This window comes from Amblyomma maculatum, chromosome 2 (assembly GCF_055883805.1).
Source record: "Amblyomma maculatum isolate TAMU_Amacu chromosome 2, ASM5588380v1, whole genome shotgun sequence".
In the NCBI taxonomy this organism is placed as follows: Eukaryota; Metazoa; Arthropoda; class Arachnida; order Ixodida; family Ixodidae; genus Amblyomma; species Amblyomma maculatum.
Genome location: NC_139345.1, coordinates 47,933,110 through 48,005,198, shown reverse-complemented (window position 1 = coordinate 48,005,198; position 72,089 = coordinate 47,933,110). Strand labels below are relative to the sequence as shown.

The 72,089-nt window shown below is 43.8% G+C and overlaps 1 protein-coding gene across 1 annotated transcript; it reads right to left on the bottom strand.

Moving 5' to 3' along the window:
- Window positions 1–15,947: 15,947 nt before the first annotated feature.
- LOC146198568 (solute carrier family 28 member 3-like) lies at window positions 15,948–54,777 on the bottom strand. The gene is made up of 9 exons (XM_084591933.1): window positions 54,643–54,777; window positions 48,168–48,422; window positions 43,287–43,448; window positions 27,869–27,994; window positions 26,132–26,250; window positions 24,556–24,724; window positions 18,574–18,726; window positions 17,362–17,542; window positions 15,948–15,964 (listed from the first exon to the last, which is right to left on the bottom strand). Exons 1-9 carry the CDS (start codon window positions 54,775–54,777, stop codon window positions 15,948–15,950), a joined length of 1,317 nt encoding a protein of 438 aa, XP_084448059.1.
- Between the last annotated feature and the right edge of the window lie 17,312 nt (window positions 54,778–72,089).

Sequence of the window (72,089 nt, the reverse complement as noted above, 5' to 3'; positions counted from 1 at the left end):
AATTACGCTCAAAACCTTTTGCAGAATCTATCCAGTATTTCTATATATGGGTACAAGATTTCCTCTCAGTTACTTTTGCGTATGAAGTCGTTATACCGCAAAGGAACTAACAAACATTTGTGAACATAACACTAGCATTACAAAGAAGATTATATAAGCCACGGTTTGATCTGCCGCGAGGAGAAAGAAGCATATTTCTGAAAGTTAATATATTCGTCTTTAGTTCTATTTTTGCTGAAAATCAGGAAAGTGGTTTTTTTGTGTGACCTAAAATAGCATTCTTTGGGACAAAGTACAGGGTCTTGTAAGAAAAATGGACACGGAATTTGGCTAAGACGCAACCTAGCAAGATAATATATGGTCTCTCTTCCTATTTGTCTGTCTTTTAAGAGCGTTAGCTGATATTAGCTTATTTCAGCATTGCAGCGTCGTCGAAAGCATCCGCAATGTCAGCTTCGTCAGATGGCGAGTGCCAAAGTAAAGTAAACGAAATATCACTTCTTCATATAGGCAGGAGGAGAAGAAGACACGTGGTGGGCAGCGACGGGCAGCCTGGTGTTTTGGGCGTTTGCGTACGCTGCTGGAAGCAGTTTGTTCTTACCCTACTCCAGGCCAAATATGGGAAGAACTGTCCCTTGGCACGGCGCTTGGCTAGGATGTGTGCTTATGACAGGCACCTGAGGCCCAGTTGTGCCCTTTAGATGGGAAATCCTATATCGTGAATCGTACTCTGGCTATGCGGTCGTTGGTTTGTTTGATTCCCCATTATTTAAAACAGCGCTGGGACACACACACACACACACACACACACACACACACACACACACACACACACACACACACACACACACACACACACACACACACACACACACACACACACACACACACACACACACACACACACACACACACACACACACACACACACACACACACACACACACACACACACACACACACACACACACACACACACACACACACACACACACACACACACACACACACACACACACACACACACACACACACACACACACACACACACACACACACACACACACACACACACACACACACACACACACACACACGCGCACACACACAGACACGCACGCACGCACGCACGCACACACACACACACACACACACACGCACACACACACGCACACGCACACGCACACGCACACGCACACGCACACACACACACACACACACACACGCACGCACGCACGCACGCACGCACACACACACGCACACACGCACAAAAAACAACATACATTCGGACTTAGTAGGCCTTTATCTAACGCAAACGAAACTTTAGAATCTACCGTGTTTGCCAAAAGTAACCAGGCTGCGGGTTTCGCTTATCGGATGAGTTGCAGAGAATTCGTACCACTTATGAAACTGGAAATATGGGAAAAGTAAAATTGAGCTCCTGTCCTCACGTATTAACAATTTGTGATCCTCTGGAATTCAACGTTGGCTTCAAAATACAAGCGAGAAGCAAAACATGTAGTCTGGTTACTTTTGGCAAAGACGGTACCTGCGCATTCGCCGATTCACCTTGCGCGCCTGCCTGCAAAGGACAACAGATAGAAACTTCTTGCGATTTGAGTTGTATTTATTGCTTCAAATGCAGTTAGCCTCAAATTACGAAAAAAAAAAAATACTGCGTGTGAACGCATTCAAGTAGATGAATATAAGTTTTGTTGTTTCTCAATTTGTGGGTACTTCTGTGGGAACCGAGACTAAAGCTTGGGGCTTGTCTGTTCTTTGTTCTATTTATTTTCTGTCCTTGCGCTTCGCCTAGGACACGAAAGCTTTAAGCTAGAATGCTTTAGAATTCCTACTGCGTGCAATAACATACTTTCAGTTGCATTTTTGAAATGCTTCCACTTGTTTTATTCCAGTATTCAATACTGCAATGAATTAGTTCACACACAGGCAAAGAGAAAGAAGCGACTGTCGAAGAACCAAGCGGGCACACTGCTTTCGTGTAGCACCCTTTGGGGCTACATTATAAAGCATATTGGCTCAATTCTAGGCGCACAGTGATATAAATTGAGTCCTCGTTCACAGCCAATAGGGCAACTTGGCCAATCCCATCGTCACTTGTTTTGAGCGGAGCAAATTACTCTCTTTACAGGCAAATATATTTCTTGTCATTTTAGGCTTCTGGACAATTAATGCACTGTACTGTGTACCTAGATCGGAGATTTTCTTTTTTTAAAGCGACACCTTAATTGGGAAAAACAAGTTTGTGTCCTCATAAATTTGGAGCTTTATGGAGTCGACGCTACTGGACGACGTACGAGAAGGTGGACACGCCGGAAATATCTGTGTAGAAAAAAACGTGCTCCGCAGTGTTGCGGAACTGTCAAATTGTCCCTAACTCACCTCGCTAAATACTAATCGAATGGCAGGACAGTTTATTGCTTCGGCTCATTGCTATTACCACCTAGGACGAATAAAAAAAATATTTAGTTGTCGCACTGCACTCTTTCCACTCATAGAAAAATTGTTTGGGGCCTCGTTAACATCTTCAACGCTGTTTTTGAGCTTTATCGCGCCCTAGAAAGATGCGAACAAAGGGACGTGCTCTTTTTATTTTTCTTACTCAGCATTGCTTGCATTATACTCCCATCTGGTTACTTCGGAAACGATACCTATCAAGTCAGGCTGCTTCAGAACTTGGTACATTTGCTGCATAAATTACTGAGTTTCCTGCAATTACAAAAATGTTTCACTCCAGCCAAGTAATTCTTCTCGTTCCAGAGGAATCGATATCTGGAACTAGGTTTCTTACAGCGAACTGCGTAACGCATATAGTTAAAAAAAATCAACTTCATTTGTTTACCGCCGGATAGTTTTGCGACGATTGCTTTGAAGCTGAATTAATGGACAAGGAAGAGTTTAGGAGAGAGGTAAGAGAGGGAAGGCGCGAAACAGCAAGAAAGAAAACAAAAAGAGGGAATGCAATGTGAAGGGTCTTTGCCATCATTTTCTGCCCCTATCCAAATTCAGCGCTTTCTTCCGCATGTGGCGTCTTAAGAACTGGCTTGCGGATACCTAAATCTTATTTGAAATACTATTCAGAAAGATTTGCATGTCATCGCATGCTACAGAAGTTGCCACTGGAGGTAATAAATCCTAACGCACGCTCAAATTTTGTCGTCAATGAGCTTCACTCTATGGCGCCTCGCTATAGTGAATACTTTTCCCATTGAAAGCATGGGAACGTGGCTCGAAAAACTTCAAATAACAGTGAACGTTGTTCCTATGCAAAGTATCCTAACAACTCTAGGTCTTTTTGAGGTGATCAGAGAGGGGCAGCTTCTGGACCATAAATCTGCTTTTATGAATAAACGCGCCCACAGCACACTAAAATGGTGTTACTCAGGCGTGCAGTTCTAATCGCTGTAAGCTGAAATAATTACTATGCTTGAGCGTAGCAGCGCTCATCAACTTTATTGCGTCTGTCATGCAAAAGTAGGTGCCATATGACTCTTTAGGGACGTGTAGCGGCGCAACATCTAAAAAAAATCGGGCAAAAAAAAGCTATTAACCAGCGGCACGCTTACCGTATTGTTACCTAGTGAAAATCATGGGGTTTCTTAACACATGAACATCTTTTCCTGCGCTAGACAATGCCCTTTCTTCGGCCCGCCTCTATTTGCCCAGTTAGCGAAGGCAGCTCTTCCGAAGCTCATCCCTCTTTTGTTCTGTACGAGCTCAAAGTGGGGTCCTGTTATGGCTGTGTTCATAAGCATTTCCTCTGGAAATTAAAAATAACTCGGGTTCTTATGATAGAATGAAATACTTCCACGCTTTCCAAACGACAAACGTTTCTTCTATTTTAGATGACAACCGTAGTCTGGATACTCTTAGTGTCCCACAGGCGAACATCAGAACCACTTTTCCAGGTTATATTATTCGTTGATATGAATATTCAGATCAAGTCATGAAGCTGATCGTGAATAACCTTTTAACGCACAAGAGGCGGTAGGCCTCTGAAACGGCTCGACCAAGGGTCTTTGCGGCACGTGTAATACTTATATCGTCATTTATCTAATTTGCCCCTCGAGCCGTACTGTTCAAACACACAGTCATGAGGCTGGTGAGATGACACGTGTCTAACCCGCATATTACTGAAGTCGACATGTTATGACGCCTACATAGCAATAGACCCTGAAAGGCAGCTGAAAATATTGTAGAATTTGACGTGGGTAAAGGAGACCAGCATTAAAAACGTTCTGGTGAAAGCTGCGAAGTATTTTTGCGCTAGCATTTGTACTGGGGGCATTAACACCGATCTAAATGCCGCAGGCGTTCAGAATTTTTTCCAATGCGCAGCACCGAGTAAGTGCTCCAGTGATGAAATCATGCAGAATGTGTCTAATATTCCAGCGACGAAATGGTTGCTTGAAGGAAGAAAACCAGCACCAGCGAAGGAATGGCTCATGAATAGTTTTTTGGTGGCCTTGGGGGACACATGGACGCAAATGGGCGAATTCGAGTGATATTTTGAAAATTCAGTAAGAGTGATGCCATCTAAAATTTCTTTTTGTACTTTCGACGCAATGTAGGCCATGCTGAACTTCGGCACGGGTTTAATGGGCGAGTCGGCAAACATCTCTAACGCTGGTGCTAAACTAAGCATGCTGCACCTACAAGTTGATTCATTTGAGTCCTTGACTCTCTCTAGTTTTCAAAAATTATTCCAGCTTCCCTTTATTACCTGAGCTTACTATCACAGCCAAAATTATGGGGCGCTGAAATCATCTTAAAATGCAACAACACTAGGAACAATTTTGCTGCTGCATGTTTCTCTCGTTTTTGTCCGAAGGGCTCGTCGTTTTATTTATTTCCTTTTTTACCTAATTAGAAATTATTGGTGGTACCGCACTCGACATACCGCCACCACTTTCGGCCAAGTCACGTGATCAGTGCTCCTACAAATACGGCTGTGCCTTGCGTTTACGATGTCACACATCCCAATGACCAGTTAGCGCTATCCTTGTCAGCCGACAACTGCAACCTTCCGGAGTAGTTGCTCAAACAGCTCAGAGAGCTCTGCCATGACGCTTTCCACCCGTCAGGCCACCTACCCCGTTGGCACGTCAAGGGGTCTGCAGTCTTCTTTAGGAAATCACAGGTTTTTGCCATCAAGAGAAGAGCCTGTTAAGACACATGGCATATAATATAGTCATGAGATGAAGGCGGCAACGGTTATACAGCCACCTCGATAACTCAATTCAGAGTAACTGAGAGTGATGTAGTTTTATGGACTGACTGTAATATGAGACTCCATGTGCGTCACCTTTTGAGAAAGCTCGACTGGTTCCAAACAGTGCAAGACGAGCACCGTACTTCCCTTCTTTCGGTGGATTTATATGAGAACTGAACTCAGCAGCTGACTGAAGCGAAAGGCACTGAATGCTGCTCAGCTTCACAGGTGATGTGATTACAGTGGGTTACACATAATCTCAGCCTACTTAAATAACCACCATGTGCCTCAAATCAACCTCCATCAATAAATTTATCTATCTTTCTGCATCTCAGTAGAGGAATGCGTCTTGGCTATGAGTAGTGACCTCAGAGTTCGGTATCGCGGTGGAGGTTTCTAAACCGATATTAACCCTGCCGCATAGATTATATTTGGAGGTCAGGTGTGAGCACTCTTTGTCACGGGAAGGTATGGCGGGGTGCCGGCAGAGTGTGCTGTGCTGAAATAAAACTGGATTTTGAAACAATTGTCGCCAAAAACTAGACATGTTCTTGGGTTCTTAGTGTCTACTATTCTAAAGCGTTAGAACGTATCTTAACAATTCGTCATCTGCAACTTTCATTGTTGCTTCGATTAGCGAATCGAATAGGAGGATATTCATTTGTATAATCGCAATATATATTTGCACACTGGCGGTTGCACTAGTGTCCTTGAACCCAATGCAGTCAGAACAAACACAGGAGCGCAGAGAGAAAGCATACTGTGACCAATGTCTTAAAGAAGAACAAATATGGATGGCATCACATGAAGCAGAGTTGGCGCTTTATTTAGCTTCAGTGTCTCCATCCCACCTTTTTTCTTCCGCAGTCCTGAGTTGAGGTGACCTCCAAGAAACACAATGGCGCCAATTGATGACATTACCTCGTGTTATTACACCGCTGTACTAGCTCAGTTCCTCGTCGTCGCGTTCGTAACGATCGGGGAAGGCAGAAAGGAAGGCGATTATTCATCCCTTGCTGTTCCCGAGAAGCGGCTCTCGTTAACTAAGCAATACGTGTAGCACCAGGCGAAGCAGGCACGAAACAAGACATGGTGGTTCAAGTAGCCGACGCCTCTCGCCAGCGCATTGAGTTCGTGTTAGCATAGCACTTCTATGGCGCGGAAAAAGAACAAGACTCCGCCTCAGCAAAGTTGGACATTTCATAAGCTTGCTTCGTGCGATAGTTATAGAGCCGAAGAACTCCGTCATTGTAAATTTCGCGAGTCAGGAAGAAAGTTGCACCAGCATTGAAATAAATACAAAATCCCGAGAGCTTATTTCTGAGAGCTTTTCTTGTGTCGATTTATTGATATTCTGATTCTAACAATGGCTATACTTGGTTCATTTATGTGATGAAGTTGTAAAGCTACAAGGAAAATACTTAATAACCACTGGTGACTTCAATTCGCCGCATAATAATTGGAACCAGCTAAGTTACGGTTGTTTCATTTCTGCTAATGCGATTCTTGACATTATTTTTTCTCTTCACCTAGAAGATGTGAACGTTCAATAACTGAAGCAACTCAATTCTTGAACTTCTGATCATTAGTGAAATTTTTACCCTGCTAACGTGCCACTAGAAACCAGAATTTCAGACCATAAGCTGATTTTCTCACGTACGCAAGATCTCTTTACAGTTAGAAAAAAAGTTCCGAAGGAAATGTAGTTAATGATTTTGAAAGAGCATATGATGGCGACTATTATAACACTCGTCTTTGCGATCCTATACATAGAGTTGAAAGCGTATGGCAGTTGTCTTACGATACTGTTAGATACTGTGTTTACAATTTCATACCATCAAAAGTTGTTCGCAAACGTCGTTCATTCCCTGTATTGCTATGGAGATAATTCACTGCAAGCGCAAAATAAAATATCTGAGAAATGAAGCTAACCAAAAACAAAGCCCTTTAGACTTCATATATATAATTTTCTGAGAGAAGTTGACAAGCTGGAGATAGCTTCTTTAAGAACAGTCTGGAGTTGTTTGCCGAAACTAACCCTTTGAAATACTGCCGAATATTTGGCCAAACTAGAATCGAACAAGCCAAAATAGAGTTTGACGACAAAACATTGACTGATCCACGTGATGTCGCCAAACATTTTAACTCCATTTCCAAAGCATCTTTTCAGAGTAAGACTAAACTGAGCAAAACGGCGTTATGTCGGAGTATTCAAATGACATTTTATCACACCCCAGGGTGTTCTAGAGGGTTTTGGATATCAACACGAAAATAAGCTCGAGGACTCAATGGCATTCCTATTTATTCTTGCAGTGCCATGCTGAGCAGATGTCTGAATTTCTTACCGATCGTTTTAACTTGTCACTTAGGTCATACAATATACCAGCTGATTGGCGAAAAACCCTATTGTACTGATACATAAAAAAGGCACATCGCCACCTGGTTACGTTTACCGACAAGTTTCCAACACCAGTCAATGTAGTAAGCTTTTGGAGCATGTTATAACAAGTTTCATGCAGGAATACCTGGTTCAACAAGACGTATACTTCCTGTTTACTGTAATGTCTCTAGAAAAAGTCTCTCTAAAGCTATGCAGTTATACTTACAACCATTCGTAGCTTTTTAACGTTCTTGGACTGTCTTGGCAGTGTGATGTTTCGTTCTTTTGTAAAGCCTTTGACAGAGTGTCCCATTTAAAATTCTTCTTCATGCGGAAGCGACTTGGCCTTACGACCGACATACTTGATTGGATTTCAAAATATCATAGGGAGGCACCAAATTTCTCACATTCAAAATTTTTCATCCAGCATGTCCTTCCTGTTAGAACCAAAGTATTGGCCTGCGGTAGGGTTAAATAAATAAATAAATAAATAAAAAAGAAATGTTTTCTTAGCGGACGAGTGGCACACAGCTCATTGTAGCGTCAGCTCAGAGAGTACCATCGACGAATTCTCATTCTCGCGAAAATCCTTCGAGGATTTCAAAAAGATAAAAAAAAGCCAGATGTCCTCAAGGCGCCTGTAACCTGAGGCTCCCGCATACCAGAAAATATAACAGGTTGATTATCTATAGCCAAGAATTTTATTGCCCTCGGTTGTCAATGACACAACGCGATCACGCTGGGGGCTCAAAATAAGGAAGGAAGTGTTGCCATGTCAGAAACGTGCAACTGAGCTGCCGAGTCAAAACAGCGTGTTCAACCAACTAAACCTTTAACAAGATCACTTTGGTATACGCAGTCTACCTAAAAGGTTGGTCTTGTGATGCAGACCATTGTTCGAAGCGCTGTTGCTAGCCTGTCAGTATGGTTCAATTTATATGGTTTATATCAAATACTTGGACGATGCGGTATACTTGGAGCTTCATGCCGTGGCTTCAGTTGTTCTCTAGAAGATACGTCGTCTCATATCGCTCAGAATGATCTATATAGCACGCCGCACTAACTCTAGTGAGTCGGCTAAGCAAACCCACTTCACAGATATTGAAGTTCCAAAGAAACATGCCTCCAGCCGTATAATATGACGTGCACAGCACAATGGGTACCATGGTTTAGGGTAATAAGGCAGTTTGGGCTTGCTAGTTTTGATCCGCCAATTCATTCTCCAGCGGCGTTCGGACTAAACTACTGCACGTCAGTACTCGTGGGTTCCATGTGTTTCTCTTTCCTTATGTCAGTGACTTCCCGCACATAGTGCGTTTCTGTCTGAGCTGAGGATGGCGGTGCTCTGCGACTGCATTGCTGATATTCATAAAATGAAATCGTGCTGAGCAACCAACCGATGCGTATTTTAAGCTGCACAAGTGTCTTAGGCACAAGCGACGGTCAATTATGTTCGAAAATTGCCTCAAGGATGGAAATGTAGTGAAGTAGCTGGAGATATGTGTGTGCAGAGATTAGATAAAGATATAGGAGTTAAAGAATAACGAAAAATAAAAGATAACCACTCATTCGGCCCTAAATGCTTCCAAAACGTCTGTCACATCGACCCCTCAAAGCTTGGCGTACATTGGCACAGCGGCCACGTGTAATGAAGCACTTCTCGCCATCCTCCCCTTTAGCGATGACGGGCGTTAATCAGATGGCGTGAGTGATTTTCATAACTGCCTTTCCGCTTCCATGCTAGGAAGCAATGGCTGGTGATTAATTCTACTAAATCGTGACATTGTACTGTGAACTTGGTTTCAGACATGCCTGTTTGCCAAGAGAGAGAGAGAGAGAAAGATAGAGAGAGAAGGCAGAGAGGTTAACCAGGAAAGCTTCCGGTTTGCTACCCTGCACTGGGGAAGGGGAATGAGGAGTTTAAAGGAGAAAGATAGAAGAGAATGATAGGAAAGGTAAGGCGGCGAGGAGCACATTCACAGTTTCTCAATCAAGTCTGTGTCTCTCATAAAACACATAAGGGCTTTGAAGGCTTTGCCATTAGACGCCTTCTGTGGCCATGGGCCGAGGATTTTCTCCTCTGTGAAAGGACGGCTGTCAAGATGGTCGAGAGCCGAACGCAGCGCATATATTTCGCTTGAAAAAGCAGGGCACTCGCAAAGGAGATACTGTGTGGTCTCTTCGCAGCCGCATCTTTCACAGTTAGGGCTATCCGCCATTCTCATCACATGAGCGTATTTTTTGGTGAATGCAACACCGAGCCACATACGGCACATCAGTGTTGTTTCGCGCCGCCCTTTGTTAGGGGGAACACGAAGGCGCAGCCCATCCTTACAAAAATGGATATTGAATTTCTGTTACCCACGTAATGTGTTTTTGATGAGTCATCAACCACTCAAAGGAGATTCAAGATTAGATGTGTTTTAACATCATATCCGCAGCAGACTTTCCTTTGAGATCACACATGAAGTTTTGTGCTTGGAAAACGCAACAGTATTTTTGGGTAGGATCTAATGTGGAAATACATTGAATTTCTCAAATGAGGAAATGTATACATCACTAAGTGAATATATATTATTTCTTTGTTAACTGCACACTTTCAGAGCCCTATGTTTTCATTTCTGATTAGCATATGTAGGATGTTGCCTAAGAAACAATTTTTATGTGTTTTAACATGAGATCCGCAACAGACTTTCATTTGAGATTACGCAAGAAGTTTTGTACTTGGAAAACAAAACAGTATTTTTGTATAGGAGCTAATGTGGAAATACACTGACTTTCTCAAATGAGGGAAATTATACATCACTAAGCGAATGTATATTCTTTACTATGTTTTCATTTCTGTTTAGCATGCACTGTAAAAACAAAAACAACTTTTTGGACATTTGTTTCATTCAAAACACGCTTACACCCTGCGTCTTGGGTGTTTGTGCCATTGCAAATCACTTCTTGCCAAGCGAATGGGTGCTGTGTTTGGACAATATGCTTGAGGGTGCCACGGGCAAGGATATTGTTGTGTACGCGAACCGACGCACTGCCACACCGCCTCCAAGCTAACGGACGCAAGGCCGCTCCATTTCCAATGCCTCCTTGCACCTGCGAGCAGGCCGTTTTGGAGAGACCAGCAGGGACGTACCCCGGCCTGCGCCGACGACGACGCGCGGACGTAACCCGAGCCGTGCGTTGACTCGGAACTGGACCGTCCTGGGAGCATGTGCGCGACCAGGGCACGAGAAGCAATGCCTTCTTTATAATGCATGATATTTTGCGTTTTTCTTAAGCTTTCGAGCTCCTTGCTCTGCGTATAGATTAGCCCAGCCCTCAGTCATCGCAACGCTTCCCGAAATGTTTAGATACAAATAAGATTTAGTTACCAGTAAAACAGTGTTGGCGCTGCTGCGCTTGCCGGTATTGAAGCTTGGTCGCACTTTTTTCCTTAAAGGTTCGTGCTACAGCTCCGTGTTCAGCGAAAATTACGCCCAAGGTAGCAACCACCGAAGAGCCAGCGCTGATAAATTTGCCAGCGATGCCAAACTCGACATGTTAAAATGACTGCAGTGGACAAAATAGTGCGCATAGGTATCTAGAACATTAGAAGCAAGTTCTAAAGGTCAAGAAGTTGTAATTGTTAGAGCAGCCGCAATGGCCTGTACACTTCGAAACATGCTTCGAAACATTATGCCCCAATCTTATGAATGCAGTCCAGACATAAGAAGCAAATACGTTACCGACATTACCAGCTCCCCGAGTGGCCGAGCACCTGCGAGCAGGCCGTTTCGGAGAGACCAGAAGGGGTACCCCGGCCTGCGCCGACGACGACGCGCGGATGTAACCCGAGCCGTGCGTTGCCTCGGAACTGGACCGTCGGAGCATGTGCGCGACCAGGGCACGAGAAGCAATGCCTTCTTTATAATGCATGATATTTTGCGTGTTTCTTAAGCTTTCGAGCTCCTTCTTGCTCTGCGTATAGATTAGCCGAGCCCTCAGTCATCGCATCGCTTCTCGAAATGTTTAGATACAAATAAGATTTAGTTACCAGTAAAATAGTGTTGGCGCTGCTGCGCTTGCCGGTATTGAAGCTTGGTCGCACTTATTTTCCTTAAAGGTTCGTGCTACACCTCCGTGTTCAAGCGAAAATTACGCCCGAGGTAGCAACCACCGAAGAGCCAGCGCTGATAAATTTGCCAGCGATGCCAAACTCGACATGTTAAAATGACTCCAGTGGACAAAATAGTGCGCTTAGGTATCCAGAACATTAGATGCAAGTTCTAATGGTCAAGAAGTTGTAATTGTTAGAGCAGCCGCAATGGTCTGTACATTTCAAAACATGCTTCGAAACATCAAGTCCCAATCTTATGAATGCAGTCCAGACATAAGAAGCAAATACGTTACCAACGCTACCAGTTCTCCGAGTGGCCGAGTGGTTAGCGTAGGAATTGCTACGGAGTAATAGGTACCGTGTTCGAATCGCGCCAGAGGTGCAGTTTTTTTGCTTAGTTTTAATTTTTTTTATTTTTTAGGTTTTTTAATGTAGTTGAGGTGCTTCGCTACGTTTTAGCTTTTACTTTTTATCCAAAAGTGAAAGCCATCAGGTGCTCATTGGCCAACACTCATGAACAACACACAAGAAATGCACACATTAGGTACCAACCAGAAACACGGTGGCCAACTTTTTTGTGAAACTCATCAAAAATGCATCAAGAAAATGTATAGAAATGTAAATGTACTTGATGAGAAATGTAATTAACATTTAATCAGAAACTCATTAAGCTTTTTTGTAAGGGATATAGTGGTTAGCGTAGAAAGCTACGGAGTAAGAGGTACCGAGTTCGAATCGCGCCAGAGGTGCAGTTTTTTTTTGCTTAGTTTTAATTTTTTTATTTTTTAGCTTTTTTTAATGTAGTTGATGTGCTTCGCTACGTTTTAGGTTTTACTTTTTATCCAAAAGTGCTCATTGGTCAACACTCATGAACAGCACACAAGAAATGCACACATTAGGTACCAACCAGAAACACGGTGGCCAACTTTCTTGTGAAACTCATCAAAAATGCATCAAGAAAATGTATAGAAATGTTAATGTGGATGATGAGGAATGTAATTACCATTTAATCAGAAACTCATTAAGCTTTTTTGTAAGGGGCAGGGTCTAGTTCCCTGAGGCGTCGATTGGAAAATTCTCCTTTGTTCCAGGCTGAAAGCGTTAGCTCCGCCGCTAAGGAACGAAGTCGACAAGCTGCGTCAACTCTAGATATAGGAATGTTCACTGTAGTTCCGTCGTTGTGTGCGCCTGTTTGCCAATGTGGCTCATTATCCCGATATGCAGCACAGAGGAAGCGCCAAAGGTCTAGGTCGCCTGAGGCAGACACAGTGATGAAATTTCAATATAATAATTTCAATTTTTCATTTTTTTTTAAATACAGCAAAGCCAACACAAGGAACATTGCAACAAGTATCTGGATCCCTAGCTCGCAGGCTAGGGATTCAGATGCCTCTATAGAGCTTCTATAGAGGCATCTGGTGTCTCTCTAGAGCAGCTATAGGTAAAGTAGTCAATGAGGTAAAATAAACTGCCAGTGAAGTTCGCACACTGGTGTGTGTACTTGTCCTCCTCATATTGTAGCCCCATGACTACGCAGTCTTACTGCTCCAGTCGGGCAAAAGGGGTTAAAAAGAGGTTTCTTATAGCATAATGTTGTCAGATGCACTGAACCTTGTTGCTATGACGATTAAAAATTATATTTGTTGGCGCGAGCCACCCGGTTTCTCTGACGGCTGTTCTCTCTTGGTACCATTGTTCACAAATGATGGAGCAACAATGCCTAACTCTTTGGCTTTCTGAGAATTATTAGATTGTTTGCATTCGCAGAGGAGACAAGGAAAAAAAATTGCAACTAAATGGGGTTAACTAAACAAATGGCTACATTGGCGTGGTGTCGAATTGGTGTAAGCACTTAATAATATTGATCGGTACCGCACAGTGAGCATTTTATTAGACACAGGGGTCTTTATCATCTCATTAACCGAACTATGCCCACTTCAGGATATAGTCCCATTTCCCCCATTTCTTCAATTTCCTTTCAATTAACCCGGTCCTATCCTAGCGGCATCCACTTGACTCCTGCGAATTTTTTTAATCTCATCTGCCACCTAATTTTCTGCCGCCCCCTGATACAACTACCTTCCCTTGGAATCCAATTGGTTACTCTTAGAAACCATCAGTTATCTTCTCTTCGAACTACATGTCCTGCCCATGCCCAATTCTTCTTTTTGACTAGAATTTCAGTAACATTAGTTATTTGTCTGACCAACTCTGCACGCGTCCTATCTCTTCATCTTACACCTACCTGTTTTCATTTCATGGCCTTCTGCGTTGTCCTTAACATATGTAGAGCCCTTTTTGTTAACCTCCACGTTTCAGCTCCATATGTCAGTACCGGTAGGATGCAACTGCCATAAACTTTCCTCTTGAGTGATACCGGCAAGCAGCTAGGCATAATGTTTAAATACCTTTCAAATACGCTCCATCCCTATGTTATTCTCCGATTTCTTTCCCTTTCGTGGTCAGGATCTGCGGTCACTACCTGTCCTAAGTAGACATTTCGCCTACCAATTCCAGCGCTTCGCAATCTATTATAAACTTCTGTTCCTTTGCCAGGCTCTTCCGCCTAACCTTAGTCTAGTGCATTGTAATCTTTAGTCATACCATTTTGGTTTCCTGAGTCTCCTCAACTGCTTTCCCCTCTTCATAGCTTCTAAGGCTGTCTTAACCTCATCCTTCGTTACTTCGGAACGTCTGATTGCTCTTTATTACAGCCAATTTCATTATTGTCCTGACTACTATGGCTACTGTAGAGGTTCGTATAAGACTGCACGGCTGCCTGGATTATCTTGTCCAAGTTAGTAATGACACTGCCCTCCGTGTTCCTCAGTGCATACATCTGATTTTTGCCCACGCCTAATTTTCTCTTTACCGCTTTCAGTCTATGACAATTCTTTAGAGCATGCTCAATTTTCCCCGTGCCATACTTCCTTACGTCGACCAACTTGCGCCTATTGATTTGCTTTGATACCTCAGTTCTATTTGGTTTGTTGGGTGGGAGGTTTCATTCTTTAGCGTTTCTTTTTCAAAGCTGTGGTCTCCTCAGGCAGTTTACTGGAATCCTGTCTAACAATTCTACCGTCTACGTCTACCGCGCACTCAGTAATATTTCTGAAATATTGTTCATCGCTTTAGGCTAATGTCGGCTTCCCCGTTTAGCACTGAGTATCTGTTCTGCAGCGAGAGCCTAAATTAATCTACTTTTCCCCTTACTGCTAATTTATTGATAGACTTCTTCCTCAGATGTCTGTTCCGCTCCCTCTCCAAATCCAGATTAATTCAAGACCTTACTATACTGTGGTCACTGCATCGCACCTTTCCGATTACCTCTTCATCCTTCATATTGCCGGGGATAGAACACAGTACGAAATAATTTTCATTTTCATATTGGGTTCGTCTATATTACTAGCTATATCCTTATTGATAAGGAAACCTACTCCTAGTTATAGTTTCTCCGGTAAACGTTTATAACACAGTACATGCCCTCTCTTCACTGCAGTATAAACCTCATTTGGCTTCCTCACCTGACTAATCCCTATGATATCCCTTTGGGTAGCCTCTAGTTCCTCTAACCGCGCTGTTAAACTAGCCTCAATAGCTAGGGTTTCATCATTAACCGTTACCAGGGTCAGTTTTGAAATGGCGGCCTGCCCTCGGAACCAGTAACTCTTAACACCCCTCGCTGCGTCACAGGTCTTACCGCCGCGTGGTCTGTTGCTCCGCAGCCGCTCGTGGCTGAGGGCCAGGGGTTTGATAGAAGTGATCATGGTAGGTTATGGCCAATTACAGCACAAGAGTGGCCAGTTTCTGTTCTGGTGAGGGAGTGCATTGCTCGGAGGTGTTCACCGGCATCACGACGCACCCCAAATCTATTTTTATGTAATTCCATCGGCATGCGGCATTTTTTTTTAATCCGGGGGAGAATTGCGCGGCCCCGGTATTCGAAACACGGTCCTCTTGCAAGTGGGGCGGATGCTTTACGTCCAGGCCACCGCTGCATTCACACAGACCTTACCGTGTTTGCTTATTTGTATAGTACAGCTGAATGACGCTCTTCCGTCCCACCCCTGTCGACGTCGCACAGCCGTTGTGCCATGATGTTGTTCCAGGTTTTGATTATTTAGACGCTATTTTAAATTTGGTACATATATACTGGATGAACGACACGACCGAATAGAGAGCACAAAGGAAAGCCCTGCAAGTCAATGAAGCCACGACTATTTTAGCAGACGCCGTCAGTCCGTCAAGGAACCTGGAAAGAAAGCGAAAAAAAAAAATTTGTACATTCGTGACAAATAACATAGCTGAGTGCGTTGCGGCTTCAAATCCTATATGCGGTCATAAATACTGCCTATGCAACTCATAGGGGCTGTCTGAAGAGGCCGCAGACAAACTCTGCGCTTACGTTCGATACCCTATCCGTCGAACCATCGTATGAGCAGAAGAGGATTGATTTTTTTTTCCTGAGTGGTTCTCTTCACAGAGAGGTTTTCCCTAAAAATGTTCGTGATCACGTTGGAGCGAGTTTAATAGGATGAGCTTTTCAAGTATGTTTTATAATATGTGTAGTCCTATGTGTCTTCCACAGACTAGCGCGAACTGGAATCAGCTGCCCGCTCCAGTTGTGTATATCCCTTCAACAATGTTTTTCAAGTCTGTTCTATATATGATCATCTTCATTATCCTACCTTATTGATCTGTATACTTTGTTTATAACCTACTTCTCTCTGTAACGTTGATTGACCCTGAAGGTAGATAAATATAGAATAAACATCCCTGCATGAAAGGGTGCGCATTCGCGGAGCATAATAAAAACAGGCCACCCGAATAACACCGAAATGTTAACATATATTCTCCAAATGCTTGTATAACATTTTGAACATCATTTTTTTTAATGTTTTTGACACGTTGCGTGTAGGCATTAAAATAGGCTTGCTCTCTCTGTCAATAGATATAAAAAAAAAAATGTGATATCCTTTAAAATTGTGAAACAAGCATGCAAAAGGGCGCACGCTCTCAATTAGCCTCGGCAAATCGCATAACACCTACAGCAATTCCCAACACTGATGGCAGCACGTGCGCTGTACTATACGACTCAGCCAATACGCCGAAATTCACTCACCCCAGAATGAGTACTGTGAACTTCAACTGAAATAGGCATAACGTCAGAGTGGCGCACTGATATGGTGGAAAGGGGGAAAATTCCATATACGATGCTTGAAGTATATATAAATACTGGGTCTCATTAGTGATTTAAGCGTCTTAAATAACACCTAGAAGACAGCGTTGGAAGAGTGCTTATTTTAAACGATATGTAAATTATTTCAATTTAACACTGATTAATATTTGTAAGTTTCATGCAGGATAGTAATTTTAGACAACAGCGATACCTTTGCTTTAAATGTTAGAATAGAATCTGAGATAAAATACCTAATTTTATTTCCTTCTTTTCAATGTTACCGTACTGTCTCAGTGTAGCGTGTAATAAAGCAGTGTATATAACGACTTTGTGACGCAATTGTAATGTTCGGACAAATTGTGTGGCTGTCCCTCATTGTGACTTTTCTCATAGCCCTTTGCATTTTTGTCTATATTATAGTTCAGTATAAAGAAAGGCTCAAGAATGCACTGTTAGTGCTAATTGCTTACCAGCCACGCAAGCGGTGAGCACTGACGCAGCCAGGCTGGAGACGAATGCGCGTCCGCCGACGCTGGCGAACAGCTCGCTCTTGCGTGGGCACACCATGCTGAGCAGGCTCATAGTTCCGCCCACCACGCCCACGTTGGAGAAGTTGCACAGTGCGAACGCGGCCAGCATGCATGATCGTTCCTGCACAACATTGCACCACCCAGGACATACGAGGCCATGCTCACGCCAGACGCTGGTCATGTCAAAGTGTCGCACTCGACTCGCTACATCTAGGGTCGCAGTCATTGTACACTCTGTGTCGCCGCAAAGCAGGTCGTTTTTTGATCGAGTGACAAAACTGAAGCGACACATATTTGACATCCGAAGAAAGTGGCGGCGAAGGAAAGATGAAAGGAGTGGTCAGCTAGATCTATGCAGTTATTTTTCATTTAATTTTAATGCATCCATACTTAGAGAACTATATTCTAAAAGTAAAAGCCTAAAGCGATGACATTAAGTTATCACAGCTTCATTCGCATTGCTACGGTGATTGTTGTAATCGATCAGCTGATAATAAGGCACCGGGCTAGTACGAAACGGCTGTACGCGCGGATTTGAAGCTTCTTTGTAAGCGTTATTGTCAAGCTGTGCTTTTAAAACCATTAAAGGTGTTCCTGCTCGCAGAAAGTATGCTTCTTGAGGCATCCAATGCACACCTATAGCAGAAAAGCGTGGTGCTCATTGCGCATCCGAGTTAGCACTTCCGTACGCACTCATATACAGTCAGCAATTACAGTTGAACCACCGGGCTGTGCTAAAATTCTAACCTACGACTAGCGCGAACAAGAAGGAATATATCTTCCGATTGAATAGTAGCGGTAAAGGTACTCATTCACTTAACTATGCCGACGCAAGGCCCACACTGTTTATAATGGTTAAGTCCTTGCTTACTCATCAAGTCTTCATGGCGGTCCTGCAAGAAGTTCCTACCTTGGCGTTAGAGGATAGCGTTCTTACCAAGCTATACTTTTAACGGGAAATTCGTTAAATGTGAATACGGTGCTACTACTGGCGAATCCGAAATTCAGGCTTCCGCGAGTGTATCCTTTTCGAGATTGGCGCCATCCGGCGTTTTCTTTTCGTCGGGCGTTCGTAAGTGCATAAATAGGCATCGGGCTACTCGACCTAAGCAGTTTCCACATTAGCTCAGCTAATTGTCAGTGCGTACTTGCCTCTAGCTTGTGCGCTATATGTACGAAGGCAGCGAAGGCGATGCATTCGTTGAAGAGAACCTTGACGGCCAGCAGCTGGGCTACGGCGCGGCTATCCTCCCACTTCACGCCCATAAGTAACGCTACTGGAGTGAATATCATTTCCAGCAGCCACTGCGATATCGAAAAAGACCCTAATATGAGTGGGTACATTGAGGTATAGATGTCGCACTTCAAAGTGGTAAAAATGTATCTTAATCATAGGGCTGTACAGTTTATTGCTCTTGACTCAGTATGTGTCAAGATAGCTTATACTTGGAACTCAAGTACAGGAATTGTCGTAACTTCTTGTTACCTTGCCTAAGATTTAAGAGACTAGTTCAAGAGAGCGCCTCAGGAAAAACAAACATACACAAGGATTGCGTTCCCTGTAAGTACCAATGACTGCGCACGTTGTTAGTGCGGCAACGATCTTACCAACACAGTGACAACGTCATCGGATGGAAAGGCTAATTTAAAGCTACACCGTCAATAGAAGGTATCTGAGGTTCGATTGGAGAATTTAGATACTATTGCTTCGATTCCCTGATGCGTATAATTTTAGGGCCTCGAACTTTCAACGTTCAGGCTTCATGAAAAGTAAGTACTTTGTGTGAATCTTACATGATTAAGAAAGAAAAAGTAGTTTTTTTGCAAGCAATAAGCAACATTCAACACGAAAATCAAAAAGTAATTTTTAAATTTATAGTGTGCACTGTGCAGCAGAGTGCGTGTGCGCAGGTCGAATGGATGCCGAAACTCTCAAAATTGGGCAGAATTGGTAGCTGGCGCGGCAGATACCCTCCCCTGCTGAGTACAACGCAGCAGTCACTGGGGCTAAAAAGAAAAGCACAGGAAAAGCACTGGCTCTTAAGTAACCGTTCGGTGAAAGAGACAGAATAAAAATGTAAGTACAGACTGCAAGAACACATAGAAAGGACGGCACACACGTTTTCCTTTGTTTCTTATCGTTTTTGTAGCGTTCTCTACCCGACTGCTGTATATCATTCATTCCCTTCTAAGTCTGGGCTTCCTCTGCGCTTTCATCGCCTGACCGCACGTCTGTCTGGGCACGTTTTTTTTTTCTTGTGCTCGCAATTGCGTTACCTCGTTGCGTAACCCCGCAATGGGCTTTTTTTTCTTTCGGTCGGGATTACGTTACGCACTTGAGTAAGCACTTCCGGACTTAAGCGGTTGCGGCGGTATGCGCATTGGGACGGCTGGCATATTAGCCGCCAATGTAATGGGAGAGAGACAGAAAATCCTTTCTGAAGGACATATAGTTTATCCGACGTTTAGAAATCGCTGGCATGCTACCTTGCGCGGGAAAGGGATTTGTGGAGAGAAATACAAGAGTGTGGCGGAAAATGAATGTAATTAAGAAACGGAGCAGACAAAGTACGACCAATAAATGCCTGCTGAGTTGGATCGTGAGTAATGCTATAACATAAAATGATGAAGTGCATATTTCGACAAATGGGCTAACAAACATTACTGCGGGAAGGAGGCACGAGAGCAACATGTAAGGTGAAATCAGAGCTTGTCGATATATCAAATGTTAATTGAATACAGGTATGCAAATAACAAGTTCATTGCATGCTTCTCTTTCCCAATGCAGGTTAAGGGACCTAAAACAAATTTCATTGCTAGAGGCACTTGGAAGAGCATCTCAAAATAAATTCCGTACTATACGCACTCTCCTCAGCATACGCAGGGTACTCATGCAGGATATGTTCCACCGTTTAACCGTGTCGCAGTTAGCACAATGTGGACTGTACAGTTGGTCGAAATTTTATAACAAACCGTTTGTAAATGACGTTTAACGTTCAGGCGAAGTCGGTGAAAGAGATTTGAAATGGCGAGGAAGTCTTGGCTGGAGTTTTGATCTTAGATGTTGGTAGAGATGTTGGTCGACTGAGTAAGGCAATTAGTAGTGATGTTTGTGTTGTGTCGAAGCTCTTGTAAGCTAGTTGCGCTCTCTGCTACAGCTGGTGGTGGGAAGAACCTCTTTCTCCCTAGGCGCGGTGGTTGGCGCACGTCTGGGTTTGTGTCTTCAGGAACTCATAAGCGAGATTCAGAGCGCCGAAATAAAGAACAAGAATGTGCAGGATATCTGTGCTTCATGCGGTATATTCCAGGTGTCAAAGCTGTCTGCTTCAAAGTACAAAGAAGGGAACTCACCCTTCAAATTAAGAACACTAGACCAGGTATATATTACATATTACGGCTGCAAAACTCAGAAGGCGTAGTTCGATTTATTTTGTATGCTCATTCATCTTAGCACGCACTCAGTGGGCACGAAGGATGGCTGATATAGAACTGAATTGGCGCTGAAAGTGACAATAAATGAACGAAAGCACCTCGGAATGTAGACTCAACGTGCATAAAACTTGACCTCTCCTTCCATAACGTATGTGCGAACTTTCTAAGGTTCGCTGCACCAATATATTTCAGATGGATTCTGTGACAAGTAATATACGCAGTCTACTCCTTTTGGCACAAATAAAGGTTTAGTAGAGATTGCTTTAACTCTATGAATTCTATGAGCCACCAATCGTTCAACGGGTAATAAGTTCCATTTGCCTTCCAGCCATGTTCACTTTAAGGAGTAAAGGCAATCCTCAGTTATTGTATGTAGTTTCAATTTTGTGTGTGCAAGATTGGTCCCCTGTAGGATCAGGCAGCAGTGATTGACACTGTTTTGTTATTTGTTACAGTGCGCGACATGTACTAAACGCCATCTCAAACTTAATTGGTTCTCTCCTTTAATTATTGTGAGTCACAAACCCACAAGTAGAAGCGTACGTATCATAGATTGTCTGGAACCCCGTTATATAATGGGCAAAACAGTTTTTGTTTCTGTGTCAGCCTTGTTTCCAGCATGTAACAATATGATAGAAATTCATTCAGAATGTAATGACAAGGCTGCAAATTATTAAGAAAATAGCGTAGACCGAACGCAGTTTCTGCACCGAACTCTAAATTGTAGTTCGAATACACTATTCCACGTGGTCTAACCGGGCTTTCGGGACACGCATCGCTTGAATTTGAGTGGTCGGTTGGTTGTGACTGAAAGAAAAAGGAAATGAAAATGCACAGGGCTGCTACTGGCTCTGTAGCTGAGCTACCTCCGCTGCCTCGCGCGGACAGAAAAGAAAATAGAGAAGAAAGAAAAAAATTACGGCCGATTTTCATAGTTAATATAAAGGATTAGAGAAGCGTTTCTTGTCTACACTTCCGTCATGATCGATATCTGTAATGCCAACGGATCCAGCTAATTATGATCCTCAAATTTTTATTTCTGAGCTTTTTCCTATAGTTATGAGATTAACAGCCGCTGCTCCTGGTCCTGATAACGGAACTTCCAAAATGTTAAAAATTCGTTTTGAGGCGTCGCCTGACGCGTTATTAGAGCTAGTAAATTATTACGTCAAAAAATGTTTGGATACACCCAGAATGGAACCTTGCCAAATAATTCCTTTACTTAAGAACCAAGGCGGTACCTTGTCTATAGATAATATTAGATCAATTTCAATTACACCAAACAATGGACTTCATGAATGAATCCTCAGCCCTTGTCAAATCAGTTTCCGTCAATAGTGTTCCATCTGAAATGCGCATGTTGGCCTCGACAGTCGAGTTCTTTTAGCGCGGCGCCAAAAAATGCACGCTGTATTGGTAACGCTAGATATATAGCCAAAGCCTATGATAGTGTTCAACATAGCATTCTACTGCAAAAAATAAAAGCTCTTCAGTTTCAAAATTTTTTAGTAGCCTGGATATCTGAATTCCTCCAAAACAAAGAGTTTTACTGTGCATTAAATGGCGTTCATTCTGGCAGATATAAGCAAGTCAGCGGAGTGCCGCAAGGAGCAGTCCTCTCACATTTCCTTTTCAACATACTACTCAGCTCAGTTAATAATGACGTTCGCACTTACGTATATGCAGATGATATTGAATTTTTTGCAACTGCATCGGATATTCAATCCCTTTATCCTCGCTTGCAAACGCACCTAAACTACATTGAGAATTGGTTGTGTGGCTTGCTTCTCACGTTAAATGTGAAAAAAAAAGCGCGGTCCATGTATTCAATATAAAAGATCTTTTAAATCTGTCTGTAATGTATCAGCAACAAATAATACCTTCGGTTAAATCATTAATGTATTTAGGGGTCATTTATGATGATAATCTTTCATGGCAGCCTCACATTAACCATATTGGTATGAAAGGGGCTCGGGCCGTGGGTATGTTGCGCCGAATTAGTCATCCCTGGTCTGGAATGCGGAGAGATGTGCTTTTAATGGTTTATGTTATGTACGTGCGTCCAATTTTAGAATTCGGTTTAGTCTTGTTTTCTATTTCAGCAGCTTATAAAATTCGACCGCTTGTTCTCTTGGAGCGAGAAGCACTTCGGTTGTGTCTTAGACTTCCAAAATGTGTTGCCAACAATGTGCTCTACCGTGAAGCCCGGATTCCTCCTTTGATATACGATTACGAATTCTAGCTGTTCAGACGTACCTAAGGGTATATGAATCAGAGTTTCACCGATCTATGTCTATTGTTTTGCTGTCAACCTACCTCCTTTTTTGGTGTCCATTGGTCTAAATTTCACACCCCGCAGGTTGTTATGGTCAAAAATTTGCTAGACCCTTTAAATGTTTCCATTCCTAGTATTCTACCCATACAAAGCAGCGGGTCGTCTGTTGAAATTGTCTTTGGCGACATATTCTCGAATAATGCTAAAGACTTATCATCCGTTATTCTAAACGGATTATTAGAAGATCATTTAAGAAGCCTTCGTGCTAGTTTAGTAATAGCTACTGACGCATCTCAATGTAATGAAAAGCGGGTGTGGGTATATAGTGTCCGAATTTAGACTGGTCTTTTTCTGTCCGGCTTCCGGACTTCATCCCAATTTTTGAAGCGGACTTCCTAGCGGGGGTACTCGCTTTACGGAAATTAGACTCCTGTTTTTCTAATGTTGCTGTAATTTCCGGCTCTCTATTCTTGTGTTCCTCCCCCTCTTCGTCAGTGGATTATGCAATAGTAAAAGCTTTTCTTGCCCTGATCACTCGATATTTGAAACTTGTACATATAACCATGCTTTCGCACGTCTAACTCGGTTTAACCTTACTACACTGCTAATATTTTTCTACAGCTCCTCTATCTGTACATAACTGCAAGGCAGAAATAAATGAATTCATTTTCCGTGATCGTGGCATCACAAGCACCAAATGGACGCTGGTCAGTCTCATATAGCCTGTCACTGCTCATACAGCTGCTGCACAAAATAAGTTTCGTGCGCGCTCTCTAGGTGGACTGTCTCAACGATGAGCAATACAAGCATCTTGCCATGAAGAATGCATTTTAGCAAATCAAGGACACTTTTGAACACAAGTCGCAGGCGCATGATAGCCGACTAAAGGGTCGTGTGTGAAGCGTGCTCTCATTTCCACTGCTGCGGGTGAAGTAGACGTGTTTAAGCGAGCATCGAAGAAGAGCAAAAGAAATATAAATCCAGCACTGTTCAAAAGCGGTAGGCTTGGAAGAAGACCGCCGTCGCTGCTTCTATAGCTGAAAACTGCGTGTAGGCGAAGCCGCTCAGAGTCCAAAAGCACAAGATGAATAGCGCTCCGTCCTTCCCTTCCGTGTCGTTCTCACAACCACAAATGCTGTCCAAATGCTGTTCTTGCGATGTCCGCGCCTGGTGTCGCTTACACAAGCTGGCAATTGTGCGAAATTATTTCTCATCTCTTGCAAGCTGTGCTGACCGAAACCGTTTCTTTACCCGTTGATACACTGCGCTACCGGCAGTTTCCGCGCTAAAGCATGAATATATATATAGCTCAGCAGACTTAGCAACAGTGCCGCCACAGCGCGTATCTTGTCGCCTACAGTGAATATCCACTAAGTGGTGTGAAATATTTACGTGGTACTGGAGATAAATACAGCGATTTGGATTACCTGCAGACTCAGTTGATCGGCACCCACATTGTTGGCTGCCCAGGTGACGAAGACATCAAAGAAACGTGCTACCGCCATGTAGGTTACCACACTGGCCGCCACTGCGATCATCAGGTACACGCCGATGATGGCGCCCGTAACAGCGGCTTCCATGAGGGTTCTCTCGGGGCTGTATGAGGAAATTATCGCGTTATTTGCAATGGCGGAAAGCTAATGCACTCTTTGTAAAACATGCGTCATGCGGTGGGCTGCAAATATCGATTAACCACATGTATATCAACCTGTCAACCATAGCTACATCAATCCTCTGAATGCCATGATTACAATTTAAGCTAAGCGCTACCGTTTACAGGTAAAAAAGAGGATCCACACTAATTGCAATCCCGTGTGGGTATAAAAGCTTCCAGTAACTGTGTAATCACCTAGGGCTTAATATGAGTACTTTCTTTCCTACCTGAATCTAGTCGAAAGAAAGCACACGCATTTGATATTTAGTGATTCGGTAAGCACATCAAAATGTCTAAAGCATTACATTAAAGGAAAATGGTATGACAGCTCGAGACCATAAAATTGTTACTACTCAGAGTGGTTACGCTAAATCCAACTTGTTTGCGATAGCTCGTCTTTCCCTTTCATGGCCTTGTTTATCGTGGTTTGTCTTTCATGCTGCTCTACAGCTCGACATTTATGTCGTTCAGCAGAATCGGTAGAAAAATATAGTTCGTTCATAGGTTTCCGGATTCTGTATAGTGCTTTTCCTGCTTAGCTACCCAAAATGCGGCATATATATATATATATATATATATATATATATATATATATATATATATATATATATATATATATATATATATATATATATATATATATATATATATATATATATATATATATATATATATATATATATATATATATATATATATATATATATATATATATATATATATATATATATATATATATATATATTTATATATATATATATATATATTTATATATATATATATATATATTTATATATATATATATATATATATATATATAATATTATATATATATATATATATATATATATATATATATATATATATATATATATACATATATATACCGGACCCCGGTTGAAACGTCGAGATAAATTTACCGTTACCGTTATGTTTTTGTTTTTAGACTCTTGGTGATTCATTCTACATTTATTATTCGGTTGTCATTACCTCTTTCTGATAAATATAGTAGCGGATGAGATAGTTTTAGTACAGGTGAAAGCTTGACGAATGAAGGCTGGTTTGCAAGCGGCTCAAAGCTCAAATCAGTCTGCGCGCGTCTCTCGCTTGTTCATCTCCTCGGTAAGCCTCTGCACGGGCAACTATATATATATATATATATATATATATATATATATATATATATATATATATATATATATATATATATATATAATTATGTTGTGATTATAAGTATAGATATATATGCATTTGTCAGAGAGGATGGACGTTGAGTATGAAGTGTGTGGGAATTGAATTTTATGCGCATAGAACGGCCACTACATATTAGAGACCATATGATTGCACACCTGCGGTATTGTAGAGTCAGCTGTCTCTCTGGACTTGATTCCGGGTACAACAGTTTGGAGCAGGCCAGTGCTGACGGAATGCTCAGGATAGATGCGCTCAAAAGGTACGTTGAATTGATCTTGAAACGAAGGAAACAAAGTAATCGCCTAAGAATCATTTGAGCTCATTGCGCATTTCTTAATCGACGCTTGGTTTTGAAAACCATGGCTGAGCATCGATAACTACCCCCCTGGTACGGCCACAGTTGGTGGCTCGCTCTGCCATGCCACGATGATCCGGAGACCGCAACAAGAGTTGGGGCTCATAAACATAGAGTGCTATGTGCAAAAGAGGGAGTATTTCTTATTTAATTTCGGCTTCTCTGTGGAAACAGAACATGTGTCAGCTCTTTTGAAGCGAAAGCTTCACTACACAACGTAGCTTGAGTCGTCAGGTATGCACGGTTTTCCCCTTCAAGTGACCTTAACCGATACTGCGCTTCTCCTTTCCTATAAACCCATATACATACAATGAAACCCATATACATACAATGGAAGCGAAATTTTTGCGTGACACTAAATTTCTCCTTCCATTGTGGTGCAGTGGTAAGACGCTCGCCTACTGTGCCGGAGTACCTGGGCTCGATCCCGACCCCGACGGCTGCGTTTTGATGGAGGCGACACGAAGAGATGTCCGTGTGCTAGCAATATCAGAGCACGTTAAAGATCCCCAGGTGGTCGAAATTACTCCTTAGCCCTTCATTACGGCTCCTCTTTCTACCTATCCACTTTCAGTCCCATCTTCCTGTCTTCCCTTACGGCACGGTTCAGGTGTCTACAGAAACAAGTGTGACAGATAGTGTGCATTTGTCTTCCTGTGAACCAATTATTATTATTTCCTGACAGAATGCTATATACCCCTACAGTCCTCTGCTTACAGCTTGCCTACACCACCACAGCTACCCATATGGCTCGCCCACTTGGACCTCCTCTATTCCTGGGGCCTAGGGCCTCCACCTAGGGTCCCTTATAGTCTAGACTCGCCTGTGTTGTCCTTGAAATTTGCAGACAGCCATAAAATAGTTAAACCGAAGAAACATGTGTCTGCTCAAGCTTAATAAAGCTTCCGCTCTGTGAACTAGGTTGTTTGTGTCAGTGTAACTCTCGTTTGCATAACCGGGCTTAAACGACCGAAGCGAAGGCGTCTTTTTTCGGAATTCGAGGTACTAGAAAAAAGTCAGTTCCCCTTAATATCGAAGGTGAACTTAGAATTTCAGCGTGTTTGTAAATCCATGTACTGTAAAACTGCAAACAGAGCACGTGTACCCGTATCATATTATGTGTCCTTCTCGTTTGAAGGAGAAAAAAAACTTTTTACAAGGCGCGCATATCAGTTGCAAGAACAAACTAAATGGTCACCACTTCCACTTCTTTCATTTAAAGAAAGCCCCAGCTTGAGGAAACATGTGTTTTCCCAGTTGCCCTGTAGCATTCCATCTGGCACACTCCAGCTTTTACTCATTGGGGTCAGGGTTCAAACTCCTATTTGAACCCTGACCAAGCAGCCGACGAAATCAGACAGGCGGTGTATAGCGGTCGCGTAACAGCATATATATACTAAGGAAAAATAATCTTTACGCTCAAGGTAGAGAGAGACGGGGCTATCACACCATGATAAGCACTTTCTAGCCAGAAGATTTCAAGCTACTTTTCACAGGAGTAATATTTTAACGTATCGGCTACTTCAGGATGTCTCACCCCGAGGTCGGCATAGACAGGAATGAGCCTTCCAGAGACAGTGCTGAACTCCAGCACCAGTATACTATGTAGACTCGAGGCCGACATGGTCAGCATGTACGGATGGACCAGCAGCATTGACTCCACCTGCATGGCAACAGTGAGATACCAAGGAAAAGACACATGCTGCCATTCTCTAATCATTGCTTAAAATATTTTTTCTGAGATGTCTGCAGAATCTGCACTGGAGAAATGCGTAAGCCTGAGCGTTGTTGTGTTGCACGCGAGATGTGTCAGCGGGATTTCGCGAGTGACATATACTGTGCCCTTCCAATCCCAAAAACCAATTATACAACGCCGGTGAACTGAGTTGTTGCTGTGGCTGTAGGAAGAAGGAAAAGAAAATGCATGGGTCTGCTACTGGCTATGTAGCCGAGCCACCTCGTTACCTCGAGCGGAGAGAAAAGAGAAAGTAGAGAAGAAAGGAAAAAGAAGAGGGAGAGAAAGACGCGTGCCGCGACAACAGCCGTCGTCCACCGCCGAAGCAGTGGCGGGTGCAAGGACGGCCTGCAACGGATAAAATTCGGTGGCAGGCTAGCCCCCACCGCAAGCGGCGGTGACATACCTGTCCCAGCGCCTATCAGTGCCAGGATCAGCCACCCTTCCTCCATCGCCGATGAGCAGATGCGTTCAACGGAATGCTGGTGTGTTCGACAAGGGGCGCGCGATGCACCGTGTGGCACTTCACGCCCACTCCGGGAGAATTCCTTTTGGCTAAACAAAGCTTTTCATGCATTCATTCATTCACGCCCACTGAGCCATGGGACCGGAAACTGAGAACCGATGGCTCTCCGCCAGCTTTAAATGTACGTCAGTCAGAACTCTTTTTTTCCTTTTTGACCGCTTTAGTCTTTAGTTGTACCGCAAAGGAAAGGTAAACCTACTGCCGAGCTGAAAAATTTTTTGTGTGTTTACTTTCGCCAAATATAGTACAACAGGAGCAAAAAAACACAGTAGTTTTTTTAAGTGCCACAATTGTTCAGCAAGACGCTTCGTGCTTGACTGAAGTCATCGTGAAGGAACGTGACACAATGTTTTGACGCTCTAGGACACCATCTGGGTACATACTCCATCCACTACATTAATAACTTATGAAGCAGCTAATCGTATTAAAATTGTGTCTGAAATGTGCGCAGAAAAGAAATCCTTGCTTAGCTGATGGTATTATAATATTTTCAGTTTGGGGCATTTCTATGTGATGTTCCTGGTCTCTTCCTTGACTTAGATTTGTGCTTGCTGCAAAGTGACAAAGACAGAGGCTTCAGTATTTCGACGCGCCAGCTGTTTGGAGAGAAAGCCATTGCTGCTGTGCGGAAGAACCTCAGAGTGTATACATACTAAGACTGCGAGAAAAGCCTACAGCCGTAGTTCTAAAACTGGACAGGCTATATGGCGAAATATATTATGCGAATTATATTGTTTTTAGAAAGAGAAAAAAATCTGAAAGGTTTTACCCTTGTTACCGAAGATCAAGCGAAAGCTCTAAATAATACATTATAACTTCGAATTCTACTCGTCGAAATATTGCCGACGACACATTACGACGTTGTAGCGTAAAATATAATCTTTATTCACAACTAAATGATTTCAAAACGCTCATATAATAATGCAGATTATTTTTCATTTTTGCCCACCAAACGAATCGTTGGCCTTCGTCTGTATAAAGCGGATAAAGTTCATAACGGCGGACAAATGCTTTTGTTTTCTATTGACCGGCTTGGTTGTTTTGTTTTTGTCTTTTTTGGAGAGCTTCTCTTGGACGATGACTGTGGATTATTAACACACTAGTGCATTCTGTGATTTAATTGTTGAGGCTCACGAAATACATCAGCCCTGACAGAAATTTGCTTATAGAATAGCCTGTCAAATGCCATGTAATTATCTACAACTCATTATTGGGCTACCGACTGTACAAAGTTCCCTGTTGATATATTTAATTATACCATTCTACTGCGTAGGCCAAAACAGGTGGTTTTCATTTGTCTCTTGTTGACAAGGAGGGACGCACGCGCTGCTAACGCTTGCGGAACTCCTGAGTTCAACACTGACGCCAGCTCCCCATAGGCCCGAGCACACATGTCTTTTCAGCAGTACTAGGTGCTGGTTCTAGGAAGCCACTATGCGTGGAGTAGAACGTGTTGTGCCATTTCTTATATCTGTACTGTCGATTACCGGAGAGGCAATCATTTTATTTGTTGTGTCTTTTGCTGATTATTAAAAATGTCAGAGATGTCTTGTGCTGAGAAAAACTTTGAACAGATTCGGAACACTAAACAGATTTGTATTACAAATACCGATGACCGGTCTTCACAGATAGTATGAGATCCTTTCGGCCGCATAAGCTTTCTTCGTTCGCCCTCAGAACTCCTGTCCTTGTTGAAAAAGGATCAAATATTTTATATCTCCCAATAACAACGCTTTGCTGCCCTTGCTCAACTTAGACGCCACACTCTGGGGATTTTCTTAATTTTAATTACATTTGTAGTTTTTACATTAGGCCAGTGGGCACAGGACATCCGCACAACAGAAGGAGAGCGGTTCGCTGCAGTGAAATAAGCCTCGAGTTCACTAAGATTTTTAATGAAGCCTTTCTCTACGCACACGCACGCACGCACGCAATCACACACACACACGCACGCACGCACGCAATCACACACACACACACGCACACGCACACGCACACGCACACGCACGCACACACACACACACACACACACACACACACACACACACACACACACACACACACACACACACACACACACACACACACACACACACACACACACACACACACACACACACACACACACACACACACACACACACACACACACACACACACACACACACACACACACACACACACACACACACACACACACACACACACACACACACACACACACACACACACACACACACACACACACACACACACACACACACACACACACACACACACACTAAAATCACTCCATCCCCCTCCGCTGCCCTGCGTGCACTGAGTGCTGAATAGAAATGCGAATGCGTTACGCCATCATGCAAAGGCAGTCTTGTGATATCTCTCGCGAGTGCGGGAAGCAAGTGTGCGCAATTGAGAGTGTGGGTAGTACACTGAAAGTATGCCGTCAAGGATCATTGGGACCTAATCGACAGCTTGAGCCGCTGCGAGTCGCAGGACTCTGAGCGGGAGAGCTTGAGTACGCGTTGCCTGCACGGACAATGGAGTCGGCAGACAATAACAGCACCGTACGCACCTGTTGTGAAGGCTGCAGATTTTGATCTCTTTTACTACCTTTTCTAATGCCGTACACAAGCTGTACTTTTCAGAGCTTCTTGGTCCCATATTGTGCCATGTAAGAAAGTTGTACGCCTGGGATATATTATGTTCGGCATACTGAAATAACTGTAGTACATATAATTGCCTTAGTTTAACCCTTTTGGTTACAAGTATAGCCAAAAAAATAGCTTCTCCCATAATCTATATCAGCAGTGGTATATGGGCAAATTTGTGTTCTATTTATTTTTCCATTTAGCCATTCTAGTGCGTTTGTGTGTGGTTCAATAATTAAGTCAATGCCTATAATAAGCACTTGTTTGAGTAGCATGTATGATGTGCATAAGAGAAAATTGCACGCAGGAAAAAAGGAACAGGCATGATATGAGTTTTGTATTACGAAATTTAACGTAACTGCTACGGTGATGCTACTGCATACATACATTTGATTATTGCAGTTTGAAAAACGCATTCTTCTTGCGTATATAATAAACCATTATTTTACAGCCATTTCTCCATTCGCAGCATGGTAACTTGGGCGAGGATAAAAAGTTAAAGAAATCTGATTGAAGTTCTCGTACGGTTCCGAAGATGCGTGCTTCTGTACCTCCGGATGTCATCTTTTGGCGTTTACCTTAGGACTATGCCCGAACTTATACCGGAAGGCTCCCGGACATGCGTGAGTTCCTACCCCGGACGTCATGCCGACGACCCTAGAATGCTGGTCTGTTTTCTGGGGAATTTCAGACTACTGTATTAGCCTTGTAAAAAGTATTCAGCATTGGTATTTGCGACATAATTACATACGCACGTGCGTACACACCACGCACACGTACAAACGAAAGCGCTGTACATGCAGTGCACACACAGTAGTTATGTGAGCGAATAATTGTATGCCATAAAACGTACATTTGCAGAAGTGAAATCAAGGCGAACTTTCTGACATATTCACATGTATGGCTTGAAACTAATGGGCCATAAAGAATCTGTGCGCGTTTGTTTCTTGCTCGCGTGTTCCAGAGATTTGTGTCTTGATAGTAGATTGGGCCATGATTTGTTTGGATTGGTTTGTGGGGTCTAACGTCCCAAAGCGACTAAGGCTATGAGAGAAGTCGTAGTTGGGCTATGACTTCCACCATCATTCGTGGCGTTGCACTGAGTTGTCCATTTTTACGAAGAGTGCGCAATCAGAGAAATTGGTGTGAGCTCAGCTCGAGCATCCCGAATGCCTGAGCTTGTTTGACAAATTAGCTTATTAAGAAATTTTAGTGTTATGCGCAAACGGATGTTTGGAATATCCCTATGTTATTTGTATTTTTTTACCGCATTTAAATTAAAACCAGGCAAGGAACAAAAAAGAAAGCCTTATCACTGCTTCTCTCGCCACACCATAGCACGCGCACCCCATGGCTTGCTTTCCTAAATGCGGACAGGCGCAGAGGACTACAGTGCAGTTATCGCAGCCTGTGTGGGATGCGCACTAGTAAATTACCGCTCAACAATGGCTGCGAAAGACAAAGTAGCTTACTGGCACGATTACATCATTGTTTCTTGCATTCTGATGTGACTTCGGACCGGCGTAAGGCAGATTATTATGATACCCGTTTTCAGCACACAGATAGGTGTACTTACTTGCGTAGGCATGCTTCGTTTAAAAATGTGAAATAGTTTACAGTTGAGCAGAGTTGAGCTTTTTAGGATCATAATATATTTGGAGCTATCTCTAGTTCATCCACAATAATTAGGCGCGCTTGCTCTCTTTGTGCTAGGGGAATTGATATTTAGCAGAAAATCCTTTCTTGATATAGTCTTCAGCCATTCATGGCGGGATGATCAACTGTTATTCCAAGTTTCTTTTTCCTGTGAGAGTTTCAGAAAGGTACGCTTCATTATATAATGAAGCGTACCTTTATTAGAAAAAAAGAAGTAGATATGATTGTGTTGTGAAGAGGATGGGCGAGAAATAATGCTGGTTCAATCACTGAACAAAAAATTCAGTAGCGGAATCACATTAGCTACGCAAAATCACTCCCACCTACCAGGAATATATGCAAAATAGCCAAACGACACCCAGAAAAAGTTCTCGCTTCAAGCTAAAACAAGAAGACCTCACAAAGTGGCGCATAAGTAATGCATGAGCGCTTATGCCAGCTGTCGGCTCAGGTACGCACCGAATCAGACGCCCTGAGCGACGATGCTGTGCCGGAAGTGATAGCGTATGCCATGATAGAATATATTCGGCGCATATTAGAGAGTTTTAGTACTGCGTACGTAAGCATACGCAGAACCCTTGCGTACGCAAGCTGCCTGTGTGTTGATTACTGCGCATGCGTCATTCGCAGAACGATCCTTGCGTACTGCGTATACGTTGCTTGCATACGATTTCCGGAGTCCTCTACTACGGCGTCTCTCATAGCCTGAGTTGCTTTGGGACGTTAAACCCCACAAACCAAACCAACCAAACCAGAAATCCCTACCTCTGCGTGCGTTCGCTGAACGGGGTGCGTGTTGTTCTCGTGTATGAGAAAGCTCGGCAGACACGTTTGGCTATATGGCCGCGCATGATAAGCAGCAAACACACCGTTTTTTTTTTTTTTCCTTTTTAGTGCAGACGATTTGGCGTTTCGCGAGAAGTGAAAATGTCTAATTCATTTGTTGCTCCGCAGTAGAGGGCGCGAATTTCAAATTGTGCCTTATGCGACGCACAATTCGTTTTCTATGAATGCACTGCGCGAACGCTCCAACTTCTAGCAGGTGTATTTCGTCGCAAGGATCGCTGAAACCTGAAGGAATAAGTACCAAGTTTCCCGTGGGTTTTACACTATAGACAAACGCCGTGTTTACAAACAAATGGGGCGCTCGCGAACCCGCGGCAGACTGGGGGTGAAATGTATAGGCTTACCACCCATGAGAAGCTGTGGAAGCGAAAGATTTCAAAGCCGTTTTATGACTTCACGGAGCACCTATAATTCTCTTTGTTTTATTTTTTTGTATAGAGCAAGTACAAACATCCTAGAACAGGCTGTGAAAATATGAAATGCCATTTTAAAGGTGGAGTATCTATATAACACTGCCAGACTTATAACGGGTACGAGTTGTAGGGCCCTTAGAGTACGAGTTGATAGGGCGCTTATAAAACATGTAAACACAACTTACCGCAGTATCATTCTCGTTTAGCGCAGTACCAATGGATTCTGCCTATGCAGCCCATGGACTTTTACTACATTCAAAAAGCATTTTAAACGTCGGAAGGGAATGATCCATTGTAGCAGACGGTGGCGCAGCCGACGCTCTATTCGATCGCAGACGACGCCGGCGACCGTGAACGACATTCGTGTGAGCAGACAGACTGTTGGTCGTCTGCTGCTGTGCACGGTTCGTTTTTCGTGCCGAGTGATGATTACCTTCAGCTTAAAAGCTTGTATCACTTGAGCGGCCGAATTTAAGAGGGAACGTTGAAGCTCTCGGAAGAGCGGACAGCTAGATTTCAGGCGTGTCTTTACAACGCAGGTTCACCGAGGCGCGTTAAATATTGTTCGGCTCCAAAAAAGCTGTACCATATTTTGTCATACTTTTTCTTCAAATTATTGGCTAACTTTTCACCATCTATCTGCCCAGTTCATTGGTGCTGGCCTAAACCCGAAAATTGCTTTGGTAAGTTTTCTTTGCATATGTTTCCATGGGCCAGGCTCCAGACTTTTACGGCATACGTTTCGTGGCACTTTAATTATACTCCCACTCTCTAATGAGACTTCGTATATCTTCGCAGTGTGTTCTCCGAGGTTCATAGCTAGTTTGCACTGAATGATGATATCATAGGCGCACCGTTAGCTCAGAAAACTGCTTTGACATGACATCGTTTCTCTCGAAAAAACGGTTTGCTTCTTCAGATTTAAATTTTGCACGGGGTTGTATTGTTAATTTTTGCTTTCTACAACGTTTGCAGGTGGTAGTGTCCCGATTCGGTCAAAGTTATTCATTGTATCCTCATCCTCTGCGACGAACCAAAGCAGCACCTTTGCAGCATGGGTTTTATCTCTCGCCTGTCGGAAAAACAAAAAAGCAGGAGTTCCTGCGCTGGAAAATTCAGTTTTTCGTTGGCTGCGAGATGCCACTACGCAGGCCACGGCGCTTCCTGCGTTAGCTTCCGGACTCCTGCGTACTTATGGGCTTCCGCCCTACTAAAAGCCTTTCTGTGGCATGTACGCGACCATGCCGTAGCGTTCCGCAAAGTACGTGGGCTGTGCGTACGTAGCGCTCACTACGCAGTACTAAAACTCTCTATTTAGCGAGAGCGTTAGTACAACTTTGCGAAAACAAAATGCATCGTCGGCAGCATCGGCGTCGACCGTTTCAAGCTTCACAGTTGTGAAGAATCACAGGCATGCTCCTGGCGCAGGCTTTCTGTGCGAGACCATCAATAACCCCATGTCGGCAATATGTCCGGTGGCATCATGACTAAGCCACTGGCAGTTGGTCGCTGGCAGGCGGCAATCAGAGATATCCTCGCACTTCACACCTGAAGCATTACAGTCCTAACAAAAGGCGAGCGTGCGTCTTGTGGTTGGTATAGCTGGCACATGATAGTACCTGGACAATTGCACCATTCATTTGAAGCCTCGCGGCGTCGAACAAAATATCTGATGCATGTGGTCTAAGATCCATGAAATGAAATTGCCATTACACAATTAACAGTGCGGAAACGAGCTTAGTGCGCCTGCTATTTCATTACATGAGAGATCACGTTGTTTTAAAGTAAAGCTCTCGCGTATCTGCCACATGAATCTCAGGAGCGTCTGCGAAATGTTTCTCCAAGTACATCGCGGAAAAGAGAGGTCGAGGTAGCGTTTCTCAATATCTAACGTGAAGCACGAAGTTCTCTCGTAGATTGTTTAGGCTTCCCCCTATTGTGATTATTTCAAGGATAATTTCAAGGATTATTTCAAGTTAATGCGGTTTCTGCTGAGAATGGAAATATTGGTGCTCGGTACGTATATTTCGTTCGAGTACGCGCAGTTTGTGCTGTCAACTGAATATGCACTTCATTCTAGTTGGCACACTTACGTACTCGCTAGCATGGGAATGCTAATTCCGCGTTACTTCTTATGCCAACATGAGGTAGATGTGATTTCGTCCCACGTGACCAAGTCCGCTTTATGCGTTGCCTCGCGGAACCTCCAGGTAAAATCGAGTGCGCACCCCACATCTCATCGAGGTACATTTATCTATGACTGTACACGCGGAAAACGATCGCGAATTTACAAACCCGTGGCCTATTAGTTTAATTAGTCGTCTCTGAACAATCTCGCTTCGCTGATGACGAGAATATCAGAGTACACATTTCTGGCATTACTGCCATTTTTTGTTGCATTGCAGTAGAGCACACCTCCAGCTCTGCTGGCTCGCAGTCCTCGCCATAGCAGCTGTAGCATTCTAGACCTCATATTGGTTTGATATATTTTAATGCGCAATCCTTTTGCAGCTCATGACTCATCGGGCTGTCCGTTCTTGAGAAATGATTGGTTGGTTTGGTTTTTGGGGTTTAACGTCCCAAAGCGGCTCAGGCTATGAGAGACGCCGTAGTAGAGGACTCCGGAAATTTAGCCCACCTGGGGTTCTTCAACGTGTCAAACTTCTTCGAGAGATCGATGCTGCGGTGCTGCCTCGAACGCCGCGCCATTTATCCATTACGAAAAATATCGTCCTCCAGCGGGAATCGCCCTCTTACCCCTCCGATCAGCAGCCGACCGCGTTAATGGAGTAATGCAAGCCGGGCGTTTTTTTTTCTTTATTTCCGGTCAACAAAGCACATACATCCAGAAAAATCGCTAGCCTACCTTCGGCTAAAACAGTATATTAAAACTGAAAGAGGCACTCTGTGCACGTGAGAAACTTATCTTAGTTTTCTTGTATAGCATCAGAGCAACGCAGTTGCCTTAGAGATCACCGCCACTGATGTCATGGTGTCTCTTAGCAATCACGTGACGTAATGAATGAATACGGTGAAACGATTAGTCATGCACGGAAAGACAAAAAACCTAGAAAGGTCGTGCGCGTTGAATACGCGTCAGGCGCTTCCGGCTTATGGCAGAATGTCACATGGGTATGAGAACACTGCGCGGTGGGAGTGACGCTGTACGTTAATTCTCACATTTGAATGAGTATGCAATGAATGCGTGCCAAGGAACGCCGAGGCGAAAGCCTTTAGTGTGCGTCCGTGCGAACGTGCGTCTGCAGAAAGGGTATATACATAAAAAAAACATTATAAACCTGTAATGTCAGACTTTGTAAAATCATTTATCAGGCGCTAAATAGTCAGTAAGCAGTCATCCACAATTCAGTAAACATCGCGAAAAAGACTCAACAACCACCGCGCTGTAAAGGCCTTCGCCTCATTGCACTTCAGTGGTCGCAAGGGCCCCCTTCAATTTTTTTAGCCCTGCTATGAGGTAAAGCACAAAATATTTACCGTTCAATATCTTATTGGCTGCGAAATGACGCTACTTACTGTAACCACGAATTAGAGGTGCGTTGTTCAGGGTACGTGCGCTCAATCTTACCAGTATCTATATGCATGTGTTTGAGAACTAGTTCAACAAAGAAGGCAGCGCAGATTCTAGTGATTGCTTGCTTACAATATAAGATGTTCTAGGTGACAGATTGCGAGACTGTTTATAATCTGTGAAGCGAAGGCACTGAGCGACTGCGTATTAAGCTGCTCGTCAGCGTGTACTGCCATCGCTGACACGCGCGTACGCAGCATGGTTTGAAGACGCCTAACTGCGTCGTTTCCTGGAGATATGCAAGAATGAGCTCCTATAAGCGGCTCCCCTGCAGTTCAGAATGCAGCGTGTCGCTTGTATGAGCTTTGGGAGGAGGAATGCGTAGCAAGCAGCAAAACAAGCATACGTTGGATGGGACTTCAGAATGCCATGACGCCCACAATAAGTTTAATGAAATCGACGTGATACATCGGACGTATGATATTTCGTTATTAGAAGCTGCGGCACGTTATCAAGGTTAGTGGTGTAAAGGTAAAAATCTGGGAGCAAATTCTTTGGCGCATCTCTCGGTAATTAATACTTTTCAGACCAGAAAATGAATATTTATACCTTCCACACTGAACACAGACCGCACGGGGTGACTGTTAATCAGTTTGAGCAATCAGGCGTTCTTTGCGGGGATTAACGGTTGCTATTACTTCCATACGACTAATTTTGTCTAACAGTACAGCAGCTAGAGTTAGGTTTATCCCTCTAATTACATGTCATGCTGATTAAACAGCTCGCTAACAGTATTCAAAGTTGCGAAGCACATTGTGTACTCCTAATTAAGTACGCGTTTCATGGTAAGTTCATAAATATGCGCATACTCTTGCCAGCTTCCTAGAAACGAAGCCAAGATGGAAATCTATAGTAGCCAGGGGTTCATCATTTTCTGATTTATTAGCCACAACAGCTGACCGGCTTAAAGGGGTCGTGAATCATTATTTAATAAATTGCGATATATATGGGATCCGCCTAATGAAGGATCTCCAGGAAAAAAATGTTTAATGCCTCTGGTATAATACGAGCTATCTGCACACAAAATCTGCATACACGAGTCAACAGCGCGCCGTAAAGCAATCACGTTTCTACCGCGGGTGCATCGTATTTCCTTTGGAACTGGAAGACTGCAAATTCAATGCCGTACAATGAAGAGAAAAGGAATTTTTGTAGACTACGCGGAAAATTAGGCATTGGAAATGGGTCTTGCACTGGGGCCACACGCTCCGGAATTCGGAAGCCATTGCATGCTCAAACACCACCCAGCCCGTCCCCACCCTCCTCCCTGCCTCCTAAGCTTACTGAAGACAATGGTATTGCAAGAAAAAAAAAATTAAAAAAAAAAAAACTTTAGTATGCCTTCTGTTTGGTGGCATTCATGATCCGGCTTTGAAAAGCGCATTTTAGCTGTCTGAGTGAACATTTTAAGGTTAGGGCCTTATACCTCATTGCAGGATAGAGGCAGTGGTCTCGCTGCTAAGGTGGTCTTTGGCTTTGTTGAAACTTTAAAAATAACTCTTCCAAGTAAGCGAGTGGGTTTTAAAAGAAAGATTTGCTTTCGTTGCTAATAAATGTTTTAAAGCGCAGTGCTTGAATTCATACGTAAATTTACACACAACTTTTGCTTTGTTTGACGATACACCATGCAAGGTAGCGTGCGCTGTAAGTACGTCGTAGTGATGTGTGCTTATTTTCTCACAGCTTTAATGAGATAATAAACGTATGTTGTTATAACTGCACTTGTAGCATAAGCCTCCATGTCCGGCGTCCTGATCGCAGGAAGGCTGAAAACGTGGCGAATTGGTAGCGGTTGATGTTAAAACCAGACAATAAGGTGCAACATAAGCAACCAAAACACTGAAAGGCGCTGAAGGTCTTAGGATGGCCCAGGCTGCAAAAAGTCATAGTGACAGAACCTTTGCCCACATGGTCATAAGTACCCTAATGATGATGAATAACAATCAAAACTTTATCCTTGATTTCGTTTTGCACATGTATTGCATCTTGACGGTGAGGTAAAACGACTGATGTTAATCGCGCCATATGCAAATCTAAACAAAGAAATATTTGTTATGCGGTAGGTTGTGTTTAAAACAGAACTTTCGTGCAGAATATAAGACAAGTCGTTATACCAGCAGAACGTCATGCCTACAGCCCATGGAAACAAAAATAGCACCTTATGTTTACCCCTCAATTTCTTCAAAACCCAGGGAGATACTTACAGGCTATATACCGTAACAGACAACTCAGTAAAACAGTATTCCCAGCATTTCTTCGTGGAATGTATTACTCACAAACTAATTAGCAAATTTGGCCGCGTTCTGGCATGAGCCGTCTGCCGAAAATAAACTTATGCAGGTTTGCAAGAGACAAAACATTTTGGTCGTTGCTATATTGGCTGGTAATTCGAAGCATGCTAGTGAACAGTACAGGCGCATACTTGTATGTTTTGTTTTGAAGTTTTTCGCGGGCACAAAGTAGACGTTAAGGCGCCAACGCAAGAAAACAAAATCACATATTACATCTCTCCGTCATCGGCGTGATATTCACTACAAGAATACAACTGATGGGTTATTTGTTTCGCGTGTAAACCCTTTTTTTCCATTTCAAGGTTTTGCTTAATAGTTTGCGAGGGTATCCGTTCTGGCTGTCTTGAAGCAGTAGGTAGCGCAAGAGAGATCTCGCACTGATTCCGGCTTCCTTGTTATATACGTTCCATGTGACTCTCGTGACAACACAGGGTGTTCCACGTTCGCCGCTAAGGGATTAGGGTGACGCTGGTGAACATTCTCAAGTTTCGGTTGCAGTCATGTGACTGTTGGCAGAGGGTGTGCAAAGGGGCACAATTGCCCCCTTCCCTCCGAAACCACACCATTTTTCCCTCATCCTTCCCTCATCTTTCCCTCATCTTTCCCTCATCCTTCAACTCATTTCAACAAACTCCCCGGATGTTATGCAACGAGGTTGCCCCTCTCAAGGCGAATTTGAATTCTTGCCGACGCTAATAGTTACAAGCAACCTAAATACACAAGAAATAGGTTGAACAGCCGTCGATGTAGCCCATTTATTAAAAGCACAGGAAGCGATATTCGGAGGTCATGGGTTCAGTTCCCACTACATACGCGCTGTTTTTCCTTCTACGTTGTATGTAATTATATTTCTACCTATAATCATTAGGGTACTTATTCGCGTGAATAGCAAAAATTAAAACTAGAAAAATTTCCTACCATTTTCCACACTTTTCTTCGCCTCACCAACTATTGACTTCTTTCCTTTCTATAACGGCAGCTCTCCTGTCGGCTAGAGCACATTAGGTCACCTCTGACTGTTACACTTTTTTATACTTCGCCATGGGGCAACCACGAGTGCTGATCGGCAACCGAGGCCCGTATTTCACCGCGAATGTTGTGGAAGAACTCCTTCGCTTGTGCACTACGAATTTTCGACACTGTGCTCCGTAATCACGTCAGGGGCGTATATATATATATATCTACATGTATGTACACACACACATATATATATATATATATATATATATATATATATATATATATATATATATATATATATATATATATATATATATATATATATAAACTTTGCATTCTAAATTGCAATGCAATAGCACGGAGAAAAATCGGCAAAATTCAAAACAGAGCAGTCTGAACGGGTAAATGAGGCCCTTTGAACATCGTTAGAGTGTCACTTTTACTCAGTTACATCACGTTTTGTTTTGGTAACATCATGTTTAGTAGTTTTTTTGCGAAATTTTTATGTGTTGGGATTTATTTCCAACTATTTATACATTTGCATAATTACTAATGAATCAATAATTGCTTACTAAGCTGTGCCAGTAGCGTAGCAGAATGTGGCACTCAGCCTTTCGCCTTTCGCTATTTTAGTCGCTAAAGTTCATCGCAATTTTTTTCTTCAACTAAGAATATTCGGCATTCCGCATACATTATGTCAGAAGATTTGGACAACCCTGCAGTGGCCACAGGATTGGAGGAGGTCAGTTTACATCCCCATTCCAAAGAAAGGCAGTGCCAAAGATTGTTCCAACTACCGCACGATCGCGCTTATTTCGCATGCTAGCAAGGTGATGCTGAAAATCCTCCAAGGTAGGCTGCAGCAGTATGTGGATCGGGAGCTTCCGGACGTGCAAGCTGGGTTTCGCAAGGGCAGAGGAACTAGAGACCAAGTTGCCAACCTTCGCTGGATCATGGAAAAAGCAAGAGACTTCCTGAAACCCATCTACTTCTGCTTTATTGATTATGCGAAAGCGTTTGACTGCGTAGATCACAGCAGATTGTGGCAAGCTCTCCAAGAGATGGGAGCTCCAATTCACCTCATCTGTCTCCTCAGGAACCTGTATGAAGGGCAAGAGGCCACAGTCAGAACTGGGCATGGTCTTACTGATTGGTTTCCGATTGAGAAAAGAGTGAGGCAAGGCTGCATACTGTCGCCCTGCCTATTTAACCTATATGCAGAGTGCATCATGAGGAAGGCTGGTGTGGACGAGTCTTCAGCTGGAGTGAAGATTGCTGGAAAACGTATCAACAACCTTAGATATGCGGATGATACCACTTTAATGGCAGAAAGTGAAGCGGAACTGAAGAGACTTCTGATGCGCGTACAAGATGAGAGTGAGAAGTTTGGGCTTAAACTGAACATTAAAAAGACAAAGATCATGTCGTCTTGCCCTATCAAGCCCTGGAGGATCAAGGGACAAGAAGTGGAAGCTGTGACAGATTTTCTGTTCTTGGGCTCCAAGATTACCTCACAAGGAGACTGCAGCCATGAAATTAGGAGACGCCTGCTTCTGGGAAAGAGAGCAATGGTTAGCCTTGACCGCCTAGTAAACAGCAGAGACATTAGTCTGCCAACCAAGATCCGTATAACTCGTGCTATGGTCTTTCCAGTTGTGATGTATGGATGCGAGAGTTGGACTGTGAAAAAGGATGACCGCCGAAGAATTGACGCGTTTGAATTGTGGTGCTGGCGAAGACTCTTGAGAGTTCCTTGGACGGCCAGAAGATCAAATCAGTCGATATTGTCGACCATAAACCCTGACTGCTCATTGGAGGGTCAAATTCTAAAGTTAAAGCTCAGCTACTTTGGTCATCTTATGAGAAGAGAGGAGTCGCTGGAGAAAGATTTGATGTTGGGAAAGGTTGAGGGTCGCCGGAGAAGGGGTAGGCAGCGAACGCGATGGTTAGAAGGCAACCTCGAGGCACTGGAGATGAAGTTATGTGATGTTAGGAAGATAGTGAGAGACCGGAAAGCGTGGCGTGACATGGTCCATAGGGTCACGAAGAGTCGGACATGACTGAACGACTGAACTGAACTGAAGAATATTCGAGAATGCTAACAATTTTGCTGTTAAATTTATAATATGGTCCAAATGTGGATGCTGCTTGAAAATGATTTGATAGCAACTTCAGGCGCCTTCGTATATATGCCATCCTTTCCTTATCGTGTGTGAAAAATGGAAGCAGCAAAGCATTTTCATACTAAAAAAAATTCCCTATTAAGAAACAACGTTTTGACTCACGGGGCCATTCATGACACTGACTACAGCGATTAAGGCTTCGTAGGAGCTGAAGCTGTGGCCAGCGATGACGAAGTGGTCGATGCCATTTAGGAGGGTCTGCACGAATCCAACGTAGTGCAATACTTTAGCGAGCAAGGCCACGAAGCACAGTGAAGGCAGCACCTGCACACGCCATTCCGCAAATTTGACGAAATACGCAAGCACGCACGCCAAATAATGGTTTATCCATTGCCAGGTGCTTTATACAAAACTTTTGCGTATTCGCTTCAACCATTGTCACCGTTATCAGTTCACGAACATTTTCGGATGCTCACTCCTAACAGGACAAAAAAAAGAAAACGCTATGCACATGATGCTACGCACTATTACAAAACCAGATACAGTTGTGGATATCATGCACAGGACGAGACAACGCAGAAAATTGAGGTTGAACCACTTGGCCGATAACAACCTCATTCGCGGAACATGCAACCGGTGTAACCGACAAGTTGGCCCAAACAATACGAAATATGAGTGCTCGTTCCCAGCAAGGCTGACTTTACCTTGAACACAAAACAGATGATGTTACATCAGCGCATATAGCAATGTCATAAGGCGAATGCTGTTCATAAACACTTTACGCTTGTATTTTAACATAAACGTAGGCGGGCGTAGTGGCCACCTTGTATTTCCTATACCTCACGTCCATCGGCAGCACCGCCAAGGCTCCCGGAGAGAGAAAATGGCTTCGAGAGTAAAGCGAACGTAGGGCCATCGAAGCGGGAATCTAAGGGTGCAGTAAGAGTTAGGTGAATCAGTTGGCAGCAGGGCGCCTTTGGCTGCTCACATTAGGGCCCAGCCGAGGGCGTTAATCTTGTGCCATCGAGATCTGGTGGTGGCAACGGCGCTGTGTGCCTGTCATATGTCACAGCTACAACACAGTGGTGGCGAGTTCCAGCGCTCAGCATAAGACTCATAGACATAGATTGTAGCCTGGCGATCGCTGTTGGCGAACCAACTGTCCTGTGTAGGTAGTCTTTATGTCATCTGGTTGGCGAAGCGTGGATCGCGGATTCTCTTAACGCCCATGTCTGACGCACCGATAGCCGGAAGTAAACAAGCAGACGAGGTCGCGTGTTCTGGCCACAGAGAGTAGCTATGATGCGGGCGTCATTTTGGCCCACAGCATCCGGATACCGCAATAGTTCCTCGCGTAACTTAGTCAAATTATGTGAGCCATTGACAGGATACCGTTGAGATAAACATGTCCAATTAGGCAATATCCAGACGCCATAGTAAGGGTTGATACGATTGAGCTTAATGCAAGGTTTCGAACATTCTGAAGTGTTTTTCCAAAGCTGTGGAAAAAAACTGTTAACATGCGAGTTAAATTTTTTTCTCGAAAACATGTGCTAATTACTGAATATCATCTTGGTTCCTGGCAAGGGATTTTCAGAGAAAATACTTTGCTTACACGAGAATGCGGCATCATAGAAAGTTTAGAACACAAATTACTGTCACTAGGGATCTATACAGATTATAGTAAAGCATTGGATCGCGTAAGTCCCAATCTATTGACAGACAAAGTTGAATAGTATTTTTGTCGCGGTATTTGCACTCAGCTTTTTCGTTCATATTTATTTTCATATCCACAGGTTGTTGAAATTAGCGAACACAAATCACTCATAAGACATATTCGAAGTGGTGTGCCACTAGGCAGCATTCTGATCCTAGCCCGATGATATGGGATTTAGTATTATTTATTAATTTACCATTTTTTCACTTTGAAAGACTTGAGTACAAAATTACCACACGCAAGATCTGTCTGTTTCAAGCTACAGGATTGGGCTCAGAGTAAAAACTTCGTGTTCAACGAATCGAAAACAACATGAGTGTTTTTTTTTTCTTGCATCAGACAAGCAAGCGGAACAAGCTAACAGTATCTCTATTGATATTTATGTAATTAATAGACAAATATCTTTCAAACAATTGGAGTCTTTCTGCTTACCTATGCTTTGGAACGCCCATGTCAATAATCTCTGCTCACAGGCACGAAAGGTAGCAAGCATGGTTACAGAAATCGTCACTTTCTCCCTGCCAGTGTTTAAAACCTTCTAATTCCTTCTTCCATACCCTGATTAGTTACTTTGCACTGGTATGGGAAAACACTTGTTCACAAAACAAACTTACATTGCGACAGAAGGATGCAGTGCGGAAAATAGAAAATGTTTCATTTATTGAACATACTGAAAACCTCCGAGATAAACAAACTAATAAAGGTTACTAATATCTACGAGTTAAATCTATTATTAAATTACAAAAAGACGATAAGGGGGAGCTAGATTCTTACTGATTTTCGCGAACAAGTGTATTTTTACCGTAATCACCAGCAACTGCCATGGAGAATTCCTTTCACACGCACAAATTCTGACTGCCACCGCATTGCTCACATGATTCCCAACACATTCAAAATTTCGTAAAAAAACTACTAAACATGATGTTACTAAAACAAAACATAATGTAACTCAGTAAAAGTGACACTCTAAAGATGTTCATATGTTCACAGGGCCTCAGTTAACCGTTCAGACTGCTCTGTTTTGAATGTTGCCGATTTTTCTCCGTGCTATTGCATTGCAATTTAGAATGCAAAGTTTATACCCGAGAAGTCCTGTTACTGCGTACGGGTTGGTGGGACCCCGGTCTAGCTGCTACTGTACGGCTTTTTGTCCATCCCCCTCCTGTCATTCTTGACATGGAATTGTTTTTATGGGAAAGAATAAAAGTTTTGATTGATTGATTGATTGATTGATTGATCGATTGATCGATTGACATTCCTGATGACATCTGCGGGGGACCTAAAAGTTTATTTCCTAGTTAGCTCTAGTGTAGGAATTCTCCTCTATCCTTTTTTACCGTGAGATTTCTTTCTTCTCCAGGCATCTTTCGAACTCGTCAACGTCTTCATCATGTTTCCTGACAAAGACTAGAGTTTAAAATTCTTTAAGTAGCCTTCTTTGGCATCTACACATGTTTTCTAGCGACTCTTCCACGCACTGTACGCATCCTGGAAGGCGTCGACAGGAATCTAATTTAGAGCCTTAGTCACTGCGGTTTGGATCCCTTCGATGACCCAAAGCGGACGCCTTTAAAGACGCTAGTGATTTTCGAGAACAGGAAGAAATTTGGCAGCACCATCTCAGGACTATAAGGGCCCGGGCAGCGTCGCTGAGCTTTGCTTTCCTAGAAGCCACTGCACGCGCAGAGAGTGGGGCAAGAAACGTTTGCGTGGTGCACCTCCCAGGTATAGGCGATTTCCTTTCCCGCTCGAAGAACCCTTTCTGCTTAGTCTCTCGAGCACATCCACCTGGTAGACAGAGTTAATTACCTGTCTTTGGAGTAAACATTCGTTGTCAACGACACCCTTAGCATCATAAAAATTATTTGGATTGAATTTATTTCGACTGGCTCGTCGTTGCATGCTTACGGTGAGGGGATCTGAGGCTTGCCATCCGAAACTTTGGTGGTGCGCGGTGCTATGAGAATAGGACAAAGCCCATTTTCCATAGACAGTTGCTTAATCATAGGATAGGTCTCGGCAAGAATCTTTTCAGTTTATCAAAGAACTTGATCGTATACCATTGATTGCGTGCACATGCCATCGCACGTCGTGACAAGGGCACTATCAGTAGGCACATGGAAACAGCGATCATGACGCTTCTAAAGCTGAGAGCAGTTTTCGCTAGGCAGTGATGACATTTTGAATGCCCCCTCGCCTAAGCCAACCAATTAGAGTGCGGTAGGGTCGACTGCAGGGCCAGAAAATAATAATTGCATTACTTTTCGGACATACCCTTGATCTCAGAAAGTGGTGGTAATTCATCAGTGGTGTAAATCGAGCTAGTCTTCGACTCCGTTGAAGTCCAGAGGGGTCGCTGAGAAACCAGCACCGCCACAAGAACTTTCGAGTAATGGGCATATTGGGGACGTTAAATTACAAACTTCTACGACAAGGATGGAGTGCACAGTGAGGCAAGGTGGACTAGCTTCTGTTTTTTTCCTTTACGACATGTTTCTCCTTTACTTCGGAGTTGGCACAAAGAGCGTGTTAGTACGCACAAGGCTTCAGGCAGGCGAGCGTTACTACTCTACCCTGCTTTCGGCTCGCAAGTAAATTTGAACGCATTAAATAAACTGTTTCTCCTAGTTCGCGTCCTCGCCTAAATATCTGCTCAAAAATTCAAAGAATACTTTGGCTATTTGCATTTGTTCATTGGAATATCGGTGAGAGCGGCACTCATGGGATGCGGCATCGCTGTTTTAATCATTACTATAACCAGCTAGCACTCATCTCTTCGCGTGCTAAGACTAAATAGACTAAGGAGGGAAACGATTGTAACTTTTTTTAGAAGTGTTAAATGGGCACTAGAGGTACACTGCTGATGCAATGCCATGGTTAGAAAGAGCGTTCGCATGAAACAAAAAAGCGGATCGCTTTCGTTCTCTGGACTTGAGGTGCTAAAATTTAATGGTCGAAACCGATACTGTGCTGTTCAGTTTTTCAGTGAACATCATTTAATAGCCGTTCACCGGTATCTTTCTGTTTTAGATGCCAAATTTCCGGATACAGTCGAAAAATAATGTTTGACGTGAGAAACGGAAATCACATTTAGCAAACAAAAATGGATATCAAAATCAGATATCACAATCTCTGTGAAGCTCTGTTTTCATGCTGGAGAGAGAGAGAGAGTGGGAAAGCCAAAACAAATTTCCCCGTGACATCAGCACCGAGCGTGCCTGAATTCATGAGGGGAAATATGGAGTCAGTGAAAGAGTGATCGAGCGGCCCAACCAGCCAGCCGCTAGCGAGAGAACTCGGAAGTGACACATCAAGAGGCAGCTCACGCTGAAAGCGAACACAGGTGGTATGCTGCTGACGTCTCGGTACAGGGCTGTCAGGTTCGCCATGTGACGGCTCCTGTTGACCCCCTCCGCCAGGTAGCCAAAGGCGAAACGTCCACCGGCCGTCACCCATCGCGCGTAGCTGCGCAACTTAGACATGGCGCAGGTTGCCACGGGCTCGCCGTAGTCCAGCCGAAGTAGAACTACGCCGCTAAGAAACGTTGCCGCCACACAGCCGGCAATCAGGCTCCATGGGATCTGAAGTATGTGAGAGAGTGGCGTTACATTGAATACTTGTTGGAGACATGTCAGTGGGTACGCTTGGCATGCCAAAGTTTCTGGATGAAAGCAGAGGCCAGGAGTAGCAGTTTTCCGCGTGAGTAGGCTGACTCGCTACTTTTGAGTGTCTCCCGCAATCTTCTATATTTACGACAATCTGTGGCAGCGTAGTTTCTCGCAGTGAATAAGTGAACGGGGCAATACCCTTCTGCTTTTATCCTGTTCGGTGTCCTTTTGTGCAACTGTACGCCAAATTTAGATTGTGTTTTCAGCCTCACCAATACCCTCAAGTCTTCTCTAGAATTTCGGAACGCAATTTAGGGAAATAATAAGGACTTTCGCACAGCTCCAGCTCCTATTTCAACTCTCAGCCGAAGTGGTCTCAGTTGCTGCTGTTTGCCTCACAAATTCACTGCGCGTACGCACAAAGGGTACTGAACGAAACCAGGAAGTAACTCTTCGCCAGCGTGTCCAGCTCCGCCTGATCTTTCCTTCCTCTGTCGAGTAGTGTAATGCATAACCTATTGTCGCCAATTTTGTGTCATCATCATCATCAGCCTGATTATACCCACTGCAGGGCAAAGGCCTCTCCCATATTTCTCCAATATAACCCGGTTATGTGCTAGCGGCATCCACTTGACCCCTGCGAACTTCTTGACCTCATCCGCCCGCCTAACTTTCTGCCGACCCCTGCTACGCTTTCCTTCCCTTGGAATCCAGTTTGTTACCCTAAGCGACTATCGGTTATCCTCTTTTCGCACTACATGTCCTGCCCATGCCCATTTCTTCTTCTTTATTTCCGCCGGAATGTCAGTAACTTGAGTTATTTCTCTGACCCACTCTGCACGCTTCCTATCCCTTAATGTTAGCCCTACCATTTTTTGTTCTATAGCCCTCTGAGTTATCCTAACTTAAGTAGAACCCTCTTGGTTAGCCTCCGCGTTTCAGCTCCATAGGTGAGTACAGGTAAGATGCAACTGTGGTATACTTTCCTTTTTAGCGAGCGAGCGAGAACTCAATTTGTCTTTTCTCAGTCAAAGTGATGCTTAAACAGTTGAAAAGCGAAAGAAAAAGATGTTTTTTTGCTCATCGTCTCGTTAGTCGCTTCTTGCCCTGCCATATCGCGTAAGCGCACTCAAGTAGGCTTTACCTGCAGTGCAACTTCAGAAATAGAGCGAATTTTTTTATTTGTTCTAACAAATTGTGAAAAAACAATTAAAACCACTTCTAAACGTTGGCTCCGCGACAGTAAATAAGCGCTGCGTTTTCGAACGTATGAAACCTGCAGTTCAAAACTTTGTCCCACGTGTAATATATTTGTCCTTTAATATGAACTAATATCAAAGAGTTCACCGCAGGCAAGTCATTTATAATTTACTCTGGGAATTAGTTACCTTTTATATTTTCAACATCAGATTGTTAAAAGCAAGTATCTGTCATTAAAACTCGCGCTCGTATTCAAATTTCTTTCATTTGCCAATCCTCTTTGCTTTTAGCCAAACATTATCAGGAGGGGAAAATTGACCGTTTTTTTGTTTATGTTTTTATATTAAAATTATTTATAATAAACTAATTATTAATCATTATTTATTTCTTTGCCTAATAAATTGAATTTAAATGCAAATAAAATGGCATTTTGCTATGCTTTGTAGTCAAAATTTTATCTGATATTAAGCCTCAGCTTCGTGCTGTTTGCTCTAGTGCGCCCAAGTATCAGGTTTCAAAACGCGCACGTGGGTAGAGAATCACCTGACAGCACAGCTTTATTTGATCCCTTCTGAAAGAGTAGTCTTCATCATTCTCGTGCACAGTTCTTCTGCAGTGTGTGCTAAGTAGCAAAAACAAATTAAATAAAATAAATAAAATAATAAAAGAATTCTTAAATAACAAGTTAAGATTGAGTTTTTATTGCCTCTTGTAAAGCACACTTCATTTACCTTGTGAAGAAGAATAAAGTAGAATGTGTTCCCTTGATTTTATTTCATTGTCTAGATTTTGCGCCATAGCAATAAATAGTTAGACTTAAATTTCTGTAGCTATATTTTTTTTATTTAAAGAAATATAATAAATGTCATTAATCAGAAATGCGGAAACAATATCTGAGAAGCTTAAACCAAAAGTTGAAAAAAAAAAGTAATCTGGATTAACGTCATGCGTTTGAACAGCGAGACAAGAGCACTATCGCTAACAAAAGTATATGCGCTACGGAAGTTGTAGGAAATCCAATTCATGCTGCCTTTGTCACTACCCAGTCGCCTGACTTTTTTTTCTTTTAACGGGTGAAAGGATGATGAAGGCCCTCTAATACCAGCCTCCATATAATTTAAGTCACCAGCTCGTATTACTACGCAGAAAGAGATTTCTTTTTCGCAGACCCATGTCCCGTCAACAACTATTGACGTTAAGTGCATGAACCACTCGTGAACACATGCGCATCAAATGTCTAAGTAGTCAGACCAAGCAAATCGGCGCTTCTGAAATTCTCAGCAAAAAGGGGTGCACTGTAAAAGCGACTCAATCTTCTTCACACACAATAATGTTCCTACCCTCCGTATCTAATCCCTCGTCTAAATGGGTACCCGTACAGTTACTTCCCCCAGCCCTCCTTTCCGGTCTGCAGGAAAGTCAGTTTTCTTAATTTAAAAACCTGCATCCTTTCACCACCCCCATGCTGCCCATAGGGATATTCGGTTTCGTTGATTTTAGCCTTTTTTTAAATAGCTAGCAAAGGTAACGTCCCCTTATACGTTTACCTGGTGTCCGGTAACTGGAAGAAAATAACGAGTTTTATTATTTGCGCTTTCGCGACATATACTAAAATTGTCACTAACTTGCAGGGTAAGAAATTGGCATTACATTTAAACGTTCACGAATCAGACACAAAGTGCAACAATCAATCCTGTTTATATTGCCCGTGGCCATTTCCATGTTGCGTTATGTTGCTACGAAATAGAATGAAGCACCAATTAGCCCAGTAGCCGCATAAGTTAAGTACTGGTAAATCGCTCATAGATATCTATTCCTAGCTCGTTTCGAAATCTTCAATCATCCTTCCAACTGTAATAATTCCGACAGACAGGAACACACGCGACAAGTCACCAGCCAGTGATGCTGCGTTATATACATTACTACGTCTACTGGTCTCTCTCCGTATTACGCCGTGATTATGACGCTGCCTGCTCGACCAACATACACACTGATGCACGTCGTATGGCTCTGGGGGGTGATCTGGCCCGATAGAAATTTTTATGTTCGAAGTATGTCGACGTGTACGTTAGTCGCACACTCGCCAACGCGGAATCGAACTATTCTGTGACCGAAAAATAGTGTTTGGCTATCAGCTGGGTAACTGCACTGTTTCGTCCCTATATTTACGGTCGCCCATTCTACGTCGTTATGATCACCACGCACTCTGCTGGCTGTCCTGCCTGAAAGATCCCCCTGGGCGCCTCGCACTCTGGGCTTTACGTCTTCAGGAGTATGACATCAACGCCATATATTGATCTGGACGCAAGCACACCGACTCGGATGCCCTTTTCCGTTCACCGCTTCTAAACGATTCGGCGGCTGGCTTCGTCTGACCCTACGATGTGTCGCCGTTCAACGTTACCGACACATCCGATACGAGCATCCGAATGATCCGTGGACTTTCTCACTCTAGCACTCCTATCTACGCCTGCAGCGACGTCTCCGTCCCGTGCACTTCGTCGCCATGACCACCATTTCGGCATTCATGATGGACTTTTGTACCGCCGCAATTACCATCACACAGGGTCAAAGTGGTTGCACGTAATTCACCGGCACCTCTATGTTGTCATTTGCACCTCCTTCCACGCAGATCTCCGCTGCAGCCACGCAGGTATACTGAAAACGTAAGCTCGACTCTGTACGCGATATTATAGGCGCGGCATATACCGCTTCATTCATCAATACATCCGATCGTATACCACCTGCCGACATCGGAAGAACCCACTCGACCAAATGAGCCGCTCCGTTGCAGCCATTGCCTTGCCCCAGCCGTCCTTTTCACCGTCGGCATCGATCTCTATGGCCCGCTTCCGACCACGCCCGCTAACAACCGCTGAGCCTTCGTCACTGTTGAACACCAAACACGTTACGTGGAAACATCGGCCTTGCAATCTGCCACTGCATGGGATGTTGCTTCATTCACCCTGCATCACCTGGTTCTTCGTCATGGCGCGCAGAAGGAACTGCTCAGTGACCGCGGACGTGTTGATTTTCCGACACCGTCGAAGCCCTCCTTATGCAGTGCCAGATCATTTACTGGCGTACCACAGCTTATCACAAACAGACAGCATGACGGAACGATTTAACCGCCCTCTTAGCTACATGCTAGCCATGTACATGCATTGATACCACACACTCCAACTGGAACCAGATGCTGCCTTTTGTCATGTGCGCCTACAATACGGCTACGCAAACCACGACTGGGATCTCCCCGTTCTTTCTTTTATACGGTCGTGAACCTACATCCACCATGGATACCCTCCGGCCCTACCGCCCCAATGATTCAGAGACCACTCTACTGTCTGAAGCACGTACATACGCCGAGGAATGCGGTTATTGGCGCTCTCCTTCACCATGGAGAACAAGGCTAACCAAAAGCACAGCCAGGAACCTACGAATCTAACGCCTTCATACACCTACGAAGCACAGGTTTGGTTCTAAGTGCTTGCCTTAGCTCTCGCCTATCAAATAAACTGCTATCTTTTTATCACGGACCTTACCGCATTCTGGAACAATCTTCTCCCGTGAATTACCTAGTAGAGCCTCTGGATCCATCTCCAGACCATCGTCACCGCGGCCGAGAAACTGCACACGTGAAAGTATGATCCGCCTACCCTTTCCTCACCATCACTCGCCAGGATGGCTCCTTTTTCACAGGGCGCACTGTAAAATTTCCAACCGACATAAGCACACGCGACAAGTCGAAGAGGTCGACGATGTAGAGCCGAAGCCTGCATGGTTGACACTGGAGCTGGTTCGAGAGATACAAAATCGCTTAATACTCAGCCATCGCCTATCGCCGTGCCGTTGCAAAATTAAAGAGCACTGCAGAATCTACATTGGAGTAAGGAGAAAGCCCGGATTCTGCTGTTGGTTGCTTCTGTTTGCTTCTAGTTGCTTAATTCACTCCTTGCTTGCCCATTTTGTCTTTGATACTTTCAAATTGCGCGCCAATCCCTTCCTATGCCCTTTTTCGGCTTTACTTCCGGTTGCGTAACGCAACATTAATTCATTTCTTGTTTACCCATTTTAGGCTTCGGTACTTTCAAATTGCGCTGCACTCCCTTCCTATGCCCTTTTTCGTCTCTACTTCCGATTGCGTGACGTCACATCCTTGACGCCACCCTAATTAACAGATTTAATTAGCTATTTTAGTAGTTGATGCATTCAAATGTTGCGCCAAGCCATTGGCTAATTCGACCATTTTCACCTTTACATTTACGTTTTTTGCCTCTAATTAATTACCTAATAACATATCGGCGTAATTATTTTTTCGGACATATCATTATGTCATCGTCTATCGATTGACATCACTCATTAACATCTACCCCTTTTAAATTACTCACAGCTGCTTGGAACACGATTTTGCTAACGCGGTCTGCGGACGTGGCCTGCGGACAGAAATATGTGAACATAGCAAAGTAATGCTTTCGTATTAATAAGCATCCTACACAAAACATTTTGTACAAAGGGCGCTGGACACTATCATTAGTTCCACTCATATTTCCGTACTCTTTACTTGTCTAGCCTCATGCAATAACGTTATCTCATAAACGCTCAACTTCCTTTTCGCCGTTTCGTAATGTGCGTGGGTATAAACAAGCATGACTGCTTCGTGGCACATCTAACACAAAATATTTTTTTTTTTACAAAAGGCGCTGCACGCTAGCATTAGTTCCACTCATATTTCCGCAATCTTTACTTGTCTAGTCTCATGCAATACCGTTCTGTCATGAACGCTCAGCTTTCTTTCCGCCGTTTCGTAATGTGCGTGGGTATAAACAAGCATGACCGCGTGGCACCGAATTCCAGCAGTGTCCAGGTGTTATTCGTGAAACAGGATCCGACAAACAAGCAGGAGTACACATGGCGCAAATCGTACGGAGTGGATGGACCGATGCGAATGCAAAAAAAAAAAAAAAATGAGAACAGTGGTAATGAGGATAATTACCTGGCCACGATCCTTTGAAAACGTGTATCCCAGGAGCAGCAAGGCGGCAATTCCAGCGAGCGAAGACATTCGCTTTAACTCGCCGTTAATATCCCAAACAACCGCCCCAAGAGGACGACCAGTCCCGCGCCCCATATTTTGTTTCGCCTGCAGAGAAACAACGAATGAGCACGGATGGAACACGTTTAATCGTAATCCGGTCAAGCATGCAAGGTTCATTTACTGCGGAACTTCAAGAAAACTTGAACGTGCAGTTTTGTTTCTCCTGTGAGCGACATGAATGCTACAGAGACTCCACCGCCGAGTGCAGCAAGAACTTAATGCTTCTTTTCCGGGCGCCGTGCCAATAACTGCCCCCTACGCAATTTCCTCGCGTTTCATTTTGCGTCTCTTACGCAAGGTTTGTTTTCCTTTCAGTTTCTATTAATAGCTTAAGCGTTATTGCATGTATACTTTCGATCCACCTCGTCCGCAAGCCGTGTGCTGAACGTTATTTCTATTACGAGGAAGTTAAGTGAGTTTCGGAACTCGGTGTCATTAAGATGTCACCCTTAGTAAACGTGCAGCGCCCATAAACGTTTAATAAGACCGATCGCGAGCGTCTTTATTGAAAAAAAAAATGCAGTGTCCACATTAGCATCCGTATTAATCAATATCAGAGTGAAATTCATTGTTCTACTTGCTACACAAAGTTGGACACTAGAGTGAAGATAAAAATATCATGAAAACTTTTGTTCAAGTAATGAGACCAGACTTAGAAACAGGCGTGGGAAATATTCAAATAATGTCTGTATTAAACGTTTTCATTAGGAGAATATCCAAGATATCGACAAGGCGCTCTCAGCACTAACGGTTAAACCGGGTCAAGATTTCCGCGCCTAGGCTTGGCATTGTCCCACTGTCCACAAGGTGACATAATCATGCTCTCAGCCAGCCATTTTAGCAAGCGGAATTAGTCTGCGCTAAATTCAGGATTTTCTTTTTGCCTCTTTAACAGTACGAGAATGCGAACAACGCAAACTGCGTATTAGTGCTGCTTTCACATAACGTTGCAGTTTAGTGTAAACCGTCATCCTTGCAGAAACACTTGCCAGCTACAGAAAAGCAGCGCTATTTTTTTTTTTTTAGTACAAACCAACTCGTAGATTGTGCAAGAAGCAGGCTCAGTTCTTCTGGGCCTACAGAGCAGAGCTGAACGCAAGGTGAACACTAGCTTCGCTTGTTGATGCTGTCTCTTTGGCGTGTAAAAAATATTGACCTGAAGACTACAGTAAGAGGCGAGGTTATAAGTCGGAATGGTAACAGAGCTTTCAACAGCATTGTTCGTGAGATGCATTTCTTTACGCCGCAGGTAGGTTTCAGCCTAGTGTTATACCCTATAAAAACTATTAATGTCTTATACTGTTCTACTGCCGTTGAACTTTCGGCATACATCAGCGTCTTTGAACGTTTTTCGGTTTTCTGCTTTTACGATCTTTTCTGCTTAAGTTTTTGGAACTTAGCTTAATCAGCACGATAGGCCTCAAGAAGCTACAGTCAATACCAGCCGCATTGAAATAGCTGCGTCCCAAGAGCCCAGCTTCTCACAGCACCACCAAATTAGTTGTCAACTTACAGAGCTTAAATCTTCCTCGAAACAAGAACAAACTAGGAAGAGTGGCGGGCTAAATAAACTTACTGTAAAGAAATACCGTTGTAGAGCTGACAAACTGCATGTTATTGTCAAGGGCCTTTCATGAGCGTATCAAAATGCCCACCTACTGGAGAAGTTTTACGTCGGAATTCATCGAGGAAACTGACTCTGCGCCATTGCGAATGTGCCCAAGTAAAAGCAGGTGAATGGCCTTAATAATGTTATCTCGCAGCGGGCCTGCCGAAATTAGAGGCGGGGTAAAATTGCGTCCCTAGCCTGCAGAATGTTATTGGCACATGGGAGCAATTTAGGGTCGCCTACTAGTAAAAAAACATAACATGGGTACCCGGTCAGCAGGGAGCGAGGGGAATGAAGTCACCCATGCGGCTGTCCGAGTGCTCCACCCTGGGAGTTCACTCAGTCCTCTGGTCCTACCGAGACGACCATACTAATCAAGCTAATCACTTATGCAGGGATTACAAATCATTTGCGCCTCTGGAAGAGGGCACTCCTGGGACCCGCAAGAGAATCGACAGATCCGTGGAGTGCCACCTCATACGGCTTTAAACCGGGTATTCCCTAAATCTCGCCATAATAAAACACATGCAGCCGGCATTCACGGATGTGGTAAAAACTTTTGCGGGAATCATGCTGGAGTTTACCACATAATGTGGGCCTTTCAGGAAAACAAAAGTATCGAGATCATAAGTCATGCAAGTCATCCAAGATCCATTTCGAACCTGAAAGCCCATCGGGCATGGTCAAAAAGCTCGTGCAGAAGCGAAGGCCACCAGTGTCCTGGAATATAGGCGGCCACCAAGCACCACAATAATTAACACTTCTCTTTCCCGAGTCATTTCTGTGCACCAATAAATGTTTTCTCCTGCTGCTTAGCTAAATATTTTGCGTTTTAACTATGATTTTTGGCCATGCGCAAGCTGTGTGAGATAGTGCTCTAAGGCCCCATGAAAAATAAGATTATTGTAGTAAAACTATTGTATTTTTATTACTATTTCTAGTAAGGTGGATGAAAAGAATTACTTCATGGTCTATATGAAAGAGCACTGAACAAAGAATAAGGAGGACCCTAAGTTCGCAAGCCGAGCCATCGTTTTGAATAGTGGACTTGTCTTCGTCTGGGCAGCGTGATCATCCCTGGCGGGGTTGGAATGTACGCTTGCTTCTGAATGACAAAAGCAAGGAAGGGGAAAAGAGGAGGGTGGGGAGAAAAAAGTAAGGCAAGGAAAGAACTTTTCTTCGGTATGGATTTGTGAGCCTGGAACCGGTGATCCCATGCCATCAGGAGCAGCAGGAAAAACTGCAATGCGGGGTGGATGATGAGTCAGCACCTAAAGCAGGTTCGATGTTGGCGCGCTTTTCTCGAAAAGGGACAGCCATTCCAAAGGGCCCTAGTAAAGAATACAGCTGTAGGGAAAAAGTAATCAAAACTTTTCCGCATGAAGGAGAAAGGACTAAGAAACAAAATAATAGCAGATCAAGTGTATCACACCTGCCAAGCCCATTATCCGAAGAAATGGATTCAAAGGAAAATTTGGGGGAGAAATAATTCTAATGCAATTTATCTACATTGACGTAATATTAAGATAACTGGTAACGTAGTTTATTTCCATTTAATAAATAAATCCTAAAGCACTGCGAAATCTACACTATAGAAATGGGAAAGCCGGGGCATTGCTTTTGCACACAGTGCGTCACGTTCGCTCTTATTATCAATGTCAATTAAATGCGACGTCATTATCATTGCTCCTGCTATCATTGCCATTATCACTAATTGCCGCATCATTGTCATATCTACTATCATCATCACGCAGACAAGGAGAATTATGAGGTGAATTTCATAAACTCCGGCGTGGCGCAGCTAGTTAAAGCGCTCTGCTGAAGATCCGAGGTGTGCAGGTTCGATTCCTGGTGATGACAGGATTTTATTTTTCTTATGGTGTTTTTTCTTATGACGATTTCCCCCTTGTGGGGCAGCCCGGAGCTGCCGTCTATGGGAAGCGCGGGCCAAGGTGGTGTGTTGCCTCTGCCAAGTTCCAAACACTCGACCTCGGTTCAACCAACAGGATCCCTCTTTTCCTCAGACACGGCGATGCCACGCACGGCTAAGCGTGGATGCTCGGGTCCGTGATGTTTCAAAGTACACACAAAAATCGCTTTAACAGGTGCCCCCTGCAAGGTTGCCAGGTTGGTACACCGTAATTTGCGTTAGATATGGCCCAAAAGTCGCGTGGAAAGTGCTGGCTATCATGCGCGAAGTACCATTAGCAAACAGATTAGTAAAGCAGTGGAGAGGGTTTTCATGGGAGTGCGGCCGTCGCTTTCACTCTAGTCTTGGTTGTATTACCTCGATGGCTCGTTATGATCGTCGCTTGGCTGCATCTGACGATCCGGATGACAGTGCGTTGCGAGCTGAAAATTTGCGGAGGTGAAGAAAGAGCCTAAGGCCAAACGACCGGCGGAAACGCCTGAATATCGTGAGAAGCGTATTGCGAAACGCAGCCTCGACGATGCTGCAAGGCATGAGCGACGAACATTGCAGATGGGCACTGCTGCTTCTACCTCAACGCCGACAGCAACAACAGTGACCGAACGATATAAAGGGGGGCAACTTTTATCGATTGTTTGTGTAAGCGTGCTTGAGCTATCGCTTCACACTAGGCTAAACCAAATCTAAACAAGAGCCATTGTTTCGAAGATGCGGCCCATTGTGACAAATTGGGTAACTATGCGAATAATAAAGCGAAAGAAATGTATTTATATTTTTAAGCACAGAAAGATATTGACACAAGGACTATTAGGACTCGCCGTGGACTCTATTCCAAAGCAAATTTATTAAAAAGAACAATAAATTTTCTAGAGAACAAGATACGAAAAAAAAAAAAACGCGGAAGAAATAAGATGAGTCGACCTTCATTCTCTCTCTGTGCACTGTGAAAACGAGAACGTGCTGTAACGAGCCCATGTATATATTTTTAAGACAAAACCTAATTCATGAAACACTTGTTATACAGTACGCCTGAGCGGCCCTTTAGATTTGCCACACACTACATGTATCCTGCGATGCAGCTGACCCAGCCTGACGAGCCTCACCAGGCGAGCAGCCTGTCCACGCCAGGCGTCCTCTTTGCAAGAGCGTTTAGCGCCGTGGCCAAGGCGACAATCACGAGGGCGGCGTAGACGAGCAGCGTCACCGCTAGCAGCAGGCGACTCCCTCCGCACCAGTCACCGGAGCGCTTCCATCCGTTGGCCACACACCAGGCCAGGTAGACGTGGTACAGCACCACGAGCAAGAACGCACCTACACGATGCGCCATGCGCCACCGCGCCTCACGCCGCTGAGAGAAGTCATACGTCGGTAACCAGCGCGTGCTTGTCGTTGCCATCAGAGCATCGCTGGCTTCGTAGGGCAAAATCTGCGAGGAGGGAGCTTTAATTCAGTTTGATGAGTTGCTTGTTCTGTTCGTTATTACCACCTTCATAAGTTGTTCAGTTTTGACGGTAAGATTCTCCAAAATCAGTGATGGGAGACTGGGGCGAAATAAACAGGCGTCCGTGTGCTGGGCAATATCAGGGCACGTTAAAGGTTCCAGGCAGTCGAAATTACTCCGTACCCCTTAACTACGGCTCGGCGTTCTCTTTCAAATTTAACTGCAATTTCACTACGGCGCATTACAGGTGTCCACAAAAAAAAAGTGTTACAGATAAGGTGCTTTTCTTTTCTTGTTATAAATTAAAATTAAATTAAAAGGACTGGTTTAATGAAGCTTGCTATATATAGTAGGCACTTTCTCGCGTTATAATCGCTGAAATGATTTGAATGTTCACACCTTCCTATTAGTTTGTAGGAATTTTCCACTGGAACAACGCGTACCAAGACAAACCGCACAGAGCCAAATAAGTATTTATTACCCTGCTGCAAAATAACGAATGCCTCTCTAGAGAATATCCTTTTGCGCAAATTCCAGTTTTTTCGCACCTGCAGCTTCGAATATTATTGCTGCTCAGCCGAAAAATGTTTGTGCGAGAAATATAGGCACCCTCTTTGGATATCTGGCTGGAATGTTGCTTTTGGTGACGTAATCAGTGAGGCTCTCAATGCCACAAACTCGAGGGAGAATTCTCAGTACTAGGACCTACACCTCTAACGTGTTCTACGCACAGCAGCAGGTAAGATGCTTTTTGTGGAAGCATAGGCTACGGTCAGTATAATGTTAGAAAAGTTCTGTTTCTTTATAACAAGCATGATTGTCCTTTTTTTCTGAAAATCATTTTTTTATGTTTGTTTCGAAATCAGGCTTGGACGTTTTTTCGGCTTCATGTGGATTTTCTGTATTCTGCCGCGAAGTACAAGGTATCCCTCTTCGGTCAGGAGTCGTCTTTTTTTTCATTATTTTGTTATTTTGTTATTTTTCGTAATTATGTGCTTATTTCTGACCTTACCTGCATAAGCAATATTAGTAAAACCCTTGCTATATGCTATCTTTGGCGCAAGAAAATTTCTCAAACGTCGTTGCCAAGCTCTGATTGTGCCTGGCACCGAACCATGTCCCACGTGGCATCATTGCACCTGCATCCGTGGCGGAAGCGAGTATGGGACATTTTACCTGCCGTAAATAGCACTTCAAGGCCAGATATATACATGAGTTCTAGCCTATGGTGGTGAAACAAAATTTCTAAAAACGAATTTCGCGTAATTTTAGAGCTAAATTTATTTTCAAGCCAGAACAGCCAACCACATGCTAGAGCATTGACTACGAACAGTTTGAACTTATGTTACCAGGTTCGGTTTCATCGATAATTAAATAGAAGAGCCTTCTTAAGCAAAAGTGTGTTCTAGATAAGCGAGCGAGACATTGCAAGTATATATGTGCACTAGTCTTCCTTATACTTGCGCCTTTAATGCCAAAATGCGCCAGCGAGCTTCTTCGAGACTCATACGATTAATATCGGTTTAGCTTTAACAATTCACCTCTCCAGGGGCAGCTAAATATGAGCTATTGACTTCCGGCACTCTTAAACGCTCACTCGCTCAACAATAGTGGTGATGCTGGAGCTCGCTGGTTTGGAGGACGAAATAGTAGACTCTGGAAGGTCAAGGGGGGCCATCGGGGTCGGCCTGCGGTTGACGCTTTTCAATGAGTCGAGTTTGGGGCTGACCAACAAGGGTACAGATTCCTTCGCGACCGGTGGTCGCTGCTGTGCGGATTTATCTGGCGCAACCTAAAAATAAAGGAAGCATCTCGGTTTGGTACAGTTTCATGCTTGGTGGAATTTTGCTAGACATTAGCATCATTTACAAAACCTTCCACTTAATTGAATAGCAACTGTCTGGTGTGTACAAATTTGAAAACGTGGAAGTAAGAATTGCTTTTCTAGATGAATTATCTTGCAGGGTGAAACTCAGCTTCGAGTTAAGTCGTTAACGGTGTTTTCGTTTTGTGTTCGTCTTCAAGAAATTGCGATTAGTTTCTTTTCACTGAAATCATGTGCAAAAAATATGTTTTGTTTTAACAACTTGAATCGCATTTCTTTTGCAAAGAGTAACATTCCACTGTTCGGGCTTTTTTTTTTCTCCCCAGTAACGTAAAACTATGAGTATATGAAACGCGTCCTCTAAAATCGCTTAGCCTTGAGCTTAAGCAGCACTACGTAACACCTTTTATAGCTAAATTTTATAACTGAAAGGATGCTTCGCTGCAGAACTGCCAGTAATAGTTGCCCCTATTTGTCTGCCTTCATGAGGGATCGCTCCGCAGCGGCTCACAGGTGGTTGATGGCAGCTTATTCGCATAAGCGTGTTTCATTTGCTACACACATCTGCATACCATGGAAAAGCAAATAGCCGACCGCATCTACATGCCTGATATAAAGTCTCAACATACCCCGGTGCCATAGGGCCTGCCTTCGGACGAAGTCTTGCTCTTGTGTTTCGTCATTGCGGCCTGGTTTGGACTGGAATATAGCCCTCTGATATTCTTAGCGGTTTGGTTGTAAGGAGGATTTCAAGCAAATTGAAATAAGTTGTTCACTTGTAATTGACGATTCACGTCACCAGCACTTCTTCTTTTTGCGTCAGCACATGTGGCTCATCCACAGTCCTCAAATTGACCATGGTTTTGTTGCAGGTACAAACAATGATTAATTCAGGCTTACTTTCCTTGCACAGTGCATACATTATGAAATAAAAATAAAAAACATCTTCGAAGAAAAATGTCGAGGGGGTATATTCAAGGAAAATATTTAGGTGAAAAAAACTTCAAATTAAAACCCAAGAAAATGAAGCCGTAGCACAAAGTTAGCAGAGGGTAAACGTGATTAAACCAACTTTGGCAAGCGATAGCTGCTTTTCTTCTCTATGCTAATACCACATGTTTAGCTGACGTCATGGATTGCTTATTATATGATCTTGGACCTTAGCAAGAATCAATCACCTTTCAAAGGTAAAATGTCAGGTTCAAATTTCGTTAGTCATAATAAACTGGCCAGTTAGTCATGGAGTCATGCTGTAACAGACTATAGCGTAACATACTGGGCGGGACATGTCTTGCAGATAAAGTTTCTGATCCATTCAAGATCAGCTTCAAGGCCACCAGAGTGGTGGTGGTGGTGAAAACATTTATTATAATACATAGAGGTATGTACACTAGGTGGGATGCCTAGACAGGCACTCCATTGGCGTTTGCCGCAACCCGGGCGCGCTGCGTTAAGACCTTTTGGGCCTCTAGGGTGCAGCAGCCGGACAGGGTCGCCTCCCAGTACTCTCGGGTGGGGTTGGGGATAGGGGGCAAAGATGGGTTTTTCTGGCAGGCCCACACCATGTGGTAGGTGTCAGACACCTCCCCACAGTGCGAGCACAGCCCGTCGAATTGCGGATCAAAATGTTTTAGAGTAGCCGGGCACAACATTGTATTGGTGAGCAGGCGCAGGAGCACTCGCTCGTTAGCCTTCCCCAGCCCTTTGCACGGGGCGGTAAGAGTTCGGTGCGTAGATCTGTAATATTTACATATTTCTTTAAAATTGTAAACTGGGCTGAAATCAAAATCCTGGTCCGCTTCGGGTCCCGTGGGAAATGCCCGGAGAGAAAGCGCGCGGGCGGCGGCGTCGGCTGCCTTATTCCCTTGGAGACCTTGGTGACCTGGAGCCCAAACGAGAGATCGGTACGCGGGATCCGAATCTCGACTGCAATTTTGGTATATGCGGTAAGGTAGGGGAGCAGTCCACCCTTGCTGGATGTTCCGACAAGCCCCTCGTGAGTCGGTTATGATGTATTTGGAGGAGGAGTCAGAGGCTGTGAGGGCGATGGCAACCTCTTCTGCGTGTGTTGGTGACTGGGCCTTGAACGTAAGGCCATCTACTGTTTTGCCCTTGTGGATGACCGCGGCTGTGTACCAACCCCCAGTGTTTGGGCCGGAGATGTCCACATAGAAAACTCCTGGTTTGCTTCCATAATGGCGGTCCAAGGCTTCCGCCCGCGCCAGGCGCCGACCATTATGGTCCTCTTTGGACATGTTGGCGGGGAGAGGCCGCACATGGAAGGCGCGTCTCCATTTTTCGGGAATGCGACATCTCTCCTCTGTGAGTTGGGTTTGTTGGATGGGAAGTCGGGCAAGAAGACGGTAACCCGACTCCGTCTTTGTTAGACGCGTGTACTGATTGGTGAGGTGGGCCTCCCGAAGCTTCTTGAAAGTATTCACCACATCCAGCGTCATGAGACCGCTGGTAGAGGTGGAGACCGGGAGGTCCAGTGTTCGTTTCATGATTTTACGGAGGATAACTTCGAGAGTATCCTGCTCCTGTTTCCGCAGGTGGAGGGAGTCGAATACAAGATTCGACTGGTCACGAATGCGTTCGCCAGCCGCAAGGCGTCCTTGCATCGTAAGTTCGTAACTCCCCGCGCTTGTTGGAAACCCGGCGGACCATGCGGCCCACCTGGTCCGCCACCTGCCGGAGCTTGGCGAGTATTGTGTCGCATCGTCTCTGGTTGTTTATAAAGAGCCTAAGAACTCTGATTTCTTTAGATTCTTGAATGGGATCGCTTTGCAAGGTGAGATTGATTTGAGTCCAGCATGAGCGCGAGGGGCGCAGATGCACGAATTCAGATTTCTGCGGTGAGCACTGGAGACCACAGCCGCGGGCATAGCGGTCCGCTATGCTAGCAGCCGTTTGCAGGCTCGTCTCCATGTCCCCCAGACGCCCTTGCGTGGCCCAGAGGGTGGTGTCGTCGGCGTACAGCGCGTGCTGCACCCCTTCGACCGCACCCAACAGAGCAGGTAAGCGCATCATTGCAACGTTGAATAGCAGAGAGGTCAGCACTGCACCTTGCGGAGTGCCCCTCGTGCCGAGCAAAAAAGGTCCGTGTTCTTGATCTTGTATTCGGGTATAAGACAGTCTGTCTGTGAGAAATTGTTTGATGTAGTTGAAAGTGTTCGTGCCACAGTGCGTTTGACCCAAGTGCGTGAGTATGACCTCGTGTGTTACATTGTCGAATGCCCCTTTGAGATTGAGGGCGAGGACGATTTTGTCGTTTCTTGTGCATGTGATGGGGTTCAGTATTTCGCGGTCGAGTTGGAGCAGGATATCCTGTGCGGATCTGTGTGGGCGAAATCCGAACATGGTGTCCGCGAAAGTGTTGTGTTGTTCAAGGTACTCAGACAGCCGATCCCGCACCATCGTCTCCATCAATTTGCCCACACACGAGGTGAGAGACATGGGTCGGAGGTTGTCCGCGTCGACTGGTTTCCCAGCTTTGGGAATAAAGGTGACGAGAGCCGTCTTCCATTCAATGGGAAGGGGGGTTTTCCCTGTCCAGATTGCATTGATATAGTCAAGAATGCACTGGTGCGCCGTGAGAGTGAAGAAAGCTTTCCCCAGGTTTGTACCTAGATAATACAGCTATCGCTTCAAAAACTTCCTGTTGCATTATTGTTACTGTGAAGTTACTCACACACTGGCTGAAGGAATAACCTCCTCCTGCTCATTTTTTCGGAAATTGGCGGCTGAGACTCAAGAAATGATAAAACTGGCATTGTGCCGCAATCCACGGCGAAACAGAGTGTAAAAGATGAAAGGTGAGCTGCCAGACAAAATGGTAGAAAACGCTTTTGTTTTATTTACATTTTTCATCAACACATAATTTCATTATCTTTCTATTTTTGGTACTAGTGCTACACTACAGCTGTTAATCGTTTCTGTATTTTCCTATTTAACACCACATTTTATGCTATTACCTCTCACTCCCTAATATATTTCTGTTTATTAATTCTTGTTTTACCCCCCCCCCCCTTCTTAAACCCACCCTTAACGTTTACTTTTTTTCTATTCATTGTCGATTTCATGAATAATGTTTCTGCACAACTCCTTTAATTCCATTTGAATAATATCTGTTCTCATACTTTAAACCTTTCGTCATATTTGTTTCTAGCCTATGTCAATTCACTCTTACAATTCGTTTTTCAGGAGGCTGTTCGGTTTGTTCTCTTTACCTTTCTCACCAATATTTACCTGCCAGGATAGTTTATGCCCCACAGAGGCAGACAATATAGCAGCAGGTGGGCAGACATCAGGCCGCCTCTAACTGCTTTTAATCCTCGCCTGTACCCCTCCCCCTCCGTCAATCACTTAAGATACAGCAATACCTCAACATGGCGCTCGGCACCCTCCGCGTGTCCCTCGTCCAAAAACTTTTCTTTTTCCACTTCGTTCCGCTTGCGGACTCATGCGCGAATCGGCAACAAATGTGACGTTGAAGAGCTGAGTTTCTTCATCGTGCAAGAAGTTGTGGCACTGCCTGGTGCTCAGCTTCGCGCATATGGCAGTTCTTTTAGGACACAAAGTGATGTATTAGTTTTCTGATCTCCCAAAACGTTATTGGGATACGGGCCGAAACGGAGACGAGATCGAGAAGAACAGTGTTCGCCGTTCTCTTATTCTCAAGCGGCAGGTAAACTCCTTACATAGCGGGTCGTCCACATCGATCATTAAGCGGAAACGACTTTGGAAGCGGCACTGAATCGTCTGACGTTTTCGGCCAACGCGCAACCTACTTTTTTATGTGATGCACATATCAAGATGGACCATTTTTTTTTCTGACCTAACAAAGTTAAGCTGCCGCAAGATGCATCTTTATGCATGTCTCGGGCTGCAAAAGCACCATAGCTGATGCGTTTCTCAATATTTTCTTCCTTTTTCCCGCTATTACCAAGAGAGCAGCTATAATCCACTGGAGCGATAAAACACCAAAAAGATAATTCTCTAACGGAAACTTTGTTGTGCGCCCATTATGAACGGCACATACGCATTCAGGCGGGACGGCCACTTGATCCCTCAAGTATAGCGCTGGCTTTCTTACAGCATTCCTATTTGTCATGCTCTGCGGCGGTCCCAGGGCACGTAACAGATTAGTTTTGCATAAATTTAAGCGAGGGCTACCTGAACAGAGCAAAACAGATTACAAGTAAAAGCGTAAGCCCCCCATGAAATGAATGCCGTAAAGCCTGCGAACCAAATCTCCGCTGGATTTTGTAGCGAATATGGCGCGGGAAGATGAACACGTGCCGTCTTTTTTCTTTTCTAAACGACAACTTGCCCCTTTTTTTAGGGTCGCCTTTAAAGATGACGTATTTAAGTATGGTAGGAAGCCTTTCAAGTTTTAAAATAAACACGGATTCATAATGAGCAACAATATTATTCTTATCTTTGTTCGTGCATGGACATATCCACGCACTCACATCTTCAGGTCGTCCTCCTTCCTAACCCTTGCAAATTGATTTTTAGAGTGCCTATTGGACACATATATCCTTTTGGTAAAATAGCTTCATCAAAACTAGTGAGGGCTCTTTGTTTGCTATGATCAGTACGTGGCCTCGTGAGAGGATTTTGATTTCCGATAGTTTGGTTGGTTTGGTTTAGTATGTGGGCTTCATAGTCCAAAAGCAATTCAGGCCATGAGAGACGCCATAGCGCACGACTGCGGGAAATCCAGTCAACTGCGGTTCTTTAACGTACACTGATAGCACATATCACAAGGACGCCGCTTCGTTTCGCCTCCATCGAAACGCAAGCGCCGGCGGTTGGCATGGAACCCGGCACAGTAGTCGCGGGCATCTTAACCAGTGTAACGCGGCGGCGCGGCGGGTTTGTTTGCAAAGTGGAGCCGACAGTTTTCTTTTGCGTAATACTCTAAAACTCTTTCTACGGTTAATATGGAGGACAAGGGCTTGAGTATTAAATTAATGTGTGAACGTACAGTTATAGAGGACTCTTCAGTCAGGCTTGAAGCGGTAGGTTGGCCACACGCCGCAGCCTTACCCTAACACGTGTTCTACTTGCGCAGCTATAAGGATGACGCGGTGAACGCTCTTTAGATTAGGTTATAACCAGCGTAAATACAATTAAAAGGGAAATGTTAGACCGCCGTCTCCACAGCTCAGTTAGCCAAGCCCCAAATGGTCATGAGTTCGGATTCCACTGACGCCATGTGGCTGTTTTGTATTCTACCTTCTAATATATTAATTTTCTTGCAAAAAAAAAAAAAAAAAAACTGTTACACAATTTAGCTCTAGTTGATAAATGTTCTAAATTTCATACATTTTATCTACCTTTCCTTCGTTCCCAAGCATGCTTGCTGTCTTATGCATATATAATAACGAGTACCCATTCAGTGTTGTCAACTTAAAAAGACCAGCAACAGGAAGCACCACAATTAGCGAAAACCCCTTATTTGTAACATCTGCGTTAATGTTCTCATTTTTTAACATTTTATTTAGTTATTTGGCTTGTAAAAAAAAAACAATATTACCATGCTTTTTTCTTTTATTTTGGGAAGAAACCTGGGAAACCCAATTCCTTCATATTGAGGAAAATTCCACTTGCCTTCTCTAGGTTTAAATTAAAGCTTAAGAAGCATTTCTTTTTTCCCTGACTGCAAACTCCTGACCGAAGACATTTTCACACGCAAATGTGCGTCCATCGCGGTATGTGCGGCTACTATTTCAAATAAAGACAGGAGAGGGGCTAAATTCAGGGATAAGTTGTTTTACCTCGCTCAAAATTAGCCTTGATTGGGCGTTTCGTACATTTGAGTATGCACGATGTTGCTTCGATGAGTTTGCTTCCTATAAATATAAAAACAATTTCACAAACTAAAGCTGAAACACCTTTTCCTACTTTTGTTTTTGCCTTCCGAGAAATAATTCTCTCGAAAAAATGGCAGATATGTGCGGGAGGGCGAATACAAGTGCTGAGGAACATTCATTCTTGTCAGCGCCTGACACTCGGAAAATTGTGGCACAAGTGCAAATGCGCGGATGCTGAGCACATCCAGTTCTAGGGGCGGCATCTGCATACAAGACATTCAGTCCGCAACAAAGTACATTCCTTATTTATAGGGCAGCCGGTCATAATGCTGAAAAACTGCATCACTGCTGCACTGCGATTGGCAAAAGACGCAATTACAAAATATCCTAGCGCGCTGAAACACATCTTTTGAAAGCAAGGCTCCATTCACCCCAGAAATCAAGCCGTCATAAACGGAACCATACTTCACGCTAAGCCTATAGCAAATTAAAGTTTCGCCTACCACCATGAGCAATATCCCGACAGTGTCTGGAGGGCTCTGCGTCAGCGTAGGAACGTCTCTTCCTCGAAGAACGTATCATATTCAAGCCTGGCGTGTACACGTTAAATCGGACAATATGGCGATGCTGTTCTTGAGCTTATAATTTGAGGGCGAGCCGCCCACGATAGTGGCGTGAAGCAAGCTCAGTAGGTTACAGCTCGTGAAAAGAGAATGATAATGATAGGAAAGCTGATGACCAGCTGTAGAAATACCTGCGGAAAAAAATAAGGAAGAACTTCAGCGCTGGAATGCTGTTGTTGACAACTGCCCCTGTACACTTGAAATATATAGTTGCAATCTCCTTTCAGAGACAGGTTTCAGGGATGCTGTTGTACAATAAAATTCGGTTTGAGGCACTTGGAAAACTATCAAGTGCGGGAATATGAAAGCCCTTAAGTTATTTAATCATTTTTATGAAAAATCATATTGCTTCGGCGTCTTCCACTTGTTGCGTCATCATCATTTACAATTTCTCATTTTTGACAAACTGTGACCCCAATTATAATTTCCAGGTGTTTGTAAGTATAATTAGATTTCGTTACATACTTTTTATTGTACTTGGATAAAAATCCGGCGTTTTTCTCATCATTCTGCGAAATTTTCACGCTACTTGAAAGACTTCCGTCGTATGTGACGTCACAACCCTAATCTATTGCTTTTTGTGCGCAAATTGTGTATTTTTAGAGTTTATTAAGCAATACTGAGTCTTTATTACACGTTCCTTATCTAATTCCACGCAAACTTGGCAGTTCTAAAACCCCATTATAACGTTTTATGTGCTATTATGACGTCCGCGCTGTGTGCACGTACCCCTGGCTATATCGACGTCCGCGTAATTACGACACAAATTTGACATTTTTGGATCTTGTTTATTTCCTAATACCTCTACACTAGTCAGGCGTAGATTCTAGGATAATTCCTTCCTCATAGATCATAGATCTTTTTATTTTTTATCTAATCTTTATCTAATCTTGTAACTAATCTTTTTCTCGTAACTTTAATAGCTCCGGTACTAGAAGATGTGGACAGGTTTTGGGACCGCATACTTTTTACGCACACCCATGGCTTTCGCCTTAATAATTTAGTGAAAAATTAGGAAGAATTATTCTCCACCACTCGGTTACAGTCACGGTGCTTTTATGATTTAATGTAACATGAAGAAGGTCTTCTGAGTGCTTTATTGAAGAAGGAGTTGACATATCTCGAATTGAGCGTTTAAATGAAAACTGAATCATTTATGAAAATTTTGCTGGTGTGCATGATGCTACACCGCAGATACTAATCCTGTGAAAAAGGAAATTAACTAAAAAATCATGTTTTGTTGCACCTATACACATGTGTCTCGTATCTTGTCTCCATAGGACGTTCCTTTCGGTGCCTTTCCGCATGTCAAACTCAACAAGTGATACTTTCTGAGAGAGCAGCAGCGCCCCAAGATTCCAGGATTAATGGGAAAAAAAAAGAATAACAACCCAAAGTCAGTGCATTGGATACACAACATAAGTGTCTCTACAGTCTGGAGAGTGTACACTCCTTCTCAAAAGCATCTACAGAACCGGTCAGTCATGTGTGGCGCATAGAAGTTTTTGTTTTGTTAGTTTATGATTTATTTCTAGGACGTGAAAGACGCGGTAACTGTTTCACTTGTTTTTCTGTGGACACCTCAACCGCGCCGTAAGGGAAGGAAGGAAGGTGGGAGTGAAAGTGGAAAGAAAGAACGAGGAGCCGTAGTAGAGGGCTACGGAGTAATTCCGACCACCTGGGGATCTCTAACATGCGCTGACATCACACAGCACACGGGCGCCTCTTTGTTTCGCCTCCATCTAAACGCAGCTGCCGAGGTCGGGTTCGAACCCGAGTACTCCGGCATAGTAGTCGGGCGTCTTACCACGTCTCAAAGCGATTCAGGCTATGAGAGACGCCGCAGTGGAAGGGTCCAGAAATTTAGACCACCAGGGGTTCTTTAACGTGCCCTGATATCACACACAACATGGGTGCCCTCCTTCTCGCGTCCATCGAAAAACTGCCGTCTCCGCGGTCAGGAACCGATCCTTCACTGTTGGGTAGCGTAGTCGAGCGGCGTCACCACAGCGCCATTTTGACATGGCGTCGACATAGAAGGGGTATCGGCAGTAGCGTAGTGATTGCAAGCACGCCGATATAACGAGATAAACATGTAGCAGCAATGTTGCTCCTATTATCTCTAAGTGGCTTTATTAAGCGTTTCATATATTTGTTCTGCGGTTGCGTGGATATATAATGATTTCATACTTTGCGACCGGGCGAGGGTGAGTTGACGGGGCCAGTAGCGCTTGTGGAAGGTGTAGTTGGTCGGCTGAAATTAGAAGCATGCCAAGTGAGGATCCGTGGTTACGTTTCTTGTTATTGTGCAGTTTACAATATATGAAAATATATCGTTCACAATCCCTTTCCCAGAATTTCTGCAAAATTTCTGGGTGTAATATATGCATGATTTTGATGTCAAAACAAAAGCCGTTCCTAAGACACCAGGACAGAAACCACCGAGTGCAAATACAGCAATAAAAAATTAATTATCGCACATGCTAACAGTTTCGTAGTTCAATTCGCGATTCTTAAAATTTATTTTTGCGGGATACTAAGCCATTCGAGCAGAACTTAAATTCCAAGTACGAATTTTGTGAGAGAGCTTTGTCGCTTTCCTTTTTAGACCCATGGTTTCTTTTGTGTGGATGTTAATTTGTAATTATTATTTGTTACGATTGTACTCATCTTGGAGCATTCCCCTAATTCATTTCACCAATACCGTTCCTGCTGCGACTCAATTATTTATTTTGTCGTCGTCCTAGCATCTGATTCGCTAGTGATCCTAGTGAGCTGTTTTGGCGCAGCGACTACACCAAACATTTGATTGTTCCGGGTTCACACACTCACGGAACTTCTTGAACGAAAAAGTTAATTAAAATAAATATAGCCGCGCTTAGGTGGATGTCCGAGACAGTTGGTGATTTATTGCAATTCTAGTCCAGCTTGGCGATTGCCACAAACATTATACCTAAGACACATATTTCTTTCAGGAGTTTTTACCCCATTGCTGGATTTTTCGGCATCGATGAAGCACTGCTCTCGGCGATATCTTGGCTATGTACGTAGGTTTCCCACAGGACAGCCGAGCAACGGATCCGACAGGCCATAGGC

What these genes read in the sequence shown, in the direction of transcription:
- LOC146198568 (XM_084591933.1), bottom strand. Translation starts at nt 54,777, where the DNA reads ATGGGGCGCGGGACTGGTCGTCCTCTTGGGGCGGTTGTTTGGGATATT. An exon ending in CACCTGTGTTCGCTTTCAGC is followed by an intron (nt 43,449 to 48,167) that starts GTGAGCTGCCTC and finishes TGGCGTGTGCAG; the next exon opens with GTGCTGCCTTCACTGTGCTT. An exon ending in ATATAGCGCACAAGCTAGAG is followed by an intron (nt 17,543 to 18,573) that starts GCAAGTACGCAC and finishes AATGTTGTGCAG; the next exon opens with GAACGATCATGCATGCTGGC.